The sequence below is a fragment of the Anopheles marshallii genome, chromosome X (genome assembly GCF_943734725.1).
Source record: "Anopheles marshallii chromosome X, idAnoMarsDA_429_01, whole genome shotgun sequence".
Taxonomy (NCBI): domain Eukaryota; kingdom Metazoa; phylum Arthropoda; class Insecta; order Diptera; family Culicidae; genus Anopheles; species Anopheles marshallii.
The window spans coordinates 15,540,370-15,612,458 of NC_071325.1; the positions used below are offsets into that span (position 1 = coordinate 15,540,370).

At 39.2% G+C, this 72,089-nt stretch overlaps 1 protein-coding gene across 1 annotated transcript; it reads left to right on the plus strand.

Annotated features, from left to right (window-relative positions):
* Nucleotides 1-25,503: 25,503 nt before the first annotated feature.
* Nucleotides 25,504-30,489, plus strand: LOC128710623 (uncharacterized). Its single transcript, XM_053805579.1, has 2 exons — nt 25,504-28,197; nt 28,651-30,489. Exons 1-2 carry the CDS (start codon nt 25,504-25,506, stop codon nt 30,487-30,489), a joined length of 4,533 nt encoding a protein of 1,510 aa, XP_053661554.1.
* Nucleotides 30,490-72,089: the final 41,600 nt, after the last annotated feature.

The window sequence follows — 72,089 nt, forward strand, 5'->3', positions numbered from 1 at the left end:
CCGTAGGTAGGCCGTGTTATCGCAAGATGGAATGAGCAGAGAAGGCGATGGTTATATTCAGTATCCGACAAAAGAAGTGCAACTCGTAGTTTTCATAAAACTACGAGTTCACTAAACTAAAAATTCATAAATTTGAACTTTTTTTCATTACTAGTTAAAGAAGGTTTTTCTATCATTTATAATCCTGGTTCAAAAACAAAATGGGTCAGCATGAAGAACGATTAACGGACAAACAAGTGCTACTGAACCAGTTTATTAGATTGTGCTGATTGAAACCTTATTTATTGGGACGAAATATGGAGTGAGTTTGAAAAAGGTTTAAAGGACATACTGCAAGCCATTTCTACAATGTTGTCACATATTTTTTAATCATATTCTTATGAATGCGACCCTTTCATTTGTATTCTATTTGTATTCTTTATTTGATTTGAAAAGCGATGAACGATTTTATTAACATCACGTGTACTACTAATGCCTTGATAACGTGTAAATAAGGCTTAACATCGCTAATTCTAATAACATTTGATCATGCGTGTACACTAACAAATATGTACACTAACGTATAACTAACCCTTATCGTGAGGATGTTACAATTTCGTTTGTTGACCTAATATATGTCAGCGACACGATATAAGTCATTACCAACAACCTGAGAGACATTATTTGTTAACATCGTAAAAAACTCCTTTCATATCTTGACTTGATTAATGACCAAATCTAGAACCAAATGTCCATGAACATTGACCTATTAATAGTCAGACAACGGATTATACAAAAATGGTTAAACTGTCGATGGCCGGCGAAACAGAAAAGGAGATATTAGTTGTGAAAAAATTAAATCTTTCGATATATCACAAGAAGCGTGCAGGAGGAGTGCAAAGTAAGGTAAGGTATAACATCTTTTGAAGCAAGAGTGAGAGACTGCAAGAGAACGCTCCAATCCACGTTTCTGCACAAAATCACCAAACAATCATGTAGTTTCAGCTTCGGAGCGCTTCTCTGGCCATGTATAGGATGCTCCAGAAAGTAGAAGCACCATAAAAAATACGGAAAAATATACAACTTTTGGCAAAATGTGTATTGTTTAGTTAATAATCATTTCACTATCGTGTTCTTAGTTAATTGCATAGAAAGAAATAACAACTATGTCAATCATATGCCAACGACCGCACTTTTGCCTTAACGCTACTCCTCAGGCTCAACACAGACTTCTTCGCAACTATATTGAAAACCTTATGCCAATCTTCCGCAAATGTTTCGATTGTTTCCGCTACTTTAACTAGTTTTCTGAGGTATCCCTTGGTTTCGATTGGTCCTTCTTTTGGGCGCAGTTTCCTTCATGTCACAAATGGTTCTGACCACATTACTCATACTAATTTAACCGAATTTTTTAGTAATAATCGATTTATCGGCATCATCGACTACCTGGACTTCGCGCATGGTGCAATATTGACTTCTCAGAAGCGTCTTGTAGTCGAATTTAACGACTCATCGTCCATGAAAACACATACGGATTCGCTACGCAGTAGATTATGATACAGCTTTCGAGCTTGCGCTTTAACGGACGTGGCCTGCTTGTCACTCCGATTTTTTCAATCTACTTCTTGAAGGTCTTTAGATGGATCCTTGCTTTGGCATGTTGAACGTTGTTCTTCGACTTCTTCTTTTTTTTGACCCGCCAACAGTTGAGCACGTCGTGCTGACATGGCCAGGTCACCAATCCGTTTTCATGAAACTCGATCCAACGCTGCTCTCCTCCACTGCAGGCTGCATCCCATCCTCGACAGGTTCTACTCTACTTGATCAGGCCATCGAACTCGTTGCGCCTCATTTCTCTGCGCCTCATGTCGAACGGGTCGCTGATGATCACCTTCCTGGTGGGACATGAGTTCGGCAATTTAATCATGTGTCCCAACCATCGTATCCTTCTGGTTTTGACTCCCGTCAGGATATCAATTCTATTAAATAGCTCAGCGAGCTCGGGGTCATTCTTCTTTTCCACACGCCCTGCTCGTACACACCGCTTAAGATAGTATAAAGTATAAAGATAAATAAACCATTCTGTGTTGTAACGCTGTATACCATAGTAGTAAGAGCGCGGTACAACTCAGGAAAGAAAACAGAAAGCGTTGACCGACCGGACGGATAAGAGTGTTTTTATCTGTTGTATTGTAATTGTGTTTTACATAAATAAATGAGTCCTAAGCCAAAGAATACAAATGTTAATATTTCGTTGTCCCATCCCATCCTGACCAATATCCCGAACGCAGGGTCCCACTATTGGTCGCACAATGAGTAAATAGCCAGATGTCAGTTACCTCAGAAAATTTTGCTGAGGCGTAGGGGAGGAAGCGGTTGCTGCCACCAAGTTTTTCAGGAAAATCTGGATGTTGAGGCTGCTTAAAGTTCGGGGCCCTACGCGGTCGCTTAGTCCGCTGCTTGGATGATCCGCCCCTGCTTGCTAGACTTATTTTACCATATTGTCGGAGAGTCAGTCCTTGCTACGGGAGAACGGATGAGATCGGTCCTATCGTGTGGGATCGGCAACGTTATCATAATATTGAACAGTTTAGTCTACATAGTGCGATATTTATACTTATTCACCTTATCTGATCGATCAAACTAGCGCAAAGCAACATGGAATGTTAGAATTAGAAAATTGATTTAATACACATATTGAAAAGGGTGTAAACGTCGTCGTATAGACGTCGTCTCAGTTTTGTCATATGATAGTAGACTACATGTAGTCAACAGCGAGTGGCATCAGGGAGAGTCAATCACACCTTGAGGGATGCTGCTCTTTGCGTGCAGTTACGCGACACATGAATGAAACTTTAGTCTGGGAGTCTCCTGTTCATCGCAAAATTGCTCGCTTACAACGTTCCTTTGCTTGCTAACGGAGAGGGAATCTTCAACAGACGAACACGTGAGGGTGGAGGGTGGATACAGTTGCCTCGGGCGTTTGTTAACGTCCGGCATCGTCCGTCCGATGAATAGTGCGCTACGTCCGCTAGTTCCGGAGGGAAAGGAATTAGCGTCTTGGCGCAGCCCCACTAAACCACTCCTCGAGCCGACCAAACCCTACCGATGCGCTGAAATGCGTTGTACTCTTGGCAGGAGAGTGTGTGTTGTGCACTCTCCTCGTCGATCCTCCGCTGATCTGATGTCCCATCGCTGTACCGTCGCTGTTGGCTCTGCTGCTTCACCTAAAAGAAAGAATGATGGGAGAATATAGACATTAAAAGTTCTTTGGATACTGCATCGCCACCATCACAATGCTTTAGCGAAGTTATCGTTGTCGTTATCGTCGTCTTCGTCGTGTCGTCGTCCGGCTCACCCCATTCTACAACTGTTGAAGATGACAGTAGTGGCCGTCCGTACTGCGGCCCAGGTGTCCGTGAGGGCGCAAATATCTGCTGCAAGGTTCTCCAAAATGAGCCGGGTTCGACTTCGCTGTTGCATTTCCTGCTGTATCCGAACCAGATTGCTTCTGTCAGTAAAATAACCAAATACCTGGAAGGACTTTAAACTCGCGTAAAACCGGACAATAAAATATTGTTCTGCTGCTTCTACTCACGCAATACAAGTACTATTCCATGTGCCAGAGCAAGATAGAGTGGTTCAACAAAACCGGTTCACAGTTTGCATGCAACGCATGCAGTTACATCACTCGTGCGCCCTTTGCTTCAAGTATGCGCGCATGTGCACGAAGGTGGCAGTCGAATAATAGCACTCGGTTTGTGTACACACTGAAAAGAGTACTTCGTTTCTAAACCCAGGCATAAAAAAGTGAATATGCAGAAACCTTTATACGGTAAGAGAGTAGAGCGTGTGTTAGAAACAGTGAGTAATTCGTTTGATGTTGCTGGTTTGTCGTTTAATAGTTTTTAAGAGCTGTGTAGAGGAGAGACAAGCAATAGCGGAGCTGCTCAAGCTTGAACGATTCACAATTTATGTTGGCAACCTGGACAACACGTTGAGCTGGAATGATGTTTTTAGGAAGTTTCGGCATTACGGATATATTACGAAACTTTGCTATCCCTGCACAGCTGGCCAATTAGGTTTGGGCTACGCAGTGATTGCCTACGCACATGAATCGCATGCAATCGACGCAGCGAGACAATGCAATGGCAAATTGGCTTACGGTAGATATTTGTACGCCGCCGCATCCATGGATACGAACAATGACATCTTAACTAATACAACACTGCACGTCACCAACTTAAGTGATTTTGTAAACGAAACCATCCTAGGGGACGTTTTCAAAACCAAAGGCAAAATTGAGCACGTTGCCATCCGATGGCATGTGTTCGGGTATCGATTTGCCCGCGTTACCTTCAAATCCACGCTTTGCACGGAAGTGGCGCTACAGGAATGCAATGGTATGGATCTTGGGGACGGATTCAAGCTGCAAATAAAACATGCGCACGACCACGACATCGCTGAACCGATCTCACCGCTACAATTCGGAACTCTTCAGATGTTGCGTCAAAAGGCCGGGTATGTGCGTATCTCAGGACTGCCCACAACTTTTACTGAACACCAGCTGCATAATTTATTCCGTATCTACGGCAATATCACGGAGGTACTCATACTGCGCTGCTTCGGTCGTTCCATGGGATATGGCATAGTTCACTTCGAAACTGAAGCTGTGGCGAGATTAGCCATTTTCAGGCATAATCAGGTGAAGAAACACGGTCTGACGCTGACGTTGGAGCACATACGTGAAGTTTGGCGTCCGTTTGCTGTGTGAGTATCGCTTTTCTTTTCCTGTAGTTACGCGGATTTCTTGCTTTATTTTCTATTATATGCTTTTGAATTAGGAATCGCAATACTATAATTTGCCTTTTCGTTTTATTTACAGCCCAGAATAGCATAGAAGCATAGAAGGCTATACATCAATACCCCAGGTTGATGAATAGAGGGTTACAGGGCTGAACAACAACAAGTGCCAATAAATGACATCAGGATCAGACAGAAGAATAAAACAGTGTTAGAAGTTCGAAGTCAACCTAAACGATTGACTATTTATTGTTTGCTGACAGTGTCGTAAACAGAGATATTCGAGCGTTATAGCACCTGGTCACATAACTACAACCTACTTTCTCATATTCCGCTCCTGATTTGCCAACGATTCTTTTTAAGTCATACGTCGGCACACCTCCAAATCTCGCGACATTCAATATCCGATACCTTTAGCATCACCAGGTCCAAGTATTTTATCTCCTCTTTGCCTTTTTCTACATTGAAAGTACTCATCAACAAGTGAATAAAAATAAGCAAGTAATTTAGCAATACACAATAGACAGAGTAAATTAATGATTAGAGAAAGTGATGTTGCTAACACACATCAAGATCGATAGAAAATCACATCTGGACCATTCTCCCATAGGATGGTCTGAGTATCCAGTTACATGTTTAAATACAGTTTAGATTTATAAATGTGTACATCACATGTAGGAAAATGAATGAAAAAGAAAATGAAATATAATAACATAAACAATAATATTGATAAATAAGTCTAATAGGTCAGAAAAGGCAGGCTTATACATTTTAGGGATGTTGTGCCGCTTAAAAGAAAGTTGTTTTATTAAAATATTCATATAACGACTAGGCGATGCCTGGAAATCCTTGTAAATAAACGATTTCAAGTTCACATATTGAATGTTTTTTTCTACACATAACCAATCTTTTATTATCAAATGATGACTTTTTTAATTGAACGAACGTGGTGATGTAGAGTTGATGTGGCGGTGTGGAGATGGCAAGATGACATCAAGTTGTAATTTCTTTTACCATTTCTTTCTTTTCAAAGGATTCAAAAGTTATACACATACACATATGTCATACATCGATCATAATGTACATTTAATCTTCTGTACTAATAATATTCTGTCATAATTTCATCTTGCATTGTGAAATTATCGTTAACAAACTCGCAGCCACAATAGTTGCGTGCAAAATATCATTAAACGAATAATGGCGTATTTTACTGATCGAAACCACAGTCTGTACGATTCAAAATACCTCAGTGCAAGAGAGAAAGAGATGCAAACTAGCAGAATTTTACCCAAATTAACGAACGCACAATCGCTTTACACATAAAAGGGAAGGGGAAAGAGACATCGTGATTTATAAAACAAACTCTCCTCCCTTACGCTCTCAAACACCAGAGTACAAAAATGCATGATACGCAACTATTCTCAGCGGAGACCAAAAATCGAAATAACAGAACGCAGAAAAGAAGGATAGAGAAAGCACAAATTATAGAGTTTCGTAGAGTTGACGCACGTTACAGCATGTGAAAAGAATGTAAAACAGAGACAACACAATTCTCTCATCGTACCATTGTCGATGATCGTTTTGCTTGCATGCATGATTCTGTCCCCTGGCTACTGTGAATGATACGTGGAATGATTCATTCGAACACTTGCGTTTCTACAGCAGAATTTATGAAGCAGCATTTACGAATGCTCCAGACAACACTTGCGACGCTGTCGCGATACTCAACTCGCACGATGGACCTTTGGCGGGCCAAAAATCTTCTAATTAATTGCGACAAAATTGTAATCTTTACAGACGGATTTATTATATTTCCATCATAGAAACATGAGTTGTCAAAGCTCTATTTGAAAAAGTGAAGCATTTACAATTACATGTTCCATAAGGTTGTTTACCAAAAGAATGTATTATACCAACATTTGTTCACAACTGCCCATTGTGCATTGGCTGAATATTCCGCAACGGGCAACATGGAGCTTCATTTAGTTTCGCTCTCACCGGCAAAGCGAACAGTTTGTGGTTATTACATGACCTTCTAAGTGCAAGAAGTGAACCCTTGAAAGGAAATCTTTCGCTAATTGATACGAATACGCGTGTGAGCCACTCAGAGCACAAAAGGTTGCAACAAATCAGAAATCTACAATGAACGCGGATAATAGAAGAAGGGCACATCGCTCTGTACCCACGATTGACGATCTCCACAGTGTTTTGAGAGATGCTGTCTGTTGGTTGCAAAAACTAGTTTGGAAAATTGTGATCGAGTCAGACGCACCCTCAGCAAGAAAACGATTTTATTTTTCCATTACAAACCAAATATACAGAGAAGCATTAAACGAAACAAATGTAGCAGAAGATTACGAAGTTCTGCTGTCGTATAGTCATATAATAGTGCATAACGCACAGCAAGAGTTTCTAACAAGTGGACAACGCCGCAGAACAGGATAGGTGGAACACACAGTTGGGCAATAATCGAGAAAACACATGGAGCCACGAGAATAAAATACTTGAAGCAAGGTGTTAAAACTTAGCTTTTGAGAGGTGCTTGGAGTGATAATGGAGTACATTTGGGGAAATTTGGTAAGTATTCTCATTACACCATTAAATTGTATATTGGGAGTGCTCAGACTCTAAACACACATATGCACAATGATTCCATTTACAACCTACAATGGATAAATCTGTTTGCTGCCGTCATATGTTAATACACAAACCAACGAAACGACCTTGGATTCGTCCAGTGAGTGGTGCTACCATCAACCTTTGTTTCTGAGATCCATCTATGAGCTCGACTATGCAAATCTATCAAGGTACTGTGAGATCAATAAACAAATATTACGCAAGCACTAGACTACGAAATCTAATTATCTTTTACAGCTACAATAAAAAGCAGCGATACAGTGACGGAATTGCAACACGCTACCCTTCTACCCATCACGATGTCAATTGCGGGCTCCGTAAAATCGCTTTAGCAGATGATGAAGCGCGAAGTGCTCCATGACAAGCCTGCTACAGGTGTAGCTTAAGCAATGCGCGTTTAAAAGGCCAACGGTGACACATTTTGCGGATTCGATGACCATGAAAATTGTCTACTAGTATTGATGTATCAGCTAGCTACATTTCAATTTGAAAATTTTCAAATCAAATCATTTTAACGTTTTCTTGTATGAAATCTCAAAATATCCACCAAATCCTTTTGGCATAAATAGACAACAAATAACCTTTAATTGAAACGTTTCGATTCACAGCTATAGATGCGAACATCTCCAAAACGCGGTCCACAATGTTAGTTATTTCAAACAAAGTAGTTTCCACCAGTTAATCAACTTAGCTAACTGTGCAGCTGTAGTGTTACAAATTATACGTATCAGTTTCAAAGGACTATACAGAATCTTTTCATTAATACCGTGCAACAAACATTTCTGGTCTTCGAACGTAAATGTATGAGTATGTAAATGTATGTAACTTGAGGTACAGTAACTTATGTTTAAAATGTGTTTTACGATTGCTTGAGCAAAAACTACAGAACACGATTCTTCGGATAACGTTATCCCTTAACAAAACAAAAAATAGACACGCCTGGAGATTATGGAAAATGATGGCACCCTGGGAAATATCAATGGCCAACAAAACAAGTTAAATCAGTTTAGACATTAAAGTACCTTTGACAGTGTGCTTTTACAGATGTGATTGAAAATGACTGAAACGAAATCAATAAAATATAGTTTGTAAAAGAAAACCTTAATGATAAATTTTTTGGGGGAAAGATGTTTTTACTTGTTTTTTTTTATTTTCCATTACAACGGCTGTTAACAAATGTAAACAGTCCGACCGAAATTGTTATACCCAGCCGTTCGAGGTCGACTCGCAGGACCCGAAGGAGCCCGAAACAGCGTTGGAGCGATGACCGAAGAGGCTGGGTGGACGTCCAAGGATCGACTAGAAATAAGCACGTGCCGGCGTTCATTCGAGCCTCTTTTTTGACTAGCTGAACACAAGTAAATTTTTTAACCCTCTATCCCTCTGTACACTCGTGAAAGTCTAATAAACGTGTTGAAAGAACTTGTGGTGTCGAAGGAGCGTATTTAAATCGAAGATTCGAAAAGTCTGTTGCGGTAACGCAACAGCGGCCAAGGGGCCAAGACAAAGTTTGCCGAAATTAAATGTTTTTTGACATTTCCTCCCAGTTATGAGCCTTATACCGAGCTTGTTCGGTTTGTGGGAAATATTTCATAACAGATGTTTTCATTTGATAGTTATTTGACAGTGGTAATATGGTAAAGAATTGTTTTTTTAATGGTAAACAAATGACTTATTTTAGCAAGTAACCGGATAGTCATTTCTTGCTACGGGGGATTGGTCTGGATGGGATTTTGGTCCGGTCTGTTCATGTGAAGACCGGCGCCGCTTGCATAATGCCACCGGGCCGTCCGTAGAGAAGTAGTAGTAATGTTTATTTATTGGTTACATAAATATACTGTGTTATTGGTACACGGTTTTTGTTTTTGCCTTGGCATAACAGTTTCGATATTTATACTCTCCTCATTATTATGTAACTAACGTGGTTATCCCTGTACATGGATTGGAGAAATACTGTTACAGAAAGTGCATCAGATTCAGTTCCGTTATCTCACGATTCGGATAATCTCTCTCACATACCAATAAAAGCAGATCTTCCAATTGGTAATTTACACATCGAAAATAATCGTGCCATGGAACAAATACAATCACAAATCGAGCAGCTTACGCACCTTGTTCAGACACTTGCCGTAACGCAGGAGCGTCAAACGCAACAAATCCTATCGTTGTCATCTACGAACAAGGATGGTTCAAGCAACGGTACTGCTTTGGGCGTTGACCCTACCCTGTCGATAAACGCATTTTACAAAATACCGGATACAATAAAAGCGATACCGGTATTTGAAGGGAACAAAAAACATTATTTTTGTGGATTAAAACAGCTGAAAATGCTCTGAATATTTTTCAAAATAACATTGATCCAACTATCTTCCGAATGTATGAGGAAGCTGTTATAAATATTGTGCAGGGGCGACATAAGACATCATTCATTGATAAGACATTCAGACATAATTTGTCTCGAGGGCACCCCACATGAATTGATTGAGGTGAAAGAAATTCTATTAAAAGGATTAAGTGATAAATTTGATTTGTCAACTCATATGAGCCAGCTATGGCAAAATAAAATGAAAAGCAATTCTAATATATGGAGAAATTATTATCTCCAAACAAAGGAGTTTATTAAAAAAATTGAAATGTTGGCCAAACGGAATGAAAAATATAAAGGCAGTTGGTCTGCAATTAACAGTTTTATAGATGAACAAGCTTAGCTGCATTCATTGCTGGACTTACTCATCCATATTTTAGATATGTTCAAGCTGCACGTGTTGAAGATTTAGAAGAAGCATGTTCGTTTTTTTTTTTGCAAATTTAAATCTTACGAATCTACAGCACTTAATGTGCAATCAAGAAAAACAGTGGAAACAAACCCAAAGTTTTCGAAATCACCTCAAGAGCGTTTGCCAACTTATTCAAATATATTCCGCAAAGAGATGAATCAGTCTCCGAGATCAAGTTATAACAAGCAAAACACTAGTAGCACGCCACCTTTATCCTCTAACTATCCTGTTCCTATGGAAACGGAGACTAGCAGAGCTAAACTAACATTGAACAGAAAAGGGTTCAATTCGAATGAAACGTTCGCTTCAAATGAACCTCGAGCGTCAAAAATCGACGACTATGATATTTTGGTAAATTTTTGGGAGGCTGTAAAAACAAAAGCACCGAATTAAACTTTCTACCATACATAAAAGGGACACATCCTGAAACCGCAAATCAATTTAAATTGCTTATAGACACTGGTGCCAACAAAAATATTCTAAGAAGCGGTATTGTTTCTTCAATGCAAGCAAATAATACTTTTATCAAAAATATAGTTAGAAACCATAACGCAACTCGAAAAGGAATTATTAAATTAATTGGAAAAAATCATCCTGACTAACTCTATTACGAAATGATTTTCCATGTTTTTTTTTATAGAATTATCGGATCAGAATATTTAGCTAAATGTAGAGCATTGGTTGATTATGACAAAGAAATAATTTACTTTGGAGATAGAACTGTTCCATTCGTAAAATATTGTCCTGCTCCAAAATATTTTCATCATTTTGTTTTTATTAACACGTTAGAAAATGGTGATTGGTTTGTTCTTTTTTATTCAAAACTATGTGATAATATCATAATTGAGCCAGGGCTTTATAATTCAAATGGAAATAAGTCTGCGGTCAATATTTTGAGCCAATCCCGAATACGTCCAAAATTATTACAGACATTTCATCTGAAAGTTCATAATTTCGAATTGCGCTGAGAAATACTGATCAACTTGATAAACAATCCATAAACATGCTTATACGTTCGCAACATTTAACACCTTTTGAGAAAGATAATCTTTTAAATGTCATTTTGGAAAATCAGCAAGTACTTCTCAAGCACAATGAAAAACTTTCTTCAACTACCGTAATAAAGCACAGAATATTAACTAAAACGTACACAAAAACCTACCGATTTCCCAACCATTTAAAAAAAGACGTTGAAGAACAGATTAATAAGTTACTCGATAATGGTATAATTGTACCTTCTAACAGTCCATACTCGTCACCCATTTGGGTTGTACCAAAATAACCGACATATCATAAGTGCGAAAAGTTCGAGTTGTGATAGATTACCCCAAACGAAACGAGAAAACTATCATTGATAAGTTTCCTATTCCTCAAATAGAGGAAATCTTAGATTGTTTGGGAAAATCTGAAAATTTTACGACGCTTGATCTAAAATCTGGATTCCACCAGACAGAAATGGATCCCATACATCGCCAAAAAACGACCGTTTGGGTTGAAAAACGCGCCTGCAACGTTTCAACGTGCTTTGAATCACGTATTAGCAGAATACATTGGTTCATTTTGTTTTGTCTACTTGGAAGATATTATTATAATTGGTTCTAATTGAACTTCGCATTTAGATAATTTAGATAAAGTTTTAAAAAGATTAGCGTCATTCAATCTAAAAATCCAAGTAGACAAGTGTGAATTCCACAAACGAGAAACTGAATTCTTAGGGCACATAAGAACTCAGCATGGTATTAAGCCTAATCCCGATCAAATAAGAAAAAATCTTTGAGTGGAAATTGCCTTCAAATCAAAAAGAAATTAAACAGTTTCTCAAGCTAACTGGCTAATATCGTAGATTTGTTAGAGATTATGCGAAAATAACAAGGCCTTTTTCAAAATACTTCAAACAAGGAGCAACAATATTGCACGTAGATAATGATTACCGGAAGACACTCACACAACTTAAACAAATAATTGGTTCTGATCAAGTTCTTGTTTATCCAAACTTTGAATTACCATTCATATTGACTACCGACGCAAGCAATTTTGCATTGGGAGCAGTTTTGTCACAAATTCAAGACAATTGAGAAAGACCTATAGCATTTGCTAGTAGAACCTTCAATAGTATTGAGTCATATTATCCTGCAACTGAGAAAGAGGCCCTCGCAATAATTTGGGCAGTTAAAAAGTGTAAGCTGGATAAAAATTCACTTTGATAACGGATCACAAACCACTTACTTTTATAAAAACCTCTTTCTAGAACTCAAAAATATTAAATTGGCGTTTAGAATTAGAAAGCTTTGATTATGAAGTCAAATACAAAGAGGGCAAAACTAACGTTGTTGCCGACGCATTGAGTAGGAGACCCAATGATACAAGCTGTTTGCAAGAAATTAATACTTCCTCTATTACAGATTCACAACACAGCATAGAATCTGGAAGTAGCGATAATGCAAGCAAACCATTCATCAGCTGACTCAACCATTCATTCAGCTGTAAAATCAAACGACTGTTATATTCACTACACGGCTTGACCAATAAATTATTACACTATTCAGTTAGTATTTAAATTCGGGGATGCGAACTCAATTACACAAGAAACCCGTTTTCCAAATATTGTTAGAACAATAATCACGGAAGATAAATTGGATTCGAATAATATTAGGCAACACATAACCACGTATCATAATGGTAGACAAACAGCGGTTCTCGCCCCAGAAAACATAATGCAAATATTACAAGAACCCCTATGTAACCACCAATTCCAACCAATTGTAACCACCACCAGGTCATTTCGTTATTACTACAAATTTCTTGGAAGATGTTACAATCCCCGAATAACAGAACTTTCTTGTAACATCAGAGCACGATGGGGCACATAGAGGAATATGTGAAGTAGAAAATCAACTGCGACGATCATATTTTTTTTCATGTATGCTAAAAAGGATTCGTGATTATATTATTAGCTGCGCGATTTGTAACTAAAACAAGTACGATAGGAAGCCTTATAACATTAGTTCTAACATTAGTAACTAAAGTTTCCATAACGAATCTAAACTCGTTGGGAAAGAGCCAAGACATGAGGATTTACCGTCCGACTTGGCGAGAACAGTCAAACGCTAGTTCTTGTTGAGTTCTGGTTTGAAAGTCGCTTTATTAAAGATTTATTCTAGTTTATATACTAATTTTCTGCTGACCGATCGTGGTCAGCAGTTTTATACAATTTTCAGTTTTGCTTAACTTAATGCTGACCGATCGCGGTATTAGTTATCGCGGTTTAGTATTCCATGTGATAAGTGCAGTGACCTGTGATTTATTTTGTGGTATCATTCGGTGTTAACCATCTCCCGACCCGTGGACGATTTGCGGTGACATTCAGGTAAACTAAAACACCTTAGAGGATTACAATCAGGACAATAGGCACCGTACCTACTCCCACTGAGGTAAACATTGTTGTAAAAGCTTATTCCTAGAAGTCAACCCTTTCCAAAAGCGAAAGCACTATCTTTTGTGAAAAAAATGGAACTCGATGGCCGATCTCCAAGCGCTTATGGCAAATTTTTCTGTCATGGAGCAGCGCATGAACGCTCTCCAGTTGCAAAATGGCGAATTATTTAGACAGCTAGATTAACCAAACGTGTTCTCTTCCCCCGGACCTTCGGGTGTTAATCAAAACGATCTTTTCAAAGCTCCTGACCCTTTGAAAAGTATACCATCGTTCGATGGAAATAAAACTCATTTGGCATCATGGATTGCCACTGTTAAAAAACACTAAGCATGTATCAGCCTATTGTCTCTGCCGCAGTTTACGCTATGTATGAACAGGTAGTGATAAATAAAGTGGAAGGTAAAGCTAGAGATACGGTAATCCTACATCGTTGGATGAGGTCATCGAAGTATTAGATGCTTCATTTGGCGACAAAAAAGACATGGCTACGTATCAAACGATGTTGTGGTCTATGAAAATAGATTGTTCGATCCATCTGTACTACAAGCGTACAAAAGAGATTGCCCATAGTATGAAGTGTTTGGCAAGAAAAAAAGATTTGTATAGTAATCACTGGCAGGCTATAAATGATTTTATAGACCAATAATGTTTAGCTGCTTTTGTAAAAGGGTTGAACAAAGAATATTTTGGCTACGTACATGCTGTTAAACCTGAAGATTTGGAAACTACATATTCGTTCCTTTGCAAATTTCAAAATCTGGAACACATAAACAAAATACATTTACCAACACTATTAAAAAGCCGAATAGTTCCGAGAAACTAAACATCTATAAACAAAAGCACGCACTAATGGAAGTTGACGATACGACAAGAACAGGTTTGAAGGTATTCACGCATACTAGCGAGGATGCGGAACAGCACTATGATAACGAAGTAAATTTTCAAGAGGTCGTTACACCCCTGCCTCATAGGTAAACGCAGTAATTGGCATGCCTTACATATTGATACACATCGATAATAGAAGCGTAAACATTTTAATCGATAGTGGATCGATAAAAAAATTTATTGTGTCTAACATGTTTCGAAAATCGAAGGAAATAAATTGTAGACCAATATCGATAGTGTGTAATTATTTCAAATAATTATTTCGACGGCATTCTAGGGTATGAAAGCCTCTCTGAAGTCCAAGCTGTTTTAGATACGGGTAAAAATAAATTTATTTTTCCCAATACAAGCATAGACCTGAGCATACGAACTCTTAACCCAGAAACACATACAGTGGAGGCCAATTCTGTGACACAAATTCAGGTACCCGTATCACAACAAACTGGCAATGTGTTTTTGGCCAAAGATATACGCGTTAACGATATCGTTATTCCATCAGGGTTTTATGTGGCAAAAAATGGCTATATTACTGCACTTGCAAGTAATTTTGGAAGAAAAAAGGAAATAAAATGTTTGGACCAAACCAGCAATTACTTTCAAAGTCGAAGTTAACAATACAATGCAAGAGCCTGATATTGTTTCGAAAATTGAAATTGAAAATATAATTTAAATCAAGAAGAAAAAAAGGAACATTTGATAAAAGTGCCGTATGAAAATATTTCCATCATTGCCAGGGACTACGAAAAACTATCTTGCGTTACATCTGTGAAATGCAATATTAACACGGTAGATGAAATACCTATGCACTGCAAATCCTATAGATACCCATACATTCACAAAGCTGAAATACAAAAGCAGATTAACGAAATGCTTGCTGATGGCATTATCCAGCATTCGATATCTCCCTGGACTTCACCAAACTGGATCGTGCCGAAAAAGCCCGATTCAAAAGGCGAACAACAATGGCGAATCGTCGTTGATTATCGAAAACTTAACGAAAAGACGATTGATGACAAGTATCCGATACCCAATATAGAAGAAATATTAGACAAGTTAGGACGTAGTATATACTTCACCACATTGCATCTACGTTTCAGCGAGCAATGAATAACATACTTAACGAATCGGTACATGTAGCATAGGGTATTATCTTGGATGATATTATCGTCTTCGGAAGCTCATTGCAACAGCATATCGAAAAGCTACAGAAAGTTCTTCACAGATTAAAACAGGCCAATTTAAAAATTAAAATTGATAAATGCCAATTTTTGCAAAAAGAATGTGAATTTTTGGGATACATTGTGGCACAAGAGGGTATCAAGCCTAATCCGAATAAAATCGAAAAAAATTGTCTCATGGCCTCTACCTAAAACAGTTACAAAAAATTAAAGCATTCCTTGGAATTTTAGAGTATTACCGTCAATTTATTAAGGATTTTGCTAAAGTAACCAAGCCATTAACAAATTGTCTAAAACAGATTCAAAGATCGTGCACGATGAAACTTTCTTAAACGACTTCAGGGATTGTAAACAATTGCTAGTTTTAGACCCTATCCTCAAATATCCTGATTAAAAAAAAAAATCATCCTTGAAACAGATGCAAGTGATTTTGCATTGGGAGCCGTTCTCTCGCAAAGATTCGAGGATTCATAGGAACATCCCATAGCGTATGCTTCCAGAACTCTCATTAATACCGAGTGTAGATATTCTGCTACGGAAAAAGAACTTCTCGCTATTATCTATGCTATAAAACATTTCAGAACATACATTTACGGTAATAAGTTCGAAACTCGTACAGACCATAAACCTTTATTATGGCTAAGACAAAAAAACGATTTGAATAGAAAATTACTACGATGGAAATTAGAGCAAGAAGAATTTGAATTCGATATAAAGTACAAAAAAGGAACTACAAATAGCAATGCTGACTCACTTTCGCGAATAGAACCAGCCATAAACGTAAATTTATCTGAAAGCTTAATGGCCCAAAATTCTTCAAATACAGTTGATAATGAGTACATTCCATGTACTGAAAGACCGATTAAAGAATTCAGAAATCAAATATTTCTAGAACATAATGAAAATAGCCAAGAAACATTTAGAAACTTTCCCAAATATTGTAGAATAATAATTAAAAGACCCGTCTTCACTAAAGATAGCTTAGCTGAGATTATTCAAAAATTTGCCGACCCTGATTATGTAAATGAAGTATATTGTGACACGAACATTTTGAAACTAGAGCAAGACCAAATTATTCAAACGTATCACGGTACCTGCCATAGAGGAGTAACGGAAAGTACAAAACATCTTAAGAAAAAGTATTTCTTTCCGAAAATTAAATCCAAAATAGTCAAAAACATTGATCTGTGTGTGTTGTGTAAAATATCCAAATACGAAAGACACCCGTATAAGATCAAATTCAAACTAACAGAAACACCCAAAAGGCCATTCGAAACTGTTCATACAGACATATTTATCATGAAGAATAAATATTATCTCACATTTTGTGACAGATTCTCAAGATTAGCTCTGGCGGTCCCTATAAGAACACGGAATACTGTGCATATCCTGAAAGGAATATCCACATTTATCGCTAAGATAGGAAAACCTTTACTGTTAGTAATGGACCAGGAGTGTAGCTTCAAATCAATCGCTGTTCAATCGTTTTTGAACGACAATATGATCAAATTCCATTACACCAGTGTAGCCCAATCATCGTCTAACGGCACGGTTGAAATCGTTCATCGAACAGTTCGAGAAATACACAACATTTTGTTTCAGAAGGAAAGCACAAAAGACCTAACAGAATTAACGAAAATGAATTTGGCGATCGCTACGTATAACGATTCCATCCATTCTGAAACAAAACTCTCGCCAAATGAATTGTTTCGCGGTCTTAGAAGTGATCAACCGATACCATCATATCTCGACGAGCGCATACAACTGAAGGAGAAAATGTATTCAGACGTCCATCACAAAATGCAAGAAAAAAAAAATAAAGCATTATCAAGTTGAATGAAACAAGAGAAGAACCTAGCCTTTCAGAAGAAGAAACCATGTTTTTGTGAAAAAGAAGCAAATTAAAACACCAAGAGCGCTACAAAGAAATTCGTGTAATAGAAGATAAAGACGTGAACTTCATAGATGGTTATTAGATACCGATACTATCACCACTATCACCGACAGCTTTACATCTGCATCCAATCAACAGATCAGTCAGATGTCAGATCGGCATCAGCGCCCAAACGACAAACACGTTTTTCGGTTTTTAATGAACAGCTGTGGTTCCATACCCATAACTCTATATTCAAATTTTGTTGTGGTAATCTGCGTGTTGATGTGTAACTCGTGAAAAATATAGCCTTTGATTTGACACCATTTATTTTCAACTTCCACTTCCTACAATCTCTGCTATATGATTTCAAAGCGTTATTTAGTGATCTGTTTAAGGTTTTGGGAAATTTGGATGATGATTAGATAGCAAAATCGTCTGCATATAAATATTGTTCGCAGTTAAGCATTGCAGGGATATCTGATGTATATATATTTTTGTATTAAAATTTATTAATTTTTATAACATTTGTAAGAATTTTAAGCTATACTAACCTAACTTACCTAACTAATCTAACTTTAATAATTACCCCATGAAACGTCCTGCCTAGCCGGCGTATGAATCTAGAAGAGAGTACGTGTCAACTGCCGCTTCCGTTGTTAGCTTTAGCTGCCACTATAACGCTTAAAGTTTCCGCAACGAATCTAAACTCGTTGGGAAAGAGCCAAGACAGTAGGATTTACCGTGCGACTTGGCGAGAATAATCAAACGCTAGTTCTTTGGTGAGTTCTGGTTTGAAAGTCGCTTTATTTAAGATTTATTCCAGCTTATATACTAGTTTTATACTGATCGATCGCGGTCAGCATTTTAATATTGCTTACAACTTGAAGATGATTGAATCCCGGTCAGCATTTTTCTACTATTTCAATATTTCTTATAGCTTAATGCTGATCAATCGCAGTCAGCATTTTTATCCTGCATGCTATCATTTATTTGTTAAAATTGACTTGCTTGCATTTTGTTTCCGTCGATCAGTTACCAGGCCGTGTTGACCCAATCATGCGGTGCTGTCGTCAACAACGCTCCTGATCTTGACAGGTTATACCAGCAGTAACGCTGTAGGGCAGCTTCACATTTATTATACCACATGATGATATAAAGCTAATATAAAAATAAACTGCATTTAATTGTCCATCAAACGTCATAAACACGTACGGAAACGGAACGAAACGAATAACAGCTAACCAGAGAATCTAGCCGAGCGAGAGTCATCTATTTGAGCGATCAGTGGAGAAGACAATCGAACAATTGTGGAGAAGACGTACCATATTCTTATTGCGTTTCTCTCCTCATGCCAATACCGTTGATCGTTTTGCATGCACCCGGTGACACGTGGTCCCTCATTCGACCACTTGCGTTGTTTTCAGCAGAGCTTGTCATTGTTCTAGTATTGAGGTAGATCATCCCAAAAGTTAGAAAGCTTAAGCTTAAGCCGGTATGTGTCAAATAATCGAGCAGATTTCGAGCGGCGAATCGGTAACGGGTTGCATCAATCACATATGGACATAGATTTTTGACATAAAGAATGACATTAGGTATTCTGTACCGAGAATTTCAGGATATTAATTTTTTTATTTTAGTTTAAATTTGTATCTACATTTTTTATGTACATAGATACTTATAATAATTAACCTTATTTATATCTCAGTCAATTGAGCCGTCTCAACAAGAAAAGCCGGTTCAAAAACCTTTATGAGCATATTAATCCTACTCGGTATTTACATGTCTTTCAAAAGATTGGTTCAAGCATGTTCAAACCGTTTTTTATACTCATACTTATGGGAATACGTAAATACATGCTAAGAAATTTCCTCACGTATCGTGAGTCAAAAACAATGTTATCTGATTTATAAAGGATGTAGTTCCTTTATTTCAACATTAAAAAAAAAAACATTCAACTTAAAAAATTATCAATTGTTGAGTCGAGCGAAGAACTCAAGAATTCAATCCGATGCTGACAACTAACCCGGCACCCGTCACGCCACATGTTAAAAAAAATCAAAGGATTATATCTCATTCGCTCTCTCGTTCTCATTCGTTTAAATACTGTGTTTAAAGAAACATCCTTTTTGTGATCCTAGCGACAACATGTAAGTAAAAGCAATTAGGTTGTTAATGTATTGTTAAACACGTTGGTAACCATGGCTATTATGTTTGATAGCCAAAAGTATATAAGTTATATGTAAATCAAATAACTGACTTTGAAGAAAATACCCGGCAACTAACGTGTTAAGCATAGATTTGAAATTTTCGATAATTGATACATTCTTTACTCTAGGAATCCTAGACCAATAACGAATAAAGCGCAGTTCAGTAAACTGGTTGATTTAATGGAACAGCGGCCAGATATTGCCAAGGGCTTTGTTAAGGGTAACCAAAAAGCATTCTGGCAACAGCTTGCTGTTGAATTGAACCAGCATGGGCGTCCATTAAAAAGTGCTGAGGAATGGATAACGGTAAGCAAAACAATATTTTATGTCCGGTACGTTGAAACTATTGTAATTAAAATTTATTTGTTTTTCGACTTTGAAATTTTTGCCGTCATAGGTCATTGTTTCTGTATTTGGTATCGTTTTCACTATATCACCGAGTGAAAGGAAATTAATTTTGAAAATCTCTTTAAAATACCGGTTGAAAACTGTTGAGGACCGCGTGGCAACTGATACCCAAGAAAAACAGTTAAAAACACTCTCGAATCGCGCGCGGTAAAAAGTTTGGATACATACAAAATAACTTCCAATGATAAAACAACAGTACTCATCGAAAACTGCATTGTTAGCGCTGGAATCACGTAGCAGGCATTGAAAGGGTAAGTTTTGCAGCAATAATGTGAAATGGTGAATGCACCACACAGAAAATGATCGAAGAGTGTACCGAAAAACGATGTTACCATGGAAACGTTACGGCGTTACGATACTACTAACTACAATTTGTATAGCGATGGCGGTGATACAGGCGTTAACCATTGGCATCACCTTTAATCGAGTGATGCGGTGCTGAACGTGTAAAACATAGCAAGCGAACGCAACGTTCTATAGTAAAGTTGTGTTCAAAGTAGGCGGTGTAGTTGGTATGCGATCCGTATGTAGCTAAATCTGGTGTATAAATAAAAGGAGAAATCACATGCATGTCGCATTTTCGAGTGTTTAGTGTGTTAACTGACAAACGTTCGAGTTTGAAGCATGATCCTTAGAACGACGTTGCGAATATATCCGAAGCATTTTACTGTATCAACGATGAAGAACATAGCAAGTGGAAGACACTGATACGGCCGGACTCGAAGAATATAATCCAGATCATGACGGTCATGGTGCGGCACTAAAAAAACTTTTTTAAACAGTGATTGACCATCGAAGCAGCCTATAATGCTGATAGATTGATAAGAGCTGAACGAATTATTTGCTGGCTTCCCGTCAGTATGGTTATGACGTTCTCATTACGAGCGATGATTGCTGTACCATGAGTAAGCCAGAGATCGAGAAGTATAAGGAACGGACGTTCATGGCTTTGAAGAGAAGAGCTATAACGAACTAACTGGCAACGCTTAGAGTACGGAGGTTTCGTTGAACATGTATTTCCATACACCTTGCGCTGTCGTGTGAAAACTTCTTCGAATCATTCCCCTCGTGCTATAGCCGTATTAAGGAAGGACACTAATCAAAGAACCATACTTCAGCCAAAGAAATTGTATAGCACTCTCAAGCATCCCATTTTTCAAAACTGACATTCCAAATGTTGCAGGTAATTAAGATCTCTGTTTATTCTTAACAGCACATGCTTAATTTTAAAGCAGTCGGTGAATCTCGAATCTAACAGAATGCCAAGATCTTTTATATAAAATTCCATGTACAACGGTTAACCGCAACGGGTTTAATTAAAGTAAAGGACTACAAAATGTTAGTTACTAGGTCGCTTAGTTTGGGTTCCGTGTTGTTGAAGTTTGACATCAAACGGTAAAAATGTATAAATGCACGAAACAGTTCCATGAAGTAGAAAGTAATACATCACCATATTTTTTAAAAGGATAGAAGCTACGAGGGTGAGCTAAATTAAATGAGCTTGCGCATCACAACGCAACAACAAACGGTATGTTCATCTGTTTTTTTTTAACTGATTTTTTTATAAAAATAATTATTGTTAAACTCCAGAACACTAGAAATTAAAAAAAAAACCTTATTAATTATGCGTATTTATGTATTTTTTTTTTTCCTTTTTTAACATCCTAAGCTTATGGGAAATATGGCCTAACCTACTTTAAACCTGCTAGAAAAATGCTTTGTTTTGATATTTGTCGAGCAGCTGTCGAGCACTTTCATAAGCAAAACAATCTAACCATCGATTCCCAGGCTTATTTGGCTTGGGAGTTTGTATGGGAAGCTGTAAGCTTATAAGCCTGGAAACGTCAAAACGCATACAAAAAACTAGCTTATCCCGTGATCTACCCCATTTACAGCATTTACGAAGCTTCAGACAAAAGTTGCGGCGCTTTCGCAATCCTCAACTCGCACGATGGGCTGATAGACTGTGCCACGAGGCAACGATCTCTCTTCTTCTTTCTTTTTCTTGCCTTCTTCTTATAGGCGTGAAGATCTACTTGGTCATGTCTGCCATTTCTCTTATCAGACAGCGGAAAGCAACAAGGAATAGGACATTGATTTGATGCAAATATTGAAAAGAGTGTTAGATGACGTCGTCTCAGTTTTGTCACATGATAGTAGACTATGTGTAGTCAAAAGGTTATGTTGAGCATGGAAGTTTACTAACGCGAATGGAGTTTAAGAAAATCCAGATCTTCTTTTAAAAATTATTTCGTCAGCGCTCCCATTGTGACCATGTTTATAATGATGCATTGTTTGAAGTAAATCAAACCTAGAGTACAAAATTTTAGGTCCGGATTTTAGAACATTGGTTGAATGTTTGTAACTTTTCAATGCTCGCTTGATGTCGTCGATCATCGATCATCTGGGAGAATAAACAGAAGAGAGCGAGAGAGACAGCGAGTTGCATCTGGGAGAGTCAATCACAAACGACTGTCATCATTGAGGGATGCTGACCTACGCATGCAGTTACGCGACACATGTACAAAACCTCCATCTCTGAGTTTCCCGTCAACTGAGGTATCCGTCCTTCGAACACTTGCGTTATTTTTCAGCGAATTTCAACAAATGAATCAGCAATCGCAACGTTTCCAACACTACGTGCTTTGCACTCGACTTTGTTCGCACGATGGGCGTATGTCGTGGCAAAAACCTAAACTTTGATATTGTGTTAAAATCCATTTAAACCAAAATAAATTCGAAAGATTCATTGTTTTTGTTTGTGTCATATAAATATAGTTATATTTTCAAACATATAAGCAGATAATTTACTGTCATTAAATTCAAACGCAAAATTCGACAGTTGCTCAATATTGACCATAGCTCGATGTTTTAACATCTTCTTCGAACATATTTTGCTTATTTGGCTTTTCGATGACGTTCCGAAAAAAGTTTGTAATAGGTATGCTGTTAAATGGTCAAAGTATATATACAACATATAAGTTAATTTATTTTTTAAAAGATAGCAAAAGTTACCGTTTTTCGACATCGTTTATTAGATACAAATTATTTGTTTTTGAATCTGTATCTTTCGATAAAATAATTAGAATTACTATTTTACCATTGTCAACTGGTAATGTTTTTTATTCAGAAGAAATCATCGTGTATCATGTATCGAGGAATTTTTATATTTTGTTATATTATTTACCAAAAATAAAATTATATCTCGACACTGTGCATTGGCAGCGTAGACCGCATCGAGCGGTATGAAGCTTTGTTTAGTTCCTGTTTCATCGACAAAGCGAACAGCCGTAATTATTTACTGAGCGTGAGTGAACCGAGTTGGCGAACGCACCACCACAACGATCAGTTACATAGAACAGCAAGCAATATCTGCTGAGTGCAAGTAAAAGTTAACCCTTTTTGAAGTGAAAGAGTTTGAAGTTCTGAACAATGAACGCGAATAACAGAAGGAGAAAGGCATCGAACAATGCTAACCTGAATGCAGATCTGAACCATACATTGAAAAAAGCTATCCATTTGGTGGTAGTGATGATTTGGATAATTGTGAACGAATCTGAATTACCTTCAGAAAGAAAAGATTTTTTTATTTACAATGCAAGTGATTTGATTCGTAGAGCCAATCATGAAACAAATCGGACAATTGATTTCCGAAGGTTGCTAAATTGTGCCCACATAATACTATGTTGTGCAACTGAGGAAAGTATACGTAGAACTTCGACGTGATAAGGGGATAATTAAATCGCAAGCGTTAGGAACAGAATGGAGATGGAAGATTTGAAATCTGAAACAATTCGTGACACGGAGTCCTGAAAACAAAAAAATCTTAAAACAATTCGATAAAAACAGTTATTTTTGAAGGTTTTGGACGGAAAAGTGGACATAGCTGTCGGTATTTAGTGGAATTTGGTGAGTGTTCTCATTAGACCATTAAATTGTTATTGTAGTGTACTTAACAATTTGTCGACCTACAAACTACAATGAATGAATCTGTTTGCAGCTGGAAATATCCTATTATATAAACCTACGAAGCGACTCAGGATTCAATCAACGTGAGGGGTTACCGTATTAACCTTTGTGTCTGATATCCGTCCATGAGCTCGATTATTCAAATGTGTCAAGGTGATGTGAGTTCAATAAACAAATCCTATAACGCAAGTGCTAAACACATGAATAAGACATTTAATTATCTTTTACAGCTACAATAAAACGCAGCAACACAGCGACGTAAGCGCAACAGGCTACCCTTCACTATGCCTATGCGACCCGTAAATTCACGCTAGCAGACGATGAATTGCGCAAGTGCTCCATGGCAAATCTGCTGTAGATATAGCCAATAGCAATGCGAGTTTCAAAACTTCCAACCACAAGTCTACAAGCTACAACTTGCCAGCTTTGATGATCATCGAAAATGTTACTGCGATCTAATGCCGAAAGAAATCGACATGCCTTATTGCGGTAGATAGGGAAAAGCTTTCAATTTAAGTTGATAGTCAGGACTGATGTCTCAGCTGGTCACAATTCATTTTGTAATTTGTCTAATCAAAGCATTTGAACTCCTCCTTGCACAGTAACTCAAAACTTCCATCAAATGCAGATGCAGTCCACAACATTCATTATTTTAAACAAGTTTAATCGTTCGTTTACTCCTTTATTCAAGAAATATTTGCCCACCCATTAGGCTTAGCAATTATAGTCTTATAATCTAATATTAAAAAGTAAAAATGAGTAGTTGTACGGTGGGCAACTATCGTTATGAAAAGAGTAAAGAGAGCATAGCTGTTAAATTATTGTTTCACTCGCAAAATGGATCGTTTTGGCCGTAGCTAGGCCGTGGTATCGCAAAATGGAATAAGCAGAGAAGGCGATTGTCACCTTGTGACCGCGCGATCGTTTTAAGAACGCTAGAACGCTAGAGTTTAAGTTGCGCTAGCTCCCCGCAGATGGCGCTACTTCGGACGCTTTCGGCCAGGACCCGAAGAATGACGTTCAGGAGGTGTCACTGATAAGGAGCTTCCTTTTTGATCCCGACCGGCCAACGAAGCGGACGAATTTTTAGCGCAGCATATTTGTACGGAGCGTATATATTTCTAAAATAAACGCAAATCAAAAGCTAAAAAAGCCGGAGTATTGTTCTGGTCGGGTCAGTGGACAACATTCTAAAAATTCGTAACTGATTATTAAAACTTTCCTCGTTAATTATCTCGTGCTGACATCGCATCGTGAAACCACGTGGTGACGAACAAAGGACTTGAACTTGGTAAGAGCTACACACACAAGCATACACTTACACAAAGTACCCGAAACGTAGTGCGTAATGGAACAAGTTAGTGAAACGGTTTTAAATGTTACCTGCGCGACGTGCGCAAAGTCTAACGATGAACCAGCAATACAGTGCGACTTTTGCGATAAGTGGTTTCACTACAAGTGCGTGAATGTGGACAAAATGGCGGAAACGAGGGCATGGTGGTGTCCAGGTTGTGACGCGAAGTGCAAAGTGGCTAACGATGCGACGGAGGACGAATTGACGCGCCTGAGGCAGGACATGGAGACTCTCAAAGCAACTACGGAAAGTGCGGTTAGACTGCTGCGGGAAAAGGATGCGGAACTAGCTCGGCTTCGTAACGGCCGTGAGCGAACCTCGTTTTCGTTAGGGGAACCGCTTCCAAGCTCAACGGCGAAACGGATTTCAGTGACCGACGATTGTGAACTGAGCCAGAGCCAAATAGCAGCCCGCCAAGCTGTAAAATCCGAACTTCCTACGTTCAGTGGAGACCCCGAGGGATGGCCGTTATTCTTATCTACTTTCAGAAGGTCTACCCGAACGTTTGGCTTCAGCGAAGACGAAAACATCCTTCGGCTGCAATCGGCCCTGCGCGGAAAGGCTTTACGCATGGTGCAAAGCCGTCTCCGCCACACGGACCACCTGGATGAAATAATTGACGCGCTGGAAAAGGCTTATGGACGAGCGGACGTGCTCGTTAACACCTTACTTGAACAGATTCGTGAGGCGCCACCGATAAAAACTGAGAAACTTGATAGCTTTATTGAATTCGGTGAGTTGGTAGCAGAAATCTGCGCGACGGTTAAGTCAAGCGGGAACGCTGAACGGCTTTACGACGCGTCGTTGTTGCAAGAGCTGGTGGACCGAATGCCGGCTTATCTTCGCTGGAGCTGGGGCATGCATAGTTTGGAGTTAAAGCGCATCACGCTTACAGAGTTCAGCGCCTGGGTTCAAAAGGCAACTGATGGAGCAATGGCGGTCACTCCCCCTCAGCCGAAGAAGAAAGCGTCCACGCGACAGGTTCACGCGCAACACGTGGAGAGCCACGTGGTCCAGAACAGTAAACCTCGTGCATGCATGATTTGCGACAGTGACTCGTGTAACACGATTGGAGAGTGTACGGCGTTCAATAAACTGAGTGTTTCAGCTAGGTGGGACAAGGTACGTAGTCTAAAACTATGCAAAAGGTGTTTAGGCAAGCATTACGGCTCTTGCCACGTACACGACGAATGTGGATTGCAAGGATGTGTTGCAAAGCATCACCGTAAATTGCATCGCGTTACCGGTGAGGAGCGGAAAGCCGAAGTGAACCATCATGGAACGGGAACGGACCACACGCTGTTACGATACGTTCCGGTAAAGCTACATGGAGAGAAGGGTCCGATCTACACTTACGCGCTGCTGGACGAAGGGTCGACGGTGACGCTGATGGAGCAGGGGCTGGCCCGACAAATGGGAGTTCACGGCGTTCCCGATCCAATGTGCTTACAATACAGTGCCGGACAGCGACGAGATGAACGTGAATCGGAAAGAGTGACGGTGAAGGTATCCGGTATTCAAGCAAGTGCGTCTGTCTACCCGATGGCCAACGTGCGTACAGTCGGCAAGCTATCACTGCCTAGCCAATCAGTGAACACGGACGAGCTCAAGCAAAAGTTTGAACACCTGAAGGCGATTCCGGCACCATCATACAAAGATGTTTCACCTCGAATGCTAATTGGTATTGACCATTACAGGTTAACGCGCCCTTTGAAGACGATAGAAGGAAAGTCAGGACAACCGACCGCAACGAAGACGCGACTGGGATGGCTCATTTTCGGTATGTGCACAGATCGTGATAACGAAGCGAATATAGTGCAGCCTGAGTCAAGCTACCACATCTGTGATTGCCAAGGAGTCACATCAAAGGCAGATCGTATGATGGCAGCGTATTTTGAGGTTGAAGGTTATGGTCCTGCAAAACCGCCATTACTCTCAAAGGAGGATCAACGGGCAATGGCGTTACTTAAAACCAGCACTCGACATATCGATGGGCGGTACACGACAGGTTTGCTCTGGCGAGCCGATAACGTATTCATGCCGGAAAATCGCCACATGGCACTGTCTCGACTAAAGTGCCTTGAAAGAAAAATGATTGAGGATAAGCATCTAGCTGAGGAAATTAATAGAATTATCAAGGACTACGTAACGAAGGGTTACGTGCGACAAGTAACGGATGAAGAACTTAAGACGTTTTATCCGAAGAAGTGGTATTTGCCTGTGTTTCCCGTCACTAATCCAAACAAGCCGAAGAAAATCCGATTGGTCTGGGATGCTGCTGCTGAGGTGAGGGGTGTCTCACTTAACAAGAAGTTGCTGACCGGACCAGATCTGCTGACCCCACTGCAAGCTGTGCTGTTTCGCTTTCGTGAATACAAAATCGGCGTGGCAGCTGACATTAGGGAAATGTACCATCAGGTGCAAATCGACGGCGATGACATACATAGCCAGCGTTTTTTGTGGCGATGGGGAAACACCAACGTGGAACCGCAGGAATATGTCATGTTAAGAATGACATTCGGTGCAGCGTGCTCTCCATGTACAGCACAATACGTAAAGAACGAGAATGCCGAGCAGTATCGCTCGCAATATCCTCGAGCAGTACAATGCGTTACGGAGGAACACTACGTGGACGACCTGCTAACGAGTGTGGAAACGGAATCAGAAGCAACCGAACTTGCGCATCAGGTGAGCCACATTCATTCAAATGCCGGTTTTTCCCTGCATAATTGGCTTTCCAACAGCAACCAAGTTGTTATAGCAGTAAAAGGCAATCGGGAAGGTGGAAAGGAGATGGATTTTGAATCGTGCCTAAAACCCGAAAAGGTGCTGGGAATGTGGTGGGACACCACAGCAGACAGTTTTAGTTTCAAGCTATCCCGCGTAAGACACCTTGAATTAGCACGCAGAGATAAACCGTTATCCAAGCGACAAATGCTAAAAACGTTAATGTCGATATACGACCCTCTAGGCCTGATTGCTAGTGTGTTATTTTATTTGAAAGTTCTTCTTCAGGAAGTATGGCGCTGTCAGCTCGGCTGGGACGACGAAGTCCCAAACGAAATTCGGTTTAAATGGGAATCGTGGATGGAAAGACTGCCGGAGCTCGAGAACATCGTAATACCTCGGTGTTATCGACAGGTGCCACTACATGAGTCGTCTCTTCAACTTCACGTGTTCGTTGATGCGGGTTCCGATGGATACGCGGCGGTTGCATATTTCCGCTTTGAGTATAAAGGAAAAATAGAAGTGGTCCTGGTTGGAGCGAAAGCTAGAGTCGCACCCCTGAAATACTTATCGGTACCTAAATTAGAATTACAGGCCGCTGTCATGGGATGCAGGTTAGCTACAGCTATAGCAAATGCTCATCGACAGACGATCCAACGTTATCGTTTCTGGACGGACTCGACCGATGTGATTGACTGGATAAACGCGGACCATCGCAAGTATTCGATTTTCGTCGCACACAGGATTGCTGAAGTGCTGGAGACGACTTCCAAGGACGAATGGCGATGGGTCCCAACCACAATGAATGTAGCCGACGAAGCGACCAAGTGGACCAACCTGAAGAATCATCTAGCATCGAAGCGGTGGTTCCATGGGCCTGAGTTCCTGCACCTACCTGAAGCAGAATGGGACATCCCGCAACGGATGCCATCGGAGACCCGCGAAGAGATGCGGAAGAAAAAGCTACCGAAGCTAGTTGGAACTCAAACAGTGCGTCAGGAGTTCATCGCCTACGAGAGATTTTCACGTTGGACGCGTCTCGTGCGGACAGTCGCCTATGTGTGCCGGTATGTAAACATTGTTACCAACGCTAATCCTCTTGCGATAGGTTCACTCACTCACCAAGAAGTACAAGCGGCCGAAAAGGTGATCGTGCGAGACGTACAGAGAAACGTGTTTCCCGATGAGTACGCACTATTGAAAAAACATAGGGATAATCCTACTGTGACGTCATGGAAGGGTCTGATACCCCGAAACAGCTCCCTATTTAAACGAAACCCTTACATGGACGAGGAGGGCCTGCTGAGGCTATGTGGACGGATCGATCGTTGCCGTTTTGTGGATGCGTCGACGAAGCGTCCTATCATTCTACCCAGGCAGCACTATGTGACAGAGTTGATAGTAGATGATATCCATCGTAAATACAAACACGGTTGCCAGGAAACGGTAGTAAACGAGCTGAGGCAACGATACGATATACCAGCGCTTCGATCGGTGTGTAGACGCGTTCGCTCGCATTGTAGAACTTGCATGTTACTATACACGCAACCGGTAACGCCGCAAATGTGCGAACTGCCCGCTGCCAGACTAGCTGCCTTTTCACAACCTTTCTCTTATACGGGAGTCGATTACTTCGGTCCGCTGTTGGTGACGAACGGTAGAAGAACGGAAAAACGCTGGGGCGTTTTGTTTACGTGTCTGACGGTCCGAGCCGTCCACATCGAGGTGGTGCGATCTTTGTGTACAAGCGATTGTCTAATGGCTGTTCGTAGCTTTATGGCGCGTCGCGGAATACCAACCGAAATCATCTCTGACCGGGGCACAAATTTTGTAGGTGCCGATAGAGAGTTAAAAGAAGCAGCAGAACGTGTTAACACAGCGATCCTCAGCGAATTCGGTCCTCCCGATCCAGCGTGGAAGTTCAACCCTCCGGCAGCCCCACACTTTGGCGGATCCTGGGAGCGAATGATTCAATCGGTCAAGCGAATGCTAGCTCGTACGCTCATGGAGAGGCATCCAACGGAAGCAGTGCTAACGGCTACCCTCATCGAAGTCGAGAATATGTTAAATTCACGGCCGCTCACCCACGTTCCTGTTGATGGTGAGGATGAAGAACCATTAACTCCCAATCATTTCTTGTTAGGCTCTTCCGCAGGAATGAAACCGTTGGTTAAGCACGATGACTCGCCCGCAAACTTGCAACATAATTGGAAGGCTGTGCAGGCAAGGGCTAACGCATATTGGAAGACATGAATCAAGACGTATCTTCCAACGCTAACACGGAGGACAAAATGGTTTGAACCAAGCAAACCGATCGAACCCGGAGACGTTGTCCTAATCGTAGACGAGAACTGCCCACGAAACTGTTGGCCGAGAGGAAGGGTAGAACGAGTCATACCATCAAGGGACGGAGCCGTCCGTCGAGTCATAGTGAAGACAGCGCGAGGAACAACGCTAGAAAGGCCAGTAGTAAAAGTTGTAGTATTAAACGTCGCGCCAAGCAATTCCTTTTAACTACGTCAAAACGCTGGTGGACTGTCACCTTGTGACCGCGCGATCGTTTTAAGAACGCTAGAACGCTAGAGTTTAAGTTGCGCTAGCTCCCCGCAGATGGCGCTACTTCGGACGCTTTCGGCCAGGACCCGAAGAATGACGTTCAGGAGGTGTCACTGATAAGGAGCTTCCTTTTTGATCCCGACCGGCCAACGAAGCGGACGAATTTTTAGCGCAGCATATTTGTACGGAGCGTATATATTTCTAAAATAAACGCAAATCAAAAGCTAAAAAAGCCGGAGTATTGTTCTGGTCGGGTCAGTGGACAACAGCGATGGTTATATTCAGTATCCGACAAAAGAAGTGCAACTCGTAGTTTTCATAAAACTACGAGTTCACTAAACTAAAAATTCATAAATTTGAACTTTTTTTCATTACTAGTTAAAGAAGGTTTTTCTATCATTTATAATCCTGGTTCAAAAACAAAATGGGTCAGCATGAAGAACGATTAACGGACAAACAAGTGCTACTGAACCAGTTTATTAGATTGTGCTGATTGAAACCTTATTTATTGGGACCAAATACGGAGTGAGTTTGAAAAAGGTTTAAAGGACATACTACAAGCCATTTCTACAATGTTGTCACATTTTTTTCAATCATATTCTTACGAACGCTTCCTTTTTATTTATATTTTAATTGTATTCTTTATTTGATTTGAAAAGCGATGAGCGATTTTATTAACATCACGTGTAATACTAATGCCTTGATAACGTGTAAATAAGGCTTAACATCGCTAATTCTAATAACATTTGATCATGCGTGTACACTAACAAATATGTACACTAACGTATAACTAACCCTTATCGTGAGGATGATACAATCTCGTTTGTTGACCTAATATATGTCAGCGACACGATATAAGTCAATACCAACAACCTGAGAGACTTCATTATTTGTTAACATCATAAAAAACTCCTTTCATATCTTCAGTTGATGAATGACCAAATCTAGAACCAAATGTCCATGAACATTGACCTATAAATAGTCAGACAACGGATTATACAAAAATGGTTAAACTATCGATGGCCGGCGAAAAAGAAAAATAGATATTAGTTATGAAAAAACAAAATCTTTCGATATATCACGCTTCTTGGAGTGCAAAGTAAGGTTATTTAGTGACGAATCAAAGTATTACATCTTTTGAAGCAAGAGTGAGAGACTGCAAGAGAACGCTCCAATCCACGTTTCTGCACAAAATTACCAAACAATGGTGAAGTTTCGGATCGCTTCTTTGGCTATAGGATGCTCCAGAAAGTAGAAGCACCATAAAAAATACGGAAAAATATACAACTTTTGGCAAAATGTGTATTGTTTAGTTAATAATCATGTCACTATCGTGTTCTTAGTTAATTGCATAGAAAGAAATAACAACTATGTCAATCATATGCCAACGACCGCACTTTTGCCTTAACGCTACTCATCAGACTAAATTGAACACCTTATGCCAATCTTCCGCAAATGTTTCGATTGTTTCCGTTACTTTAACGAGTTTTCTGATGTATCCCTTGGTTTCGATTGGTCCTTCTTTTGGGCGCAGTTTCGTTCATGTCACAAATGGTTCTGACCACATTACTCATACTAATTTAACCGAATTTTTCAGTAATAATCGATTTATCGGCATCATCGACTACCTGGACTTCGCGCATGGTGCAATATTGACTTCTCAGAAGCGTCTTGTAGTCGAATTTAACGACTCATTGTCCATGAAAACACATACGGATTTGCTACGCAGTAGATTATGATACAGCTTTCGAGCTTGCGCTTTAACGGACGTGGCCTGCTTGTCACTCCGATTTTTTCAATCTGCTTCTTGAAGGTCTTTAGATGGATCCTTGCTTTGGCATGTTGAACGTTGTTCTTTTTCTTCTTCTTGATCCGCTCACAGTTAAGCATGTCGTGCTGACATGGCCAGGTCACCAATTCGTTTTCAGCAATCTCGATCCAACGCTGCTCTCCACCACCCCTGGCTGCATCCCATCCTCGACAGGTTCTACTCTACTTGATCAGGCCATCGAACTCGTTGCGCCTCATTTCTCTGCGTCTCATGTCGAACGGGTCGTTGACAATCACCTTCCTGGTGGGACATGAGTTCGGCAATTTAATCATGTGTCCCAACCATCGTATCCTTCTGGTTTTGACTCCCGTCAGGATATCAATTCTATTAAATAGCTCAGCGAGCTCGGGGTCATTCTTCTTTTCCACACGCCCTGCTCGTACACACCGCTTAAGATAGTATAAAGTATAAAGTATAAAGATAAAGAAACCATTCTGTGTTGTAACGCTGTTACTCTCATTGACAGTAACGCGCTACCATTAGTAAGTAGTAAGTATACCATAGTAGTAAGAGCGTGGTACAACTCAGGACGGAGAACAGAGAGCGTTGACTGACCGGACGGATAAAAGTGTTTTAATCTGTTGTATTGTAATTGTGTTTTACATAAATAAATTAGTGAGTTCACTTTATGTTATCGATCAATCTAGCGGAATGCAACAGGAAGAAATGTTAGTATTTGGACATTGATTTGATACAAATATTGAAAAGGGTGTAAGATGACGTCGTCTCAGTTTTGTATGTAAAGTAAAGTCGGGACCATACAGTAAAGTATGTGTTTGTACAAACTCCGTCAGGGTGAGCTTAACATAATCTGGTATAAGTGGACTGTAACACTTTTGATTTGGTTTGGAATATTTCACTTCTTTAATGGTTCAGGAATATAACTACTCCCTCCACGCTTGGCGGTAAAATTCTGACACTTCAAGATGGGAACGCGATAGGGATGGGTACACGCTAGTGATGGGAATGCGCTAGGGATGGGAATGCGCTAGGGATAAGTATGCGGTATGGATGTAATCCGTTCTGTAGGAGACGGAACAGTATGTTAAACTTAAAGTTATGTTGAGCATGGAAAGTTTACTAACGCGAATGGAGTTAAAGAAAAAAAGAAATAATATTATTATAATGATGCGTTGATTTACTCCAAAATCAAACCTAGATTACAAAATTTTTAGCCCGTATTGGTTGAGCGTTTGCAGTTTTTCAATGCTCGCTTGATGTCGCCGATCATCGATCATCTGGGAGGATAAACAAAAGAGAGCGAGATAGATAGCGAGTCGCATCAGGAGAGTCACAATCACAAACGACTGTCATCATTGAGGGATGCTGACCTATGCAGCACCGCGACACATGAATGAAACTTTCGTCTGGAGTCTCCTGTCCATCGCGAAATTGCTCGCTTACAACGCTCCAAACATCACTTGTGTTGCGTTTTTTTCTTTGCTTACTAACGGAGTCGGAATTTTCAACAGACGAACACGTGAGTGGAGGGTGGATACGGTTGCCACGGGCATTTGTAAACCACCGTCCGGGGTCATCTAGATCCGGAGGGAAAGGAATTAGCGTTTTGGCGCAGTCCCGCTAAACCACTGCTCGACCTCAGGAGGCGAATGTCAGCCAGAAGGTCCAAAGCCTCTATAAAATTAATAAAAAAAAAAAAACAAAAAAACTCCTCGACCTCGAACACTGTCGATGCGCCGAAATGCGTTGTACTCTTTGCAGAGGAGTGTGTGTTGTGCACCCTCCTCGTCGATCCTGCACTGTTGTCTTCCCTGTTCCGATGGAACTGGATGGTCGGACTTGAAACGCTCGTAAAATCTGACAATAAAATATTGTTCTGCTGCTTCTACTCACGCATTACAAGCACTATTCCATGTGCCCGAGCAAGATAGAGTAATAATAATCCAAAACCGGTTTACAATTTGCATGCAATGCAAACAGTCACATCACTCGTGCGCGTTTTTATTGAGGAATGCGCGCACGTTACCTCGCCTTTGCGCGACAAAGAAAACAAGTGAAGGTCTAAGGTCTAATAAGGGCTATTGGTTTCTATACAAACTGAAAACAGTATCTTTTCGGTTTTTTCCGGCCTCTCGAATAAACAATTTAACCACTGCAACCGCTGAGTCCTAGGAAGAGAAGCAGATCGCGGTATCGAGCTTGCGAATTAACTATCCAGCGTTTAATGCGGAAGATGCGGAAGCGTAGTTTCTGTGTCTCGCGCCTGCATTTTGTGTAAACAGCAGGTAAGCAAATGTTTAATACGGTCATTTTGACACTGGGCTCCCAAACCAAACACTTTCATCCCGCCATCGCGAAATTTAACAAATACGAACGGTAGTGTCTCGGAGGATTACAGTGAGTTGAAGATCTCACTTGAAGAAAATGGAAAACATACATACATCGATCATAATGTACATTTATACTCATAGAGTATCTTGCATTGCGAAATTATCGTTAACAAACTCGTAGCCACAATAGTTGCGTGCAAAATATCATTAAACGAATAATGGCGTATTTTACTGATCGAAACCACAGTCTGTACGATTCAAAATACCTCAGTGCAAGAGAGAAAGAGATGCAAACTAGCAGAATTTTACCCAAATTAACGAACGCACAATCGCTTTACACATAAAAGGGAAGGGGAAAGAGACATCGTGATTTATAAAACAAACTCTCCTCCCTTACGCTCTCAAACACCAGAGTACAAAAATGCATGATACGCAACTATTCTCAGCGGAGACCAAAAATCGAAATAACAGAACACAGAAAAGAAGGATAGAGAAAGCACAAATTGTAGAGTTTCGTAGAGTTGACGCACGTTACAGCATGTGAAAAGAATGTAAAAACGAGACAACACAATTCTCTCGTCGTACCACTGTCGATGATCGTTTTGCTTGCATGGATGATTCCGCCCCCTGGCTACTGTGAATGACACGTGGAATGAGTCATTCGAACACTTGTGTTTCTACAGCAGAATTTATGAAGCAGCATTTGCGAATGCTCCAGACAACACTTGCGCGCTGTCGCGATACTCAACTCGCACGATGGACCTTTGGCGGGCCAAAAATCTTCTAATTAATTGCGACAAAATTGTAATCTTTACAGACGGATTTATTATATTTCCATCATAGAAACATGAGTTGTCAAAGCTCTATTTGAAAAAGTGAAGCATTTACAATTACATGTTCCATTAGGTTGTTTACCAAAAGAATGTATTATACCAACTTTTGTTCACAACTGCCCATTGTGCATTGGCTGAATATACCGCAACGGGCAACATGGAGCTTCATTTAGTTTCGCTCTCACCGGCAAAGCGAACAATTTGTGGTTATTACATGACCTTCTAAGTGCAAGAAGTGAACCCTTGAAAGGAAATCTTTCGCTAATTGATACGAATACGCGTGTGAGCCACTCAGAGCACAAAAGGTTGCAACAAGTCAGAAATCAATAATGAACGCGGATAATAGAAGAAGGGCACATCGCTCTGCACCCACGATTGACGATCTCCACAGTGTTTTGAGAGACGCTGTCTGTTGGTTGCAAAAACTAGTTTGGAAAATTGTGATCGAGTCAGACGCACCCTCAGCAAGAAAACGATTTTATTTTTCCATTACAAACCAAATATACAGAGAAGCATTAAACGAAACAAATGTAGCAGAAGATTACGAAGTTCTGCTGTCGTATAGTCATATAATAGTGCATAACGCACAGCAAGAGTTTCTAACAAGTGGACAACGCCGCAGAACAGGATAGGTGGAACACACAGTTGGACAATAATCGAGAAAACACATGGAGCCACGAAAATAAAATACTTGAAGCAAGGTGTTAAAACTGAGCTTTTGAGAGGTGCTTGGAGTGATAATGGAGTACATTTGGTGAGATTTGGTAAGTATTCTCATTACACCATTAAATTGTATATTGGGAGTACTCAGACTCTGAACACATATATGCACAATGATTCCATTTACAACCTACGTTGGATAAATCTATTTGCAGCCACATATGTTAATACACAAACCAACTAAACGACCTTGGATTCGTTAAGTGAGTGGTGCTACCATCAACCTTTGTTTCTGAGATCCATCTATGAGCTCGACTATGCAAATCTATCAAGGTACTGTGAGATCAATAAACAAATATTACGCAAGCGCTAGACAAATGACTACGAAATCTAATTATCTGTTACAGCTACAACAAAAAGCAGCAATACAGTGACGTAATTGCAACAGGCTACCCTTCTACCCTTCACGATGTCTATTGCGAGTCCCGTAAAATCGCGCAAGTGCTCCATGACAAGCCTGCTACAGATGTAGCTTAAGCAATGCGCGTTTAAAAGGCCAGTGGTGACACATTTTGCGGATTCGATGACCATGAGAATTGTCTATTAGTATTGATTTATCAGCTAGCTACATTTCAATTTGAAAATTTTCAAAGCATACCATTTTAACGTTTTCTTATATAAAATCTCAAAATATCCACCAAATCCTTTTGGCATAAATAGACAACAAATAACCTTTAATTTACACGATTCGATTCACAGCTATAGATGCAAACATCTCCAAAACGCGGTCCACAATGTTAGTTATTTCAAACAAAGTAGTCTCCACCAGTTAATCAACTTAGCTAACTGTGCAGCTGTAGTGTTACAAATTATACGTATCAGTTTCAAAGGACTATACAGAATCTTTTCATTAATACCGTGTAAGGAATATTTTTGGACTTCGATCGTAAATGTATAAGTATGTAAATGTATGTAACTTAAGGTACAGTAAATTATGTTTAAAATGTGTTTTACGATTGCTTGAGCAAAAGCGACAGAACATGAATCTACGGATAACGCTCTCTCAAAACAAAACAAAAAATAGACACGCCTGGAGGTTGTGGAAAATGATGACACCCAGGAAAATATCAATGGCCAACAAAACAAGTTAAATCAGTTTAGACATTAAAATACCATTGACATTGTACCTAAACGAAAGTGGATGAAAATGGCTGGAATGAAATCAATAAAATATAGTTTGTAAAAGAAAACCTTTGTTAAAAATAGGTTGTAGGAAATAGCCAATGACTTTTTTTTTCTTTATCATAAGTGGTACTATAATCTCAAGAGGTCAAGTTACCCAGTTATGACTTTCGTTGACTAGATTTACCCGTAGCTCAGCCCTGCGCAGGCCTCAAGATAGTCAGCCCTCAGTCAGTTCGTAATTTACAATCACCTAGTATATCACTTAAGAAGACCGTTCACGACTACAACAATATCTAGCATTTTCATTCGCTTTATTCCATTGACACTTATTCGAGACATTGAATGCCAAAATCATTCGAAAGTGGTGCTATGGTCAAGGAATGTTCCAAACGCTCAAAACTTTCACATCAATGTTGGATGTCCAATGAGATGTTGGATTTATAGAGGCATTCTTTATGTTTAAGCTGCATCTAGAAAAGATAGGCCGTCATCGAAAATGTGGACCAAATCACAGAAATTATCGAAGTTGACTCGCATGATAGTATTCTCAGCTGTCATCGAAGTCGCGATGAGACGAAAAGAAATAGATACTTTTCGTAAACGGATGGTAACTGGGATCAAAAATAAGTTTAACCCGGTGGTCTACAGACAATAAACATTGAACAAATGTTCAATGAGCAAATCTGGTCTACGCGCTGAACAACGAGCAAGTCTTGCTTGCATTTTGTTGTTGTTCAAAAGCAAAAGCAGTTTCAAAATCGGAAGTGCCCCTTTTACCTTTTAAGTGACCTTTTCACCATCCTTATTGGTTGTTGCAGAGCAGTTGTGCAATAAATCTTGTTTTAATCGCGGCAATAGAGCGGGATAGAAGGCTGGGAAAGTCTAAACTCCTCAAAGAATGACCTAAAAAGAGCGAGTTTGCTACATTGACTGCGAATAATAGTGCTGGGAATCTCTCCGTTAAAGCTTTCAATGCTTATGACTTTTCCAAAGCTAACTTTTAAAAAATGTCAGTAATATTCCAAAACACTGACTGGTCGTTTTGTGATTCAACGTTAGACATTAACTTTATTACAGACGACATATAACCCAGGCAACATTTGTAGCAAAGCTTCTTGCCAATGAAATTGATGCCCCATACTTGCTAGAGAAATTTATTTTATACTCACCGGAACGCAAAACATTTAATGAGTTATGCAAACAGTATGACTTTCACATTAGCACAAATGCATTTAAAACTAACAGGTTACTTACGTGGACGAATAGGATAGGATAATTTTTAATTGAGATTGGTAATGTAAATGTAAAATGTAAAATGTAATATTTATAATCCATGTAATCCATGTTAAATTTGACATACGTCCATTGAACAATAAAAATGATAATAATAATAATTGTTTCCCCTGCTGCTGAAAGACGAAGTGAAATTTGTGGAGTATATGAGAATGAAATTAATGAAATAAGAATGTATGAAGAATGAAAAAATGGACAATTCCAACATTTTCGGAAAAATACGACCTGGAATTGTAAAAGATTACAATAATCACTCCTATATTTGACCAGTTGCACGCCTGATGATAATATTGAGGTACTTTTATTTGATTCTATTGACTAGCTCAACGGCCCGGTTACAGGGCTACGAATCAGAACTCCGAAGTGTACGCAAGGGAGCTGTCTTTCCGTATTTGATCTCATTGTCAAGGCCATAGATCCAGTCTTCTAACACAGAAACTTTCCCTAGCAATTTAGTTGCCCGGTTATTTGGAACATAAATTATTGATATTAAACTTAAATTATTGTTGTTTACTCATTGGGCTATACAAAATAGTACAACTGACTAACTAATAAATATATAAAGGAATCGTGGTTTGGTTTGATTGATCTATGGTTTGTTCAGCACCAGAAAGTTCTATTTTGCCCACGCCCGCTTCGGTGCCTGAAGCTATGCTTAAGGTTCACACATATATTTCAGGCGTTGCATCTCATCTTGCTGTACTGGTCGATACAGTACTGCTGGAACAGTCGCCCGGCAGGATGCATAGAATATGGGGCATATTAATGTAGCATTATTTGATTGGACGAACGCTGCATTCGGATCCATCTGGGGATCTGGGGATCCATCTAGGAATCAGAGCAGCCCCCGAAGGTATGCAACTATCCGTTCTATGCGGTGCCTTTTCGAATTACCCTCTGGGAATTTTTCAGGTTTGAAAAACCTTTGCTATAATGGGTTGAAAATCACCAGATTTCTTTCTAAAACATAAACATATCATAGATTGAACGACATTCAGTGCAGCTTACGGTGTAAGCTTAGAAAAGTAAACCTCTTGAAGTTTTGTCTCAAATCAACGAAGCCAATAACTTGACGACACAAACATATGCTTTTCTGCCAAATACTAATTCATATGGATTATATTTTGCAACTATATGTCCTTTGCTATTGTAAATGGATACATAAAACTTTGTCTATTGCTTGCAATCATCGTGGTGTTAATTCGAATAATTTCTAAAATATTCTTTCATACATTTGTTATTTTTTCCAAAAAACAGATTGTTTCAGGAGCCCTGCTGCAAATGTTTGTTCAAATTGTAATGCTTCTGAAAATCTTACTCTAAACTTCGTTGTTATATTCTAATTCTTGGCCCTTGGATTTAAATTCCATAAAAGTTCCGAAAATAAGCATAAAGTTTTCTGCTAAAGCAAATAATATTGTGAATATATAATTATATAATTTTGTTAATATATAATATATAATTTTGTCAATACAGTTACATATTTTGTTAAGTTGCATTGTAATGTTATTGCATATTTGTTTGTATTATTGGATTTGGGTAATGTTCTTACTGTATCTATAGAAATTACATTATAGGGCTTTGAGGGAGCTACCGTCATGATTTTTTCCTCTTTCGTATGTTTAATAGCCTTATTGATATTCATTGACGTTTGTTCCATCGATATTTGTCTCATATTTTGCAACAGTGTCTATACTGGCTTATATGTCCTCCCAAAGAGGTCACACGATGATCAAAATAATTATCAGCCTTTCTTCCTGCTTGGAGGTTGAGTAAATTTGACAATTTCACTAGCGGAATTCACCTTATTAGCGATTTCTTTGATTGTTTGCAGTGAGTAAGATTCGAAAATTCTATCATTCGTTGGTAGTGCTCACTTGTTTGCTTATTTATTTTACCTCTTTTCCGTTAGGCATATTTGATGCAGCGCAACCTCTAATGTTGGGCTTATTTTCGCTTTCTAAAAATTGCGATTTCAATTATTTGTAGCGTGTTTTTAGTAGTTTTATTGTTCACTACGAGCCCCTATTTTATTATTTCTTATGTCCATTTCCAGTTTAAATAGTTTTCTTACTTCTGATGGTCTATCTGCTTCCACCATTGTGGGGTGACCAATCCCTGTCTGTTGTTCTTTCTCTTATATAGCAATTTGATTTTCCTTTGTCATTGCTCTTATCGTAATCATACACAAAGTTTCGTTTTTTAGTATTGGTATGGTTCCTGAGAACTCATCTGAATTTGTAATTATTCTTGACAATACATCTGATATCAATTGCAATAACCATTTTTCCATGCCGTTGCACTAGTTGTACTTTTTTTGTCAGATACTGTACTTGTAAATATTTTTAAATGCCAGCAGTGTCAACAGAACAGTGTCAATAGCCTATAGAAGTTAACTTGCGTCGTCTCTCACTTTGCGTTTTTGAATTACCCCCTCATCGTTTCGTTTTTAAGGTACCAGGTATCAGTACGGTTCATCACGGTACGGTCACGATTAAATAATAGTATGAAAATTCAACCTGGAATACCCAGGCATCTATACCAGCGACATATAAGCTGTCAGGTAAGTAATATTTTCGCTTACAGACCGTACTGTTCATCTTCATCAACATGTATAGTTGGCGTTAACAACTTACAGGATTCACGTAACTTTGAAGTTAAACAAAATAATATTAGAATTGCAGCAACCATATTTCCCTTGAAGTATCTGCATCTGTTCACGGATTAGCAGTCTTTCCCTCACAAAAAGCAAATTTCATGCCGACATCACGACGCAACGTCTTCCGCCGCATCTGGAACAACTTCCATGGGAGCTGGCACTTGCTTTATGAAACGACTTCTCGTCTTATTACGATGGAAGTACATGCTTCTTACCAACAGGATGCACTTCCTGCGCACGATTGGACTGGGATCGAAAGGGCTGATGCAGATCCTACAGTAGCGTTGGTTCTGGTTTTTGATTATCCGCTTCATCGATGCTGGTAATGTGCGTAGAGTTGATGACACCGCAGGTGTCGTATGTTCGATCGCCAATGCAACATGCAGACTCAATCAACGTCACCTTCAGTAACGCGTTTCGTCACCCAATCAATATGTATGTTGTAGCTCACTCACCAACTCCTTTCGCCCCGCTGGTTTTGATCGAGAAAAGTGCTGTAAAGCGAAGTATCATGGTGAGCTTCTACAGTGTAATTTAAGTATGTCGCATTTGCAAATGCCATGCGTCACGTTACTCGAAAGTGTCTAATTGCGAAAGTGTCCTCACCCGATTCTGTCGTGTGACATGCGTAAGCCGGATACATTTAATAATTTGTATATCAGAGATGCGTGTATACCGGATGCGTTGCGTATCACTAATGTGTCGCAATACGCCAAGAGCACCGCGTGTTTCTGTAACGTAGCACACTGGTGGTTTGTAGTATACGTGTAGTGCAGGTCACGTCCCTATGGGTGGCCTTAGGGTTTTTACCTCGAGTTAATGAAGTGAAGGTAATTGAGTGAAAGTAATCTTCACTCGTAGCGTGCGACATGAAACCCTCCATATTACGCACACATTCGTCGAACTCCACATCCCACGTCGCGAATGTGGTATGTTCTATTCCCGTCATACAGTCTTACGACGCATGGCTCACCGGTGACCGTTAGAAATGTACTCGCTGTCCTAGTCCTGACTCGTCCCTGCGCTAGCTGATTCTGCATCTTACGTACGAACCAAATGCTGATCCATGAGTTGCCACTTTCATCATCAATCTTCACCCGCGCGCACAATTTAATCGTACTTCGATCCGCAAAACCGGTTTTCACGAAGGCCGTGAAAGATTTAGACGATTGACGAAAGACGATTTAAACGATTTAGAAGTTGTGTGTGGGAAAATTGGTTTTTATTTCACTCGGTTTCGCTTGCGATCGTTTTCATATGTTATTTTCCTTGTTGTTTTGGTTTACTATTTCGAAGTCGTTTAGCACTAAAACGTGTTTGTTTACCCTTGTAAGGTTTCTACGAAAGTATCACAGGTCACAGGTCCAGTATCACATTTGTCCATCGAGAACGTTTCAAAAGCGCCACTTTCGTCGTTTTGTTTCATCTAATACATGTATTTTGATTTCGTGTCACGAGTCTTATGGGATTTCAAATCCCAAATTCCATTTCCATTCTGTTTGCGTTTTAATTATCTTCTTGTCGCGTGAAGTTGCACACTTCCTAATGTTTCCTCATTTACACTATGCAGCACTATGTGGGATATACTCAGCAGACCATAGAGTTGACGACCATGTCCATTATTGGCTAGATAGAGCAACATCATTGTAGTTAACCAATAATAATGTTTTCTTGCTGGAGACAGTTCAGACTCGTTCGCTATAAGACGAATTAAATCTACCAACCAATGGACAGCTTTTCTGAAGATACGGTCGGGTTCGGTTGTGGTTGCATTGTCAGGTGCACTATTATTCACGTTCATTGTTCATGCGTTCAATTCCTTTCACTTCAAAACGGGTTTACTGGCACCTGCACTTAGAAGATGTTGCAATATTCACGACTGTTCACTTTGTCGGTGAAAGTACCTTTTACTTCAAAAAGAGTTCAATTGCGCTTGGAAGATGTTGCATTAGTCACAACTGTTCGCCGAACCAGTCAGAGAGGAACTAAACGTAGCTCCATGTCTCAAGCTCCGGACTAACCTGCCCACAGGCACTATGGGTAATTGTGAACAAATTTCGGAAAAAATATTGCTTTAGTTCTCATTATCGAATAAGAATATTTCATGATACATGTTTTTCGTACTTTTGAAAAAAGCACACTCACTGATATTGATAAATTAACAATTTTAATTATCTTAGAGGTAGCTACACACTTAGAAGCAAATAATACGCAAAAAAATAAGCAAATAATAAATAATAAAGGTGTTTACTTTTGTGTTTTTACTTTGTGGTTTTACTTTTGTGTTAAATTTTCTCAGTTGTTGCAAGGATAGTTCTTTAATTTGAAAATATTCACAACAAAGAAACACGTAATATAACCGAGTTCATACAAACTTTTTGAGGCATTTGGCGTTTCTCCATAAATTAACGGAATGCAAAACAGCATAATATTTTGTAAGAAGATGCTTAAACGTCGAGCAATTGTAAATTTGGAGTTATTTTCGAATTAAACGTATAAATTCAATGATAACAACTGAACTGCTCATATTCATGAAGACATAATTAATCATGAACAATGGATCTTTTGTCTTAGTCTACGTCTTTTAACACAAGTTCGAAATTTGGATTTTTACCGCGACACCTGCCCATCGTGCGAAGCAAGTCGACCGACACGCTGGTGGTGTTGCAAGCATTCTGAATCGCTCAAATTCGCGGAAAAATAACGCAAGTGTTCAATGGATGGATTCCGCAATTGGCGAGAAACTCAGACGAAAATTTCATTTATGTGTCCAGTGTGAGCAGCATCTCTCAATAATGACATCTGGTTGAGAGTGACTCTCTTCGATGCCACTCGCTGTCTCTCTCGCTCTCTTTTGTTTATTCTCCCAGATGATCGATGATCGACGACATCAAACGAGCATTGAAAAGTTACAAATGTTCAACCAATGTTCTAAAATCCGGACTAAAAATTATGCACTTTAGGTTTGATTTACTTCAAACAATGCCTCATTATAAACATGATCACAGCGCGAAAGCTGACGATATGGTATCTAAATGAAGATCTAGATTTTCTTAAACTTCATTCGCGTTAGTAAACTTTCCATGCTCAACATAACCATTTTAGTTCACATACTTTACTGTCATACAAAACTGAGACGACGTCATCTTACACCCTCAATATTTGTATCAAATCAATATCCTAAACCTTACATTTCTTCCTGTTGCTTTCTGCTAGTTCGATCGATTTGATAAGATGAACAAGACAAAAATCACCCTATGTAGATTAAATTTTTCAGTATTATTATGACGGCTAATCGATATGTTTTTATGTATGTATTTTTGCGTGTAGTTTCAGCCGATCGCAGATATTTGATGCGCAAAGTAAATGTTAGGGTGGATAGAGACGTTGCGTTTCGGTGGTGTATTTGAAAACGGTGCCGATCCTACACGAAAGGACCGATCCCATCCGTTCTCCCGTAGTAAGGACTGACTCTCCGGCAATATGGTAAAATAAGTCTAGTAAGCGGCCCCGCATAGCCCCCAGGGTCAATGAATACATCAATTGACTGTAGAAAATTATTATCATCCATCTCTATTTTTAACCCTTGACTGCTCCTCGACTCCTGTTAGCGCGAATTTCAGTCTTCTCCTTCTTTTCGAGTACCCGTGCGGAAGATAATGTGCTGTTTGCAAATGGCGGAAAAGCGGAAAAATGACCGAAAAAACGAAACGCACGAAGATAGCTGGGTGCATCAAATGTCCCTTGACCCGGAAGAATTGGTAGTTCCAGATAAATGTAGGGACATGCTAAACCCAAGGCTAGAAAAACTCGTTCCAGATACAAATTTGTGACCATTCGGGGACCAAATCCCCCGTTGGCTTGCTTATTTGGGGAAAAATTGTAAATGGAGCTCCCTCTTCCATTTGAAATTTTCACCTCAGAGGTCTTGCAATTCCATTTAAGACTTTCCTTGATTTCTACTTCCAGAAATGCCGGAATAGAATTTGGCATTGGTCCTGTCGTGAGAAAACCAGGCAGGAGAAGCCCGCATTGCTATAAAATTCATTGCGCTAAATTCCAGGAGAACTTGTTAAAACCTATAGGATAGCCACGGGTAGAAAACGGTTGTTAGACTGAACTTGTTAAAAAATCCAAACGGTTGGATGAAATCGTCACATTGAAATCGTAATTCTAAACACATTCCGAAAAACCAACACGCGTTTATTGAAAAACGATGTGTTCGGTGAAGAAACCATCTTGCAAAAACATTTTAAGCAATATCGTGTACCCTGAAAGAAATCTCGTTTTTTATATTGAAAACTCAGTCCAGTTTATTAAACTTCAATGAGTGGATGCTTTGTCATTTTGTTTCTTAAAATTTGCTATTTATTATTAAACTGTGCCTGAACATGAAAACCGAGTGAGTGTAAATGTGACTAAATGGTCAAAAGTTTCTACACAAAGAATCGAAGAGGTTCGTAATTTTCCACAAACTCGGATGATAGTTGATAGTTTTGTAATGGCAACCTCCTAATTTGATACCTGGTTTTTCAATAAGTCATGGCACCACGAACATCTGTACAAACTCAAAGAAGAAGGCACCATGGTTAAAGTGAAAGATATCTGAACAATACAATGTCAACTGTTTAGCTTGATGCGATACCTTCAGATCTTTAGCCTCGGAAGTGTCTTGGGACTCCTCCTACACGATTATTATAAAGCCGATGCCCCAGCCGAATATGAGGACTGACCTATCACCCTATAATGATAATATTACCATCACGTATGGATGCCAAGCTCGTGTAAATTTTTGACGCCTCGTCTCAAGTTCTGGATAAATATACAAATGATATTAAGGACCGAAAAGTTGTAGTCAATTTCTCCCAATTACAGTTTTTTTCCATTAAGAACAGAATACGTATTTCCACAATAAGTCATAAAGCCTTACATTGTCAGGTTTTTTTTTTAAGATTTAGTTTAACAATGTTGATGCACTATACGTACTTTTCTCAATAAACATGTATAATCCCTGTGCTATTCAGTTTGTCGGTTGTAAGTTGTGTCTATTGTAAGGAATTGTTATGCAACTTTTGGTTTGGTGCCATTCAGTGTTGGTGGGTCGTTTATTTTAAGTTGCCTTCTTTTGTACGGGCAAACACTATATTCTGATCTCTACTGTCAACAACTCGATCATATGAAGTTAGCGACTGACCAGAAACGACCAAAATTGGCCTACATGACATGTAGCGGAAACGGGCAATAAACCTGCTTCACTTTATCTCTTGCAACGAGGAAGGCTACTCCTTTTTGATGACCGATCATTTTCGCAATGTTAACAACATAAATAACGAAAACAACGTTTGTTTGAATGAAGTAAAAAGGCGATTTTATTTTAGCTACAACGCGTTGACGTGCGCCTACGACGCGCCGCGCTAGCGATGGATAACGCAACTGTTTCCGTTTGTCCCTACTATCCCTGTCGGTTTAATTTCTACTCCTACAGCGGTTCACTTGTCTAGGAATCATTGCGCCTCTGTGTTATTAATGTTCACTCTTTCGCCGGACTCTACTCTTTAAGCCGGAGGTTCGATCGTCCCGCTCATAGCAAAAGCGCTTGCACGGGCCGCTCGGCCACGCACACGAAATCGAGCGTTATCACACACGCTGACCGCAGTCAAGGGGGCATTTTACCGGTTGTCTTGACTGCCAAATTATTTTCTCCCTTCTTAATTCTTAAAGTCAATCTATAAACGACATAACAAGAGTGGTGTTCCAAATGGTGTTCCAACCAGATCTCTGGTGTCTGTAGATTCTCACCAGAAGCCTAGGGCGCTTGAGACCAAAGTTTGAATGTATACACCATAGGGCCGTCCTTGCATCAAGCAATTATCACCTTTTCCTCGCATTACCAAACTTTCTAAGCGATAAGAAGTTGGAATCAAAAGATTGCTCGAGATTGTGGCTAGTAAGGACCAGGACTGCTATGATGGAAGCATCATGAAACTATTTTGAGCATGGAACAAATATCCAACAAAATGATGCATATTTGCTCTAAATCTAGCAATCCGATGTATGTTCTATTTATTTTGCCGAATCTGTTAGGGTTTCTAGTGTTAAAGGAAGCTGGATGTCCGGGACACTCTTTGGCATTTGTACAGTGAACACCATAATCGACGATAAACTCGCCGACACAAAGGGTAGCACGAACCTGCACACTGAGTCATAGCGTCTAGAATATGTTTCACCCACCTATAACCATCACCTAGCACTATCGAAGGGCATCTCCACTCATTTAAATCGGCTCAGGAATTCCACGCGCAAAATTAATGGTTCATATAATCCCTACATATATTACACTATAATTAACTTATGATGCCATCTGAACTATGATTGGTAAATGTCATATCATGGTGAAGTGTTGAGAACACTTGTTGTTAGTTCATAAAAGATATTAAATTCTATTGAGTATTGTATAACGTTTACACTCATATTGACACATTTTTTACATGAAACTACAGCGATACATTGATTATAAAGAAGCGAATATTAAAAAAAAAACTGCATTTAATTGTCTATCAAACGTCATAGACGGATGCGGAAACGGAACGGAACGAATAACAGCTAACCAAAGAATCCAACCGAGCGAGAGTCATCTATTTGAGCGATCAGTGAAGTTGAGCGATCCGATGAGTGGAGTGGACAGCGAGTGGCATAAGGGAAAGTAAATTACAACCAAAAGCCATCATTGAGTGATACTACTCTTTACATACAGTTACGCGACACACGCACGAAACTTCCATCTCTGAGTTTCCCGTCAACTGAGGAATCCGTCCTTCGAACACTTGCGTTATTTTTCAGCGAATTTCAACACATGAATCAGCATTCGCAACGTTTCCAACACTACGTGCTTTGCAGTCGACTTTGTTCGCACGATGGGCGTATATCGTGGCAAAAATCTAAGCTTTGATATTGTGTTAAAAGCCATTCAAACCAAGATAAAATCTACAGATTCACTGTTTTTGTTTGTGTCATATGAATATAGTTATATTTTCAAACATATAAGCAGATAATTTATTGTCATTAAATTCAAACGCAAAATTCGACAGTTGCTCAATATTGACAATAGCTCGACGTTTGAGCATCTTCTTCGGACATATTTGGCTTATTTGGCTTTTCGATGACGTTCCGAAAAAAGTTTGTAATAGGTATGCTATTGAATGGTCGAAGTTTATATGCAACATATAAGTTAATTTATTTTTTAAAAGATAGCAAAAGTTACCGTTTTTCGACATCGTTTATTAGATACAAATTATTTGTTTTTGAATCTGTATCTATCGTTAAAATAATAAAAATTACTATTTTACCATTGTCAACTGGTAATATTCTTTATTCAGAAGAAATCATCGTGTATCATGTATCGTGGAATGTTCATATTTTGTTATGTTATTTACCAAAAATAAAATTATATCTCGACACTGTGTATTGGCAGCGTAGACCACATCGAGCGGTATGAAGCTTTGGTTAGTTCCTCTTTCATCGGCAAAGCTAACAGCCGTGATTATTTACTAAGCGTGAGTGAATCGAGTTAGCGAACGCACCACCAGAGCGAACAGTCACAGGGAACAGCAAGCAATACCTCGGAGTGCAAGTAAAAGTTAACCCTTTTTGAAGTGAAAGAGTTTGAAGTCCTGAACAATGAACGCGAATAACAGAAGGAGAAGGGCATTTAACAATGCAAATCTGAACCATATATTGAAAAACGCTATCCATTTGGTGGTAGTGATAGTATGGCTGATTGTGAACGAATCTGAATTACCTTCAGAAAGAAAAGACTTTTTTACTTCCAATGCAAGTGATTTGCTTCGTAGAGCCAATCATGAAGCAAATCGGACAATTGATTTCCGAAGGTTGCTAAGTTTTGCCTACATAATGCTATGTTGTGCAACTGAGGAAAGTATACGCAGAACTTCGACGTGATGAGAAGATAAATAAATCGCAAGCGTTTGGAACAGAATGGAGATGGAAGATTTGAAATCTATACAATTCGTGACATGTAGTCCTGAAAACAAAATAATTCTATTACTTAAAACAAGGCGATAAAAAGCAAGTATTTAGGAAGGTTTTGTACGGAAAAGTGTGATAATGGACATAGCTGTGTGTATTTAGTGGAGTTTGGTGAGTGTTCTCATTGGACTATTAAATTGTTATTGTAGTGTACTTAACAATTTGTCGACAAACAACCTACAATGAATGAATCTGTTTGCAGCTGGAAATATCCTATTATATAAACCTACGAAGCGACCCCGAATTCAATCAACGCGAGGGGTTACCGTATTAACCTTTGTGTCTAATATCCGTCCAAGAGCTCGATTATTCAAATGTGTCAAGGTGATGTGAGGTCAAAAAACAAATCCTATAACGCAAGTGCTAAACACATGAATAAGACATTTTATTATCTTTTACAGCTACAATAAAAAGCAGCAACACAGCGACGTAAGCGCAACAGGCTACCCTTCGCTATGAATTGACGATGACGACAGACGATGAATTGCGCAAGTGCTACATGACAAATCTGCTATAGATATAGCCAATAGCAATGCGAGTTTCAAAACTTCCAACCAAAAGTCTACAAGCTACAACTTACCAGCTTTGATGATCATCGAAAATGTTACTGCGATCTAATGCCGAAAGAAATCGACATGCGGTTATTGCGGTAGATAGGGAAAAGCTTTCAATTTGAATTGATAGCCACGACTGATGTCTCAGCTGGTCACAATTCATTTTGTAATTTGTCTAATCAAAGCATTTGAACTCCTCCTTGCACAGTCTCTCAAAACTTCCATCAAATGCAGATGCAGTCCACAACATTCATTATTTTAAACAAGTTTAATCGTTCGTGTACTCCTTTATTCAAGAAATATATGTCCACCCATTAGGCTTAGCAATTATAATCTTATAATCTAATATTAAAAAGTAAAAATGAGTAGTTGTACGGTGGGCAACTATCGTTATGAAAAGAGCGAAGAGAGCATAGCTGTTAAATTATTGTTTCACTCGTAAAACGGATCGTTTTGGCCGTAGGTAGGCCGTGTTATCACAAGATGGAATGAGCAGAGAAGGCGATGGTTATATTCAGTATCCGACAAAAGAAGTGCAACAGCGAACAGTGAGAAAAAATTCATAAATATAGACTTTTTTTCATTTTTAGTTAAAGAAGGTTTTTCTATCATTTATAATCCTGGTAAAAAAAATGAGTCAGTTGAGTCACCCATTAACAAGATTTTCCGAGATACCAGTATGAAGAACGATTAACGGACACACAAGTGCTACTGAACCAGTTTACTAGATTGTGCTGATTGAAACCTTATTTATTGGGACCAAATACGGAGTGAATTTGAAAAAGGTTTAAAGGACATACTGCAAGCCATTTCTACAATGTTGTCACATTTTTTTTAAGTCATATTCTTACGAACGCGACCCTTTCATTTATATTTTATTTGTATTCTTTATTTGATTTGAAAAGCGATGAGCGATTTTATTAACATCACGTGTACTACTAATGCCTTGATAACGTGTAAATAAGGCTTAACATCGCTATTTCTAATAACATTTGATCATGCGTGTACACTAACAAATATGTACACTAACGTATAACTAACCCTTATCGTGAGGATGATACATTCTCGTTTGTTGACCTACTATATGTCTGCGACACGATATAAGTCATTACCAACAACCTGAGAGACATTATTTGTTAACATCGTAAAAAACTCCTTTCATATCTTCAGTTGCTGAATGACCAAATCTAGAACCAAATGTCCATGAACATTGACCTATTAATAGTCAGACAACGGATTATACAAAAATGGTTAAACTATCGATGGCCAGCGAAAAAGAAAAAGAGATATTAGTTGTGAAAAAATTAAATCTTTCGATATATCACGCTTCTTGGAGTGCAAAGTAAGGTAAGGTATAACATCTTTTGAAGCAAGAGTGAGAGACTGCAAGAGAACGCTCCAATCCACGTTTCTGCACAAAATCACCAAACAATGGTGTAGTTTCAGTTTCGGAGCGCTTCTCTGCCCATGTATAGGATGCTCCAGAAAGTAGAAGCACCATAAAAAATACGGAAAAATATACAACTTTTGGCAAAATGTGTATTGTTTAGTTAATAATCATGTAGTGATCCGGGTAATTTACCCATCACTACACAACTTATACCACCTATCACCTATCACCACCAATCCCATCCTTATCATTTGAACACACCGCGGACACTACTACCAACAAAAAATCAGGAACAAAAAGACACGAGCAGGGCACCGAAAAAAGTCAGACGATAACCGACAGCCGATCAGATACCACGTAGTGACGATCATAAGAAATAAAAGTGACGCCTAAGCTAAAACCTCGTCAATCATGTCACTATCGTGTTCTTAGTTAATTGCATAGAAAGAAATAACAACTATGTCAATCATATGCCAACGACCGCACTTTTGCCTTAACGCTACTCCTCAGGCTCAACACAGACTTCTCCGCAACTATATTGAACACCTTATGCCAATCTTCCGCAAATGTTTCGATTGTTTCCGCTACTTTAACGAGTTTTCTGAGGTATCCCTTGGTTTCGATTGATCCTTCTTTGGAGCGCAGTTTCGTTCATGTCACAAATGGTTCTGACCACATTACTCATACTAATATAACCGAATTTTTCAGTAATAATTGATTTATTGGCACGCATGGTGCAATATTGACTTCCCAGAAGCGTCTTGTAGTCGAATTTAACGACTCATCGTCCATGAAAACACATACGGATTTGCTACGCAGTAGATTATGATACAGCTTTCGAGCTAGCGCTTTAACGGACGTGGCCTGCTTGTCACTCCGATTTTTTCAATCTGCTTCTTGACGGTCTTTAGATGGATCCTTGCTTTGGCATGTTGAACGTTGTTCTTCGACTTCTTCTTCTTTTTGACCCGCCAACAGTTGAGCACGTCGTGCTGACATGGCCAGGTCACCAATCCGTTTTCATGAAACTCGATCCAACGCTGCTCTCCTCCACCCCTGGCTGCATCCCATCCTTGACAGGTTCTACTCTACTTGATCAGGCCATCGAACTCGTTGCGCCTCATTTCTCTGCGCCTCATGGCGAACGGGTCGTTGACGATCACCTTCCTGGTGGGACATGAGCTCGGCAATTTCATCATGTGTTCCAACCATCGTATCCTTCTGGTTTTGACTCCCGTCAGGATATCAATTCTATTAAATAGCTCAGCGAGCTCGTGGTCATTCTTCTTTTCCACACGCCCTGCTCGTACACACCGCTTAAGATAGTATAAAGTATAAAGTATAAAGATAAAGAAACCATTCTGTGTTGTAACGCTGTTACTCTCATTGACAGTAACGCGCTACCATTAGTAAGTAGTAAGTATACCATAGTAGTAAGAGCGTGGTACAACTCAGGACGGAGAACAGAGAGCGTTGACTGACCGGACGGATAAAAGTGTTTTAATCTGTTGTATTGTAATTGTGTTTTACATAAATAAATTAGTGAGTTCACTTTATGTTATCGATCAATCTAGCGGAATGCAACAGGAAGAAATGTTAGTATTTGGACATTGATTTGATACAAATATTGAAAAGGGTGTAAGATGACGTCGTCTCAGTTTTGTATGTAAAGTAAAGTCGGGACCATACAGTAAAGTATGTGTTCGTACAAACTCCGTCAGGGTGAGCTTAACATAATCTGGTATAAGTGGACTGTAACACTTTTGATTTGGTTTGGAATATTTCACTTCTTTAATGGTTCAGGAATATAACTACTCCCTCCACGCTTGGCGGTAAAATTCTGACACTTCAAGATGGGAACGCGATAGGGATGGGTACACGCTAGTGATGGGAATGCGCTAGGGATGGGAATGCGCTAGGGATAAGTATGCGGTATGGATGTAATCCGTTCTGTAGGAGACGGAACAGTATGTTAAACTTAAAGTTATGTTGAGCATGGAAAGTTTACTAACGCGAATGGAGTTTAAGAAAATCCGAATATTCATTTAATATTATTATAATGATGCGTTGATTTACTCCAAAATCAAACCTAGATTACAAAATTTTTAGTCCGTATTGGTTGAGCGTTTGCAGTTTTTCAATGCTCGCTTGATGTCGCCGATCATCGATCATCTGGGAGGATAAACAAAAGAGAGCGAGTTAGATAGCGAGTCGCATCAGGGAGAGTCACAATCACAAACGACTGTCATCATTGAGGGATGCTGACCTATGCAGCACCGCGACACATGAATGAAACTTTCGTCTGGAGTCTCCTGTCCATCGCGAAATTGCTCGCTTACAACGCTCCAAACATCACTTGTGTTGCGTTTTTTTCTTTGCTTACTAACGGAGTCGGAATTTCCAACAGACGAACACGTGAGTGGAGGGTGGATACGGTTGCCACGGGCATTTGTAAACCACCGGCCGGGGTCATCTAGATCCGGAGGGAAAGGAATTAGCGTTTTGGCGCAGTCCCGCTAAACCACTGCTCGACCTCAGGAGGCGAATGTCAGCCAGAAGGTCCAAAGCCTCTATAAAATTAATAAAAAAAAAAAAAACAAAAAAACTCCTCGACCTCGAACACTGTCGATGCGCCGAAATGCGTTGTACTCTTTGCAGAGGAGTGTGTGTTGTGCACCCTCCTCGTCGATCCTGCACTGTTGTCTTCCCTGTTCCGATGGAACTGGATGGTCGGACTTGAAACGCTCGTAAAATCTGACAATAAAAGAGTGTTCTGCTGCTTCTACTCACGCATTACAAGCACTATTCCATGTGCCCGAGCAAGATAGAGTAATAATAATCCAAAACCGGTTTACAATTTGCATGCAATGCAAACAGTCACATCACTCGTGCGCGTTTTTATTGAGGAATGCGCGCACGTTACCTCGCCTTTGCGCGACAAAGAAAACAAATGAAGGTCTAAGGTCTAATAAGGGCTATTGGTTTCTATACAAACTGAAAACAGAAACAGAACTTTTACCCAAATTAACGAACGCACAATCGCTTTACACATAAAAGGGAAGGGGAAAGAGACATCGTGATTTATAAAACAAACTCTCCTCCCTTACGCTCTCAAACACCAGAGTACAAAAATGCATGATACGCAACTATTCTCAGCGGAGACCAAAAATCGAAATAACAGAACACAGAAAAGAAGGATAGAGAAAGCACAAATTGTAGAGTTTCGTAGAGTTGACGCTCGTTACAGCATGTGAAAAGAATGTAAAAACGAGACAACACAATTCTCTCGTCGTACCACTGTCGATGATCGTTTTGCTTGCATGGATGATTGCGCCCCCTGGCTACTGTGAATGACACGTGGAATGATTCATTCGAACACTTGCGTTTCTACAGCAGAATTTATGAAGCAGCATTTACGAATGCTCCAGACAACACTTGCGACGCTGTCGCGATACTCAACTCGCACGATGGACCTTTGGCGGGCCAAAAATCTTCTAATTAATTGCGACAAAATTGTAATCTTTACAGACGGATTTATTATATTTCCATCATAGAAACATGAGTTGTCAAAGCTCTATTTGAAAAAGTGAAGCATTTACAATTACATGTTCCATTAGGTTGTTTACCAAAAGAATGTATTATACCAACATTTGTTCACAACTGCCCATTGTGCATTGGCTGAATATACCGCAACGGGCAACATGGAGCTTCATTTAGTTTCGCTCTCACCGGCAAAGCGAACAGTTTGTGGTTATTACATGACCTTCTAAGTGCAAGAAGTGAACCCTTGAAAGGAAATCTATCGCTAATTGATACGAATACGCGTGTGAGACACTCAGAGCACAAAAGGTTGCAACAAGTCAGAAATCAACAATGAAGGCGTATAATAAAAGCAGGGTACATCGCTCTGTACCCACGATTGACGATCTCCACAGTGTTTTGAGAGACGCTGTCTGTTGGTTGCAAAAACTAGTTTGGAAAATTGTGATCGAGTCAGACGCACCCTCCGCAAGAAAACGATTTTATTTTTCCATTACAAACCAAATATACAGAGAAGCATTAAACGAAACAAATGTAGCAGAAGATTACGAAGTTCTGCTGTCGTATAGCCACATAATAGTGCATAACGCACAGCAAGAGTTTCTAACAAGTGGACAACGCCGCAGAACAGGATAGGTGGAACACACAGTTGGACAATAATCGAGAAAACACATGGAGCCACGAAAATAAAATACTTGAAGCGAGGTGTTAAAACTGAGCTTTTGAGAGGTGCTTGGAGTGATAATGGAGTACATTTGGTGAGATTTGGTAAGTATTCTCATTACACCATTAAATTGTATATTGGGAGTACTCAGACTCTGAACACATATATGCACAATGATTCCATTTACAACCTACAATGGATAAATCTATTTGCAGCCGCATATGTTAATACACAAACCAACGAAACGACCTTGGATTCGTCCAGTGAGTGGTGCTACCATCAACCTTTGTTTCTGAGATCCATCTATGAGCTCGACTATGCAAATCTATCAAGGTACTGTGAGATCAATAAACAAATATTACGCAAGCGCTAGACATATGACTACAAAATCGAATTATCTTTTACAGCTACAATAAAAAGCAGCAATACAGTGCGGTAATTGCAACACACTACCCTTCTACCCTTCACGATGTCAATTGCGGGCCCCGTAAAATCGCGCTCGCAGATGATGAATTGCGCAAGTGTTCCATGGCAAGCCTGCTACAGATGTAGCTTAAGCAATGCGCGTTTAAAAGGCCAGTGGTGACACATTTTGCAAATTCGTTAGTCTTGCATTACATAGAGTAATATCTGTCTTGTTGAACTGGTCTTATTCAACCCTTTCCCTATAACTCTACAATCTACAACTCACCAGTTTGACGGACATTAAACATGTTCACGCATAAAATCGACAACAACAAAATATCGACAAGCCTCCTTGCAGTAGGTAGGTGTGATGTTCTAGGGATGTTACCTTTATTAGTTCACGATCGAGATTGCTCTCGTGCAAATACTGGAGCACCTTTTAAAGTACAAATGTATGGTGGTGTTAGTGAATTCAATATTCATATTATTAAGATTAGTATGCGTACTAGTGTATTATAATGCATTACAGTATGCAACTCTGATTATTAAAATAACCCTTTTTCAGTTATCTTAGTTCAAAAGTATTGTTTAAATTTTGCGCTCACGGGGAACATGTCCTAACCTTGTTCAAATCAGCTGGCAAAATTATTTATTTTGACATTTTTCACAAATAGTCTAATTCTTCTTTCCTAGGCTTAACTTGGCTTGTCATTTGTATGGCGAGCTGTACACATACAAACGTCAAAACACATACAAAAAAACTGACTTGGAGCATGATTCCGGCCAATGATGGAAATAATTATATTTTATTTTAACTTCTAAATTCCCCGAATCAAACATCAACCCTCCAACCCCCCCCTTTCCTTCGCCAGAGATCAAGGATCATTCGTTCCCATCCGATCTCGGTATGGTATAAATTTACACGATCCCAACTTTGGGATCATTTTCCATCACTAATCAGGAGCTTGTGTATCACCGGCTAATATGCCAGTCACAAGTGGCATTCGATGATCATCTTCAATAATTCAACGCGGGAAGGCTCCCATTCTCGACCAAAGTAAAGGCGGTATTGAGTTCGTGTGCGGCTTATCGTTGTAACGTTTCACCAAATAAATTGTTGTAATTTTAGTGTAAATAAACATCATCCTTTTAAAGAACAGAAAAAGAAAGAATAATATAATAATATATAAAGAATATACAGGAGATAAACGCTGCTGAAGACATGTGGGTTATTAAGCTATGAGTTTTTTTAGATTATCGGCTATATCTCATAAGCTACACTTAACATTTAATCATAATTCTAACGGATTTTTTGAGAATCGCAGAAGTCGAACATTTGAATAACTCTTTAATACTAGTGATAGTGAAATCAAGTTTGAATGAACGGTGAATAAATGAATTAACGCAACTTAGCTACCGAAAAAGAAATGCTAAAAAAATGTAAAAATGAAAAAATGTAAGTAACGATTTATTTCGTCTCCAAACTGGAACTGTTCAAATATAAACATATTTAATTTTAATATCACTTACAGATTTGTATTGAAGTAAGACGACAAATTAGAAAACATCTTTTGAGAATCGCAGAAGTCGAACATTTGAATAACTCTTTAATACTAGTGATAGTGAAATCAAGTTTGAATGAACGGTGAATAAATGAATTAACGCAACTTAGCTACCGAAAAAGAAATGCTAAAAAAATGTAAAAATGAAAAAATGTAAGTAACGATTTATTTCGTCTCCAAACTGGAACTGTTCAAATATAAACATATTTAATTTTAATATCACTTACAGATTTGTATTGAAGTGAGACGACAAATTAGAAAACATCTTTTGAGAATCGCAGAAGTCGAACATTTGAATAACTCTTTAATACTAGTGATAGTGAAATCAAGTTTGAATGAACGGTGAATAAATGAATTAACGCAACTTAGCTACCGAAAAAGAAATGCTAAAAAAATGTAAAAATGAAAAAATGTAAGTAACGATTTATTTCGTCTCCAAACTGGAACTGTTCAAATATAAACATATTTAATTTTAATATCACTTACAGATTTGTATTGAAGTGAGACGACAAATTAGAAAACATCTTTTGAGAATCGCAGAAGTCGAACATTTGAATAACTCTTTAATACTAGTGATAGTGAAATCAAGTTTGAATGAACGGTGAATAAATGAATTAACGCAACTTAGCTACCGAAAAAGAAATGCTAAAAAAATGTAAAAATGAAAAAATGTAAGTAACGATTTATTTCGTCTCCAAACTGGAACTGTTCAAATATAAACATATTTAATTTTAATATCACTTACAGATTTGTATTGAAGTGAGACGACAAATTAGAAAACATCTTTTGAGAATCGCAGAAGTCGAACATTTGAATAACTCTTTAATACTAGTCATAGTGAAATCAAGTTTGAATGAACGGTGAATAAATGAATTAACGCAACTTAGCTACCGAAAAAGAAATGCTAAAAAAATGTAAAAATGAAAAAAATAAAGTAACGATTTATTTCGTCTCCAAACTGGAACTGTTCAAATATAAACATATTTAATTTTATATCACTTACAGATCTGTATTGAAGTAAGACGACAAATTAGACAAAAAAAATCGTTCTTAGAATTAGGATCATAAAACAGGAAGTAATTAGAAAGTAAGACGACAAATTAGAAAAACATTGTCCTTTTTCAATTAGGATCTTTACTTGGAATTCGATAAAGAAATAAATGGTGGTTCTTGGTAAATACCTGGAACATGGAGAAATTTGTATCTTTTGTGTGTGTGTTTGATACCTATGTCGACTCCTCAGCATAATCTTGCGTTAGCTCCTATATATCTCAACACCAACATGGTTTCATACCAAAACGTGTATGTGTTTTGTATTCTTCCTATATAGGTACGTTGTTGCTAATAAGCATATCGACACAATTTATTTAAATTTTCGAGTAGCTTTCGATGGCATACCACATTACCTTCCAATTTCATAACTGAACAAACTTGAGCTCTAAGATGGTTTGCTAAGGTGCATCTCATCCTTTTTGTCTAATCGTCAATATATTGTTCGTGATGATAGTTCTATGTCTAGCGAATTTATTGGCCTGCCTGGTGTACTGCAAGGAAGTGTCCTTTGTTCCCTTTTATTAACTTTTAATGGCTACTTGCGTTATGTAGGCAATTTCCAAATATTTATTCTCTTATCTTCGACTAACGATAAATGTTTGCTTCAGTGCTACTTTGACTCTTTCTCTTCGAGGTGTTTGTCTTATGGCCTAGACCTTGCGCGCTAAAATGTTGCTCAATAAGGTCGATGTTCTGTGACAAATTGTCTTGATCAGTTGTGAAAAGCGGAAGATTCTTATGACTTCTGTTTGTGTTGTCTGTTTGAGAAATGAGCTTTGACGAAAGGCAAGCTTTCAAACATACTATCAAGAATTTGTATTCTCCAACCGAAATGAAGACTCGTATTTGTCAAACTGTTTTCCGTCAGCTAAATGTAACGGAAAATTTCCAAACTCCCTTATTGTTTAGTGCTTTTGTTGTGCGTTCTCTACCAAAATGTACATATTTTATTTTAGAGAAAATTTGAAGTAAATAATGAAGAGCTTTTGTACGAACCCAAATGTGTAATTATTCTTATACATATATGAGTGTGCTAGTCGCTGGTGATAGCTGTTGCAGTTGATTCTGCTGTAGCAGGTGGTACTGTTGTTGCTGCTACTTTAGCTAGTTTTGCAAAGCTAGTGTGGATAATGTGGCCGTTGTGAATGGCAATAGTACGATAACATGATGCATTGTCAAGCGCATCCGTTCTGCGTACAACAATAACAGCAGCGGGCTTCAACCAGCAGCGTCAGCGATTTCTTCGACAGTCAATAGTAGCAGAATCGATTTAGCCTAAGACTTTATTCCACGTACACGTACCTTACGATAACGAATCACGGACCGGATCAATCGGTTGAACTTATGATTTCTGTCCTCTACTAGAAATCGTACGCAGCAGCCAACAGTTGGCAGTTGGCCTTTGGCAGTTCCAACAGTTCCACGATATCTCCTACAACTTACTATCTCTTTGGGACCTTTTCTGTTACTTGATATGTTTTTAATTTAAATTTCAATTATTTCTGATCACTGAATTTGAAATAATACCCCAATTATATGTGGAATAAATACATGGCTAGAATCAGTGCAACCCCGAAGGTATGCAATTACCCGTTCTATGCGGTGTCCTTACTAGTAGTGTGCCTAATTCATTACACCGTTGGCTCAGGCCTCATTTATAGCAGGCTTGATACTAGGGACAATTGATGCGCTATCGTTATTTGAAAAAAAAAACTCGTTTCTAAGTCCCACGCTCGATATCTCGACAACAAAATTAGGCTACATGAAACTAGGCACACATGCGGTTGGAACGTACCTATGAATACAATGACGCGTCGATTCAACGAGTATTCGAGCCACTTTAACTTAAATTTTTCTAAATATACAAAGAGCAAAGTGGCGATCACTGCAATAAAATTCAGTTCGATCTGTTTAAGCATTCTTGCTTTAAGAATGCTAGCAGTGCTAGTAATAACTTCATATGTATAAAATTTATTATTTTGGACGCAAAAATAATTAAAAACAGTCTCAAATTATGTTTCCGGAGAGATTTATGAATCTTTGAGAATTCATGAATATTTGCAATAGAAATTCAGATTCATTCATCCGGTTCGAAGATCGATTCAGATTCTTGATTCTGAATCTGAGTTACCCAACACTAGTCTTTACTATTTTCCCCTGGGAATGTTCGAGTTATTCTTTGCTGGAAAATCCTTTGCTGTAATGTTTGAAACAATCACCAAATTCCTCTCAAAAACATTTAAAAATAAAATGAATTGAATAGCAAATCTGTTTTCCGTTTGTCTTGCACAGCTTTTTCTCAAACTGTTTCGCTTGCAACAGATAATTGGCCCTAATATCTTTTGGACAACCCAATGCTAAGAAAATGAACATAAACTATGCACTACTCTGCACTATGCACGACAAACTAGGTTTCTATTTCTAATACTTTTAAACATGTTATTTCTAAATGAGGACACTTGAAAACAGATGACGTAAAACAGCTGATTTATGTATACGTTATTGTTTACATTCAAAACAACAAATTCGTTTGTTGGAAGTTTTACACCGATTCCATCAAAATGCGATGAATTTCCTCCAACAAGCTTAAGAACATTGTGTACAATGTGTTAACAATGGTGCTCTATTTCATACATCCTGCTTAGTCAATTGGCGAAAACGGAAGGTGTGAGTGTTTGGCGAGGAGTTCAGCTTTGAGGATGCCCCGAAATGTAGTCAAAAGCTAGGACGTATGGACCTAAAGTTGAACCGGAAGATCTTATTGGCTTTTAACAATAAAAAATTTTACAAAAAATGGAGTTCCGTTTAAGATGTGACCAATAAACTGTTAACTTCAAAGAACAATGTACGCACACGAAGAGCAAACGACGTCTTGAACCGATTCCTGATTTTGGTTAGGTTACGCTAGAAATTTATCATGCCACCTCAAGGCTCAACACAGATCGGCTGAGACAAACTGATGTGGCAAGAGATTTCCCGATCGCGCTTGAGGCAGCGCTGCCGAAGGATCCCACTACCGAATCGATAGCACTCAGAGGAGACCACTACTATGACAGCCAGCCGGACGATGACGAAGTGTCCCCCATCCTTAGACGAAGTCATCAGCGACGTCAAACAGTTGAAATAGTGCCGAGCTGTTCAAAATGGCGACGGAGAGGCTTGCTTCTATCATAAATCGGCTGATTGTAAGGATTTGGGACCAGGAAGAACTATCGGACGAGTGGAAACTGGGATTCATACACCCATTGTACGAAAAGGGCGACTGTGCTACATTCCGAGCCATCACTGTCCTGCATGCTTCCTATAAGATCCTGCCCCGAATATTCTTCTACAGATGTGTGCCCCTTGTTTCAGATTTCATTGGAAGCTGCTAGGTTGGGTTTGTTGGAGGTAAATCGACCACCGACCAAATCTTTACTTATCGGCAAATCCTTCAGAAATGCCGAGAGCACCAGAACAAGGCGACCTATGATTGAAGGCGGATATGATATAGATCGGATCGATCTATGCAACAGCTTGTAGGCCTTGAGCCTCTTGTCGTTAGAAGACGTAATGTTGACCTGCTCAACAATACCATACAGATGTTCCTCATTGACATCTACGCACCCTACCGACGTCTCAGGACTAGGGATTTCCTGCGATTATCCCAGCCCCGTACCAGTGCTGGTCGGTGCGATCCGATACTTCAAATGTTTGCTGAATTCAATGCAATCTCTGATCTTCAATGCAAATCTTTGACTTCTGCATTTCATCGCATCATTTCAGAGATAGACTTCGTCTCCTGCCATGACCATCGAAATTCCACGGCTTCGTCCTCATTCTTTCTTTGCTTCATTAATTTTGCTTAGTAAATTCTGTATTTTGTTTACAGAATACATCTTAATTAGGCCTCGAGGCGCGTTCAAGATTATTAAACACAGTATATAATTAACATCGCTCTGGAAGGTATCATGCGTTGCGTGGGCTTCGGCATCCGTGGTACGATTTTCACTCAATCCCTCCAATTCCTAGACCACGCGGAAAACATCCACATCATCAGAAGGACATCTGCGGCAGTGTGCGAGGCATACATCCGCCTGAAACGTAAGGCCAATAGGATTGGATTGAGGATCAATGCGACGAAGACAAAGTACCTGCTTGCCGGGAGCTCTGATTGTGATAGAGCCCCACTCGGAAGCAGAGTATCAGTGGACGACGATCTCAAGGTGGTAGCGGAGTTCTGCTACCCTGGTACGATCATAACTTCGGACAACAATGTAAGCAGCGAAATCCGAAGGCGCATTGTTTAAAGAAATCGTGCCTACTACGGGCTGCACAAACTCCTTCGTTCCAGAAGACTCCAGCAACACACGAAATGCACGACGTGTTTCACACTGATACGTCCGGTAGTCCTCTATGGGTACGAGTCCTGGAATATGGTGACGGAAGACGCCAATGTACTCGCTATTTTCGAACAGTGGGTGCCAAGGACTATCTTTAGCGGTGTGTACGAGCAGGGCGTGTGGAAAAGAAGAATGAACCACAAGCTCGCTGTGCTATTTGGTAGAATTGATATCCTGACGGGAGTCAAAACCAGAAGGATACGATGGTTGGGACACATGGCATGCAGCCTGCAGTGGAGGAGGGCAGCGTTGGATCGAGATTCCTGAAATCGGATCGGTGACCTGGCCATGTCAGCACGACGTGCTCAACTGTGAGCAGATCAAGAAGAAGAAGAAGTCGAAGAACAACGTTCAACATGCCATAGCAAGGATCCATTTTAAGACCTTTAAGAAGTAGATTGAAAAAACGAAGTGACAAGCAGGCCACGTCCGTTAAAGCGCAAGCTCGAAAGCTGTATCATAATCTACTGCGTAGCAAATCCGTATGTGTTGTCATGGATGATGAGTCGCTAAATTCGACTACTAGACGCTTCTGAATAGTCAATATTGCACGATGTGATAAGGCCAGGATGTCGATGATGCCGATAAATCGATTATTACTGAAAAATTCGGTTAAATTAGTATGTGTAATGTGGTCAGAACCATTTGCGACATGAACGAAGCTGCCCTCCAAAGAAGGACCAATCGAAACCAAGGGATACCTCAGAAAACTCGTTAAAGTAGCGGAAACAATCGAAACATTTGCGGAAGATTTGCATAAGGTGTTCAATATAGTTGCGAAGAAGTCTGTGCTGAGCCTGAGCAGTAGCGTTAAGGCAAAAGTGCGGGTGTTGGCACATGATTGACATAGTTGTTATTTCTTTCTATGCAATTAACTAAGAACACGATAGTGAAATGATTATTAACTAAACAATACACATTTTGCCAAAAGTTGTATATTTTTCCGTATTTTTTATGGTGCTTATACTGTCTGGGGCATCCTATACATGGCCAGAGAAGCGCTCCGAAACTGAAACTACACCATTGTTTGGTGATTTTGTGCAGAAACGTGGATTGGAGCGTTCTCTTGCAGTCTCTTACTCTTGCTTCAAAAGATGTAATACTTTGATTCGTCACTAAATAACCTTACTTTGCACTCCAAGAAGCGTGATATATCGAAAGATTTAATTTTTTCACAACTAATATATCTTTTTCTTTTTCGCCGGCCATCGATAGTTTAACCATTTTTGTATAATCCGTTGTCTGACTATTTATAGGTCAATGTTCATGGACATTTGGTTCTAGATTTGGTCATTCATCAACTGAAGATATGAAAGGAGTTTTTTATGATGTTAACAAATAATGAAGTCTCTCAGGTTGTTGGTATTGACTTATATCGTGTCGCTGACATATATTAGGTCAACAAACGAGATTGTATCATCCTCACGATAAGGGTTAGTTATACGTTAGTGTACATATTTGTTAGTGTACACGCATGATCAAATGTTATTAGAAATAGCGATGTTAAGCCTTATTTACACGTTATCAAGGCATTAGTAGTACACGTGATGTTAATAAAATCGCTCATCGCTTTTCAAATCAAATAAAGAATACAAATAAAATATAAATAAAAAGGAAGCGTTCGTAAGAATATGATTAAAAAAATATGTGACAACATTGTAGAAATAGCTTGCAGTACGTCCTTTATACCTTTTTCAAACTCACTCCGTATTTGGTCCCAATAAATAAGGTTTCAATCAGCACAATCTAATAAACTGGTTCAGTAGCACTTGTTTGTCCGTTAATCGTTCTTCATGCTGACCCATTTTGTTTTTGAACCAGGATTATAAATGATAGAAAAACCTTCTTTAACTAGTAATGAAAAAAAGTTCAAATTTATGAATTTTTTCTCACTGTTCACTACGAGTTGCACTTCTTTTGTCGGATACTGAATAAAACCGTCGCCTTCTCTGCTCATTCCATCTTGCGATAACACGGCCTACCTACGGCCAAAACGATCCGTCTTGCGAGTGAAACAATAATTTAACAGCTATGCTCTCTTTACTCTTTTCATAACGATAGTTGCCCACCGTACAACTACTCATTTTTACTTTTTAATATTAGATTATAAGATTATAATTGCTAAGCCTAATGGGTGGACATATATTTCTTGAATAAAGGAGTAAACGAATGATTAAACTTGTTTAAAATAATGAATGTTGTGGACTGCATCTGCATTTGATGGAAGTTTTGAGTTACTGTGCAAGGAGGAGTTCAAATGCTTTGATTAGACAAATTACAAAATGAATTGTGACCAGCTGAGACATCAGTCCTGACTATCAATTCAAATTGAAAGCTTTTCCCTATCTACCGCAATAAGGCATGTCGATTTCTTTCGGCATTAGATCGCAGTAACATTTTCGATGATCATAAAAACTGGTAAGTTGTAGCGTGTAGACTTGTGGTTGGAAGTTTTGAAACTCGCATTGCTATTGGCTATATCTATAGCAGATTTGCCATGGAGCACTTGCGCAATTCATCGTCTGCTAGCGTGAGTTTACTGGTCGTATAGGCATAGCGAAGGGTAGCTTGTTGCGCTTACGTCGCTGTGTTGCTGCGTTTTATTGTAGCTGTAAAAGATAATTAAATGTCTTATTCATGTGTTTAGCGCTTGTGTTATAGGATTTGTTTATTGAACTCACATCACCTTGACATATTTGAATAATCGAGCTCATGGACGGATATCAGACACAAAGGTTAATACGGTAACCCCTCACGTTGATTGAATCCTGGGTCGCTTCGTAGGTTTATATAATAGGATATTTCCAGCTGCAAACAGATTCATTCATTGTAGGTTGTTTGTCGACAAATTGTTAAGTACACTACAATAACAATTTAATAGTCCAATGAGAACACTCACCAAACTCCACTAAATACACACAGCTATGTCCATTATCACACTTTTCCGTACAAAACCTTCCTAAATACTTGCTTTGTATCGCCTTGTTTTAAGTAATAGAATTATTTTGTTTTCTGGACTACATGTCACGAATTGTGTAGATTTCAAATCTTCCATCTCCATTCTGTTCCAATCGCTTGCGATTTATTTATATTCTCATCACGTCGAAGTTCTGCGTATACTTTCCTCAGTTGCACAACATAGCATTATGTAGGCACAACTTAGCAACCTTCGGAAATCAATTGTCCGATTTGCTTCATGATTGGCTCTACGAAGTAAATCACTTGCACTGGAAGTAAAAAAGTTTTTTCTTTCTGAAGGTAATTCAGATTCGTTCACAATTAGCCATATTATCACTACCACCAAATGGATAGCGTTTTTCAATATATGGTTCAGATTTGCATTCAGATTTGCATTGTTAGATGCCCTTCTCCTTCTGTTATTCGCGTTCATTGTTCAGGACTTCAAACTCTTTCACTTCAAAAAGGGTTAACTTTAACTTGCACTCCGAGGTATTGCTTGCTGTTCCCTGTGACTGTTCGCTCTGGTGGTGCGTTCGCTAACTCGGTTCACTCACGCTTAGTAAATAATCACGGCTGTTCGCTTTGTCGATGAAACAAAGCTTCATACCGCTCGATGCGGTCTACGCTGCCAATGCACAGTGTCGAGATATAATTTTATTTTTGGTAAATAACATAACAAAATTTGAAAATTCCACGATACATGATACACGATGATTTCTTCTGAATAAAGAATATTACCAGTTGACAATGGTAAAATAGTAATTTTTATTATTTTAACGATAGATACAGATTCAAAACCAAATAATTTGTATCTAATAAACGACTTTGAAAACCGGTAACTTTTGCTATCTTTTAAAAAATAAATTAACTTATATGTTGCAAATAAACTTCGACCATTCAATAGCATACCTATTACAAACTTTTTTCGGAACGTCATCGAAAAGCCAAATAAGCCAAATATGTCCGAAGAAGATGCTCAAACGTCGAGCTATTGTCAATATTGAGCAACTGTCGAATTTTGCGTTTGAATTTAATGACAATAAATTATCTGCTTATATGTTTGAAAATATAACTATATTCATATGACACAAACAAAAACAGTGAATCTGTAGATTTTATCTTGGTTTAAATGGCTTTTAACACAATATCAAAGCTTAGATTTTTGCCACGACATACGCCCATCGTGCGAACAAAGTCGACTGCAAAGCACGTAGTGTTGGAAACGTTGCAAATGCTGATTCATGTGTTGAAATTCTCTGAAAAATAACGCAAGTGTTCGAAGGACGGATTCCTCAGTTGACGGGAAACTCAGAGATGGAAGTTTCGTGCGTGTGTCGCGTAACTGCATGTAAAGAGCAGCATCACTCAATGATGGCTTTTGGTTGTGATTGACTCTCCCTTATGCCACTCGCTGTTCACTCCACTCATCGGATCGTACAACTTCACTGATCGCTCAAATAGATGACTCTCGCTCGGTTGGATTCTTTGGTTAGCTGTTATTCGTTCCGTTTCGTTTCCGCATCCGTCTATGACGTTTGATGGACAATTAAATGCAGTTTTTTTTAATATTCGCTTCTTTATAATCAATGTATCGCTGTAGTTTCATGTAAAAAATGTGTCAATATGAGTGTAAACGTTATACAATACTCAATAGAATTTAATATCTTTTATGAACTAACAACAAGTGTTCTCAACACTTCACCATGATATGACATTTACCAATCATAGTTCAGATGGCATCATAAGTTAATTATAGTGTAATATATGTAGGGATTATATAGCCTATTAATTTTGTGCGTGGAATTCCTGAGCCGATTTAAATGAGTGGAGATGCCCTTCGATAGTGGTAGGTGATGGTTATAGGTGGGTGAAACATATTCTAGACGCTATGACTCAGTGTGCAGGTTCGTGCTACCCTTTGTGTCGGCGAGTTTATCGTCGATTATGGTGTTCACTGTACAAATGCCAAAGAGTGTCCCGGACATCCAGCTTCCTTTAACACTAGAAACCCTAACAGATTCGGCAAAATAAATAGAACATACATCGGATTGCTAGATTTAGAGCAAATATGCATCATTTTGTTGGATATTTGTTCCATGCTCAAAATAGTTTCATGATGCTTCTGTCATAGTAGTCCTGGTCCTTACTAGCCACAATCTCGAGCAATCTTTTGATTCCAACTTATCGCTTATCGCTTAGAAAGTTTGGTACTGCGAGGAAAAGGTGATAATTGCTTGATGCAAGGACGGCCCTATGGTGTATACATTCAAACTTTGGAATCAAGCGCCCTAGGCTTCTGGTGAGAATCTACAGACGCCAGAGATCTGGTTGGAACACCATTTGGAACACCACTCTTGTTATGTCGCTTATAGATTGACTTTAAGAATAAAGAAGGGAGAAAATAATTTGGCAGTCAAGACAACCGGTAAAATGCCCCCTTGACTGCGGTCAGCGTGTGTGATAACGCTCGATTTCGTGTGCGTGGCCGAGCGGCCCGTGCAAGCGCTTTTGCTATGAGCGGGACGATCGAACCTCCGGCTTAAAGAGTAGAGTCCGGCGAAAGAGTGAACATTAATAACACAGAGGCGCAATGATTCCTAGACAAGTGAACCGCTGTAGGAGTAGAAATGAAACCGCCAGGGATAGTAAGGACAAACGGAAACAGTTGCGTTATCCATCGCTAGCGAGGCGCGTCGTAGGCGCACGTCGACTCGTTGTAGCTAAAATAAAATCGCCTTATTACTTCATTCAAACAAACGTTGTTTTCGTTATTTATGTTGTTAACATTGCGAAAATGATCGGTCATCAAAAAGGAGTAGCCTTCCTCGTTGCAAGAGATAAAGTGAAGCAGGTTTATTGCCCGTTTCCGCTACATGTCATGTAGGCCAATTTTGGTCGTTTCTGGTCAGTCGCTAATTTCATATGATCGAGTTGTTGACAGTAGAGATCAGAATATAGTGTTTGCCCGTACAAAAGAAGGCAACTTAAAATAAACGATACCCTTCCAGTCCCACCAACACTGAATGGAACCTTTTCTGTGCGTTAGTGATGGTTTGGTCCCCGTCTGGCGGCTTCGCAAATGGCAGCTGTCGATCAATGCTAAGACTACTAACATGTCAACTTGTATAATTTCTGTGATTTGGTCGACATTTTCGACGACGTGCCTGTCTTTTGTAGATGCATCTTTAACATCAAACATGTTGTTTACGATTTGCACGTCACACACTGTTTGTTTTTGTTGTGACGTTTTTTTGTTGACTGTCCGCGCAGCTGTTTAATGTATATAGAATATTTTCACTGGGGCAGCGTTAGCTTAATTTTGGCTACGTTAGGGCTACGGCCATTTCGGATGCGTAAAAATTACCACCATTGTACAAGCAACCACGAAATATAGCGGCACGTTCGCCGATCGGCCAACCCGGAACAATCGTTAAGCACTTCACTGGTTTTTGAAAGAAACACTAAAACACAACGTAGGGATCGATCGCGAACATTTGATCCTGGTCACGGCACCAAACCAAAAGTTGCATAACAATTCCTTACAATAGACACAACTTACAACCGACAAACTGAATAGGACAGGGATTATACATGTTTATTGAGAAAAGTACGTATAATGCATCAACATTGTTAAACTAAATCTAAAAAAAAAACAAAATCCGTTGCCTACTGAACGATATGACCTTGCAATGTAAGGCTTTACGACTTATTGTGGAAATAATTATTCTGTTCTTAATGGAAATAAAACTGTAATTGGGAGAAATTGACTACAACTTTTCGGTCCTTAATATCATTTGTATATTAATCCAGAACTTGAGACGAGGCGTCAAAAATTTACACGAGCTTGGCATCCATACGTGATGGTAATATTATCATTATAGGGTGATAGGTCAGTCCTCATATTCAAGAATGGGGCATCGGCTTTATAATAATCGTGTAGGAGGAGTCCCAAGACACTTCCGAGGCTAAAGATCTCAAGGTATCGCATCAAGCTAAACAGTTGACATTGTATTGTTCAGATATCTTTCACTTTAAACATGGTGCCGTCTTCTTTGAGTTTGTACAGGTGTTCGTGGTGCCATGACTTATTGAAAAACCAGGTATCAAATTAGGAGGTTGCCATTACAAAACTATCAACTATCATCCGAGTTTGTGGAAAATTACGAACCTCTTCGATTCTTTGTGTAGAAGCTTGTGGCCATTTAGTCACATTTACACTCAGTCGGTTTTCATGTTCAGGCACAGTTTAATAATAAATAGCAAATTTTAAGAAACAAAATGACAAAGCATCCACTCATTGAAGTTTAATAAACTGGACTGAGTTTTCAATATAAAAAACGAGATTTCTTTCAGGGTACACGATATTGCTTAAAATGTTTTTGCAAGATGGCTTCTTCACCGAACACATCGTTTTTCAATAAACGCGTATTGGTTTTTCGGAATGTGTTTAGGATTACGATTTCAATGTGACGATTTCATCCAACCGTTTGGATTTTTTAACAAGTTCAGTCTAACAACCGTTTTCTACCCGTGGCTATCCTATAGGTTTTAACAATTTCTCCTGGATTTTAACGCAATGAATTTTATAGCAATGCGGGCTTCTCCTGCCTGGTTTTCTCACGACAGGACCAATGCCAAATTCTATTCCGGCCGTTCTTGAAGTAGAAATCAAGGAAAGTCTTAAATGGAATTGCAAGACCTCTGAGGTGAAAATTTCAAATGGAAGAGGGAGCTCCATTTACAATTTTTCCCCAAATAAGCAAGCCGACGGGGGATTTGGTCCCCGAATGGTCACAAATTTGTATCTGGAACGAGTTTTTCTAGCCTTGGGTTTAGCATGTCCCTACATTTATCTGGAACTATCAATTCTTCCGGGTCAAGGGACATTTGATGCACCCAGCTATCTTCGTGCGTTCCGTTTTTTCGGTCATTTTTCCGCTTTTCCGCCATTTGCAAACAGCACATTATCTTCCGCACGGGTACTCGAAAAGAAGGAGAAGACTGAAATTCGCGCTAACAGGAGTCGAGGAGCAGTCAAGGGTTAAAAATAGAGATGGATGATAATAATTTTCTACAGTCAATTGATGTATTCATTGACCCTGGGGGCTATGCTAAGAAATGTAAGGTTTAGGATATTGATTTGATACAAATATTGAGGGTGTAAGATGACGTCGTCTCAGTTTTGTATGACAGTGAAGTATGTGAACTAAAAAGGTTATGTTGAGCATGGAAAGTTTACTAACGCGAATGGAGTTTAAGAAAATCTAGATCTTCATTTAGATACTATATCGTCAGCGTTCCCGCTGTGATCATGTTTATAATGATGCATTGTTTGAAGTAAATCCAACCTAAAGTACATAATTTTTAGTCCGGATTTTAGAACATTGGTTGAACATTTGTAACTTTTCAATGCTCGTTTGATGTCGTCGATCATCGATCATCTGGGAGAATAAACAAAAGAGAGCGAGAGAGACAGCGAGTGACATCGAAGAGAGTCATTCTCAACCAAATGTCATTATTGAGAGATGCTGCTCTCACTGGACACATAAATGAAACTTTCGTCTGAGTTTTCCGCCAATTGCGGAATCCGTCCATTGAACACTTGCGTTATTTTTCCGCGAATTTGAGCGATTCAGAATGCTTGCAACACCACCAGCGTGTCGGTCGACTTGCTTCGCACGATGGGCAGGTGTCGCGGTAAAAATCCAAATTTCGAACTTGTGTTAAAAGACGTTTAGACTAAGACAAAAGATCCATTGTTCATGATTAATTATGTCTTCATGAATATGACCAGTTCAGTTGTTATCATTGAATTTATACGTTTAATTCGAAAATAACTCCAAATTTACAATTGCTCGACGTTTAAGCATCTTCTTACAAAATATTATGCTGTTTTGCATTCCGTTAATTTATGGAGAAACGCCAAATGCCTCAAAAAGTTTGTATGAACTCGGTTATATTACGTGTTTCTTTGTTGTGAATATTTTC

Coding starts and splice junctions, on each gene's coding strand:
- LOC128710623 (XM_053805579.1), top strand. CDS start 25,504: ATGGAACAAGTTAGTGAAACGGTTTTAAATGTTACCTGCGCGACGTGC. Junction 28,198..28,650: donor CAACCGAACTTGCGCATCAG/GTGAGCCACATT, acceptor TGTTATCGACAG/GTGCCACTACATGAGTCGTC.